This window comes from Photinus pyralis, unplaced genomic scaffold (genome assembly GCF_008802855.1).
Source record: "Photinus pyralis isolate 1611_PpyrPB1 unplaced genomic scaffold, Ppyr1.3 Ppyr1.4_LG7, whole genome shotgun sequence".
Taxonomy (NCBI): Eukaryota; Metazoa; Arthropoda; class Insecta; order Coleoptera; family Lampyridae; genus Photinus; species Photinus pyralis.
Window position 1 is genome coordinate 17697257 of NW_022170738.1, and position 72089 is coordinate 17769345.

The 72089-nt window shown below is 36.3% G+C and overlaps 5 protein-coding genes and 2 long non-coding RNA genes across 12 annotated transcripts in view; 2 read left to right on the forward strand and 5 right to left on the reverse strand.

The window, feature by feature from the left end:
• The first annotated feature begins 7207 nt into the window (after nt 1-7207).
• On the forward strand, nt 7208-24973 carry LOC116176965. The gene is made up of 3 exons (XM_031495815.1): nt 7208-7394; nt 22616-22719; nt 23827-24973. Exons 1-3 carry the CDS (start codon nt 7314-7316, stop codon nt 23951-23953), a joined length of 312 nt encoding a protein of 103 aa, XP_031351675.1. The 5' UTR covers nt 7208-7313; the 3' UTR covers nt 23954-24973.
• LOC116176966 lies at nt 14609-15520 on the reverse strand. Of its 2 annotated transcripts, none has more exons than XR_004146565.1 (2): nt 15421-15520; nt 14609-15367 (listed from the first exon to the last, which is right to left on the reverse strand). It is a non-coding gene; the product is annotated as an uncharacterized LOC116176966 (long non-coding RNA). The 2 variants fall into 2 exon arrangements; XR_004146564.1 differs by having other exon boundaries at nt 15412-15475.
• A 976-nt stretch (nt 24974-25949) lies between the features above and the next one.
• On the reverse strand, nt 25950-38558 carry LOC116175993 (arf-GAP with coiled-coil, ANK repeat and PH domain-containing protein 2). Its single transcript, XM_031494405.1, has 13 exons — nt 38367-38558; nt 38200-38316; nt 37972-38145; nt 37697-37925; nt 34684-34779; nt 34432-34637; nt 34267-34383; nt 34010-34219; nt 33674-33961; nt 27237-27592; nt 27027-27190; nt 26761-26981; nt 25950-26374 (listed from the first exon to the last, which is right to left on the reverse strand). Exons 1-13 carry the CDS (start codon nt 38417-38419, stop codon nt 26227-26229), a joined length of 2379 nt encoding a protein of 792 aa, XP_031350265.1. The 5' UTR covers nt 38420-38558; the 3' UTR covers nt 25950-26226.
• Nucleotides 38559-42149: 3591 nt separating this feature from the next.
• LOC116176093 (pancreatic triacylglycerol lipase-like) lies at nt 42150-44944 on the forward strand. Its single transcript, XM_031494566.1, has 6 exons — nt 42150-42615; nt 42666-42765; nt 42812-43002; nt 44061-44240; nt 44287-44532; nt 44580-44944. The coding sequence occupies exons 1-6, from the start codon at nt 42573-42575 to the stop codon at nt 44942-44944; spliced, it is 1125 nt and encodes a 374-aa protein (XP_031350426.1). The 5' UTR covers nt 42150-42572.
• Nucleotides 44945-47435: 2491 nt separating this feature from the next.
• Nucleotides 47436-48883, reverse strand: LOC116176309 (splicing factor 3B subunit 4). Its single transcript, XM_031494804.1, has 4 exons — nt 48760-48883; nt 48626-48709; nt 48302-48576; nt 47436-48257 (listed from the first exon to the last, which is right to left on the reverse strand). The coding sequence occupies exons 1-4, from the start codon at nt 48791-48793 to the stop codon at nt 47496-47498; spliced, it is 1155 nt and encodes a 384-aa protein (XP_031350664.1). The 5' UTR covers nt 48794-48883; the 3' UTR covers nt 47436-47495.
• Nucleotides 48884-53540: 4657 nt separating this feature from the next.
• LOC116175401 lies at nt 53541-62118 on the reverse strand. The gene is made up of 2 exons (XR_004146306.1): nt 61901-62118; nt 53541-53801 (listed from the first exon to the last, which is right to left on the reverse strand). It is a non-coding gene; the product is annotated as an uncharacterized LOC116175401 (long non-coding RNA).
• Nucleotides 62119-64517: 2399 nt separating this feature from the next.
• Nucleotides 64518-72089, reverse strand: part of LOC116177320 — a 43070-nt gene continuing 35498 nt past the window's right edge. For 3 of the 5 annotated variants that reach the window (XM_031496263.1, XM_031496265.1, XM_031496262.1), the window contains 3 exons: nt 65891-67114; nt 65702-65845; nt 64518-65187 (listed from right to left, as the gene is read on the reverse strand). In XM_031496263.1, coding sequence (XP_031352123.1) covers nt 65075-65187; nt 65702-65845; nt 65891-67114 — 1481 coding nt within the window. In that variant the 3' untranslated portion in view covers nt 64518-65074. Of the gene's footprint in view, nt 65188-65584; nt 65639-65701; nt 65846-65890; nt 67115-72089 lie in introns of those variants that run through there. The other 2 variants (XM_031496264.1, XM_031496267.1) reach the window with 2 other exon arrangements.

Genomic DNA, 72089 nt, shown 5'->3' on the forward strand with positions numbered 1-72089 from the left:
AATATGAATAGGTAATTAAGATAAGGTTGAATAAAGTAAATACAAAAATCTGAAAATCAAACTGACAACAGCAAAAAAGGAACTCTTATAGCATCAGTAACCCGTATTGTCATTTTTATACTTACATAATAATAGGACATTTTAAAACTTTTATGGCATTTGCACATTTTTTACCAAAATTCTCAAATTTAAGGCTGATCCGACGGGCTGAATTTGGAACGAGTACAAGAGTACCGTATAGCAGACTAATTACTACTTCACTTCACTACTAATTACTACTTCACTAATAAATATATAACTTTTTTTTATATTTTAAAGAAATGGGATGTTTCGAGTTAGATTTTTTTAGAATATTTTAATTATGATTTGATACTTCAGCAAACTTCATCAATGTTGGTTTTTTTCAACACAAATTTACATCAAATCTGAGCCAATTTTCAAATGTAAGTCTAAAGAAAGAATCATCCTTTGTTTATACATTGATGCCAAAAACATTTCAATACATCCATAAATGGCTGAGTAATTAGATTCCTTTGTAAACGCAATTTGTTGTAAAATGTATTGTAAACATACGGTTGACGTTGAACCGTTGAGAGACGAATAGACGATTGAATATGAACAATTTCGAGTTGTCAGTCTCGCCGTATTGAGTTCCAAATATCGTAATTTTTGCAAATATTTATTTAATTAATTTAAACCAACCTATTACTTCCGAGTGTTAATAAATGTTATGGGGCGAATGCTACGGGGGCGAATTTGTCGGGGCGAATATTCCGGGGGCGAATACTCCGGGGGCGAATTTACTTGGGGCGAATATTCCGGGGGCGAATTTACTTGGGGGCGAATATTCCGGGGGCGAATTTACTTGGGGGCGAATATTCCGGGGGCGAATTTTCGGGGGCGAATTTACCGGGGCGAGTCTTCCGGGGCGAATTTACCGCACACCATTAACATATATCTTGTGAAACACATAAATAATCAATATACGCGTACGCTGATGACGCCAATGAAATTCTTTACCCATGAAAATACGACGAATAAACCCTCAATTAAATATTTCCTTATGGCATCTAACCTAAATGAAGTTTGTACCTACCATACCATATAACAAAAATATACAGGGTAACAATTTTGTCTGGAACACTGAATATATCTTTAAAACGACGCATTTTTAAAGAAAATTATAAAAAGTTTGCTACCAATCTACGTAGTTTAAATTTGTGGTTGCGTATAACCTATGAATGCGACACCCAACGAAAATTTCTTACCCATAACAAAACATAAGTATTTCCAATGCTAAAACCTATTATATTACATAACCAATTTAAAAGAAAAACTCAACATGTATAAGGAAAACGATTGTGTTAATTGATTTAATAATTTTACCCAAAATGGTCATGAAACCTTCATTTTCATGCCTACTTTATGTCAGGAAAGTGTTAGTTTCCTTGACGGAGGCACACCAGTCTACCTTTCTTCCTACCGCCTGTCACTTTACCGGCCGCACTTGTCACATTGCTAAATGTCTATAATGACTCCTGTCATCATTGACAGATTGGTATTAATCAAAAGTTTTATATGAAAATTGAAATTTTATGTTAAAATACGATTTCGGGTAAAATTTAATGCAAAACTCGTCAGTAAAATGACATTACTTGACTCGGAAATTAAAGTACTCGGTCCCAAAGGGGCCTTGTACTTCAATATTTGCTCGCCAGTAATGTGTCGTTTTACTGACTTTTATGTAAATAACTATTACTAGTTTGCCTTGCGCTGTTGTTAGTTATGTGAAAGTAATTAATTGTATCAAAAAATTAAAAAAATTTAAGTACTTAAATCTATCTACATGCCTAATATTTATATAACAAGAGGGCAAAGTTCAATTTCGCGCATTGAGACTGAAGGTATTTTGACGAAGCATGCGCACACCTGATGTTTAAAATATGCGATATGTTTACCTTTACTACTAGAGTCTTTGGTTAAAATTTAAAAAATATCTTCATAAATAAGAAAGTTGACATTGCGCACATCTGATTTTTACAATATGCGATATGCTTGTCTTTACTAGATCATATGTGGTTAATTCCATATAGTATATACTAACATTAGGTAAGATAAAAGGAAATTTTCCGAAACGATTGCAACATAATTCGTAATTATTAAAATGTAATTGATGGGAAATTTGCAATGAAACTTCTACGTACATAAAATAATGGTTATTTACATAAAAGTCAGGAAAATGACACATTACTGGCGAGGAAATATTGAAATACGATGCCCTTTCGGGGCCGAGTACTTTAACTTCCGAGTCAAGTAATGTCATTACTGACGAATTTTGTATTAAATTTTACCCGAAATCGTATTTTAATATAAAATTTGAATTTTCATATAGAACATTAACATCAGTGATGACAGGAGTCATTACAGACATTTAGCAGTGTGACAGGTGCGGCCGGTAAAGTGACAGGCGACAGGAAAAGCAGTATGATCTGCCTTTGTCATGGAAACTAAACTTTCGTGACATAAAGTAGGCATGAAAATTAAGATTTCTTGACCATTTTTGGTAAACGAAGCTACCTGCAGCTAAATACGGCCCTTACCTTACAGTTTTCTTATCTTATCAAACAATATTTTATAAGGCCTTGCAAATTCATATTTATAAAAGCAAACACCCTAATAAATCGACAAGCAAGTAATACAAACAATTACCGTACATACCATGCTATTTACAGTAATTACAAAGTAAACAAGTTAAAAAGTAATCGTAAACGATTTACATAAAGCGCATTTTCACTTGCATTCATTTCCCATTTGTAAGATGCAACTTCTGTTAAAATCGTAAAAATCCGGCCACAAATATGAAAGATAGCGTTGCACATGGGCAATCCATTGTTGACGTGCTACTTCAATTTCAGTTTATGAGAAGAATTTCATTTCAATGCTTTTCTAAATAAGAAAGTTGGAACTGCGCATGCGCAAACCTAAATTTTAAAACTAATGTTAGATTTTCCTTTGTTCCAAGCGCCTAAGTATCAAATTTCACTTAAATAGTTCCATAGATAAAAAACCAAATTTTGAAATTGGCGTTTGATTTTCCTTTATCCCAAGTGCCTCTGTATCAAATTTCGTTTAAATTCTTCCATAAATAAAAAAGTTGGCACTGCGCATGCGCAAAACCAAATTTTGAAATTGGCGTTTGATTTTCCTTTATTCCAAGTGCCTATGTATCAAATTTCGTTTAAATTCTTCCATAAATAAAAAAAGTTGGCACTGCGCATGCGCAAAACCAAATTTTGAAATTGGCGTTTGATTTTCCTTTATCCCAAGTGCCTCTGTATCAAATTTCGTTTAAATTCTTCCATAAATAAAAAAGTTGGCACTGCGCATGCGCAAAACCAAATTTTGAAATTTGCGTTTGATTTTCCTTTATTCGAAGTGCTTATGTATCAAATTTCGTTTAAATTCTTCCATAAATAAAAAAGTTAGCACTGCGCATGCGCAAAACCAAATTTTGAAATTGGCGTTTGATTTTCCTTTATTCCAAGTGCCTATGTATCAAATTTCGTTTAAATTCTTCCATAAATAAAAAAATTGGCACTGCGCATGCGCAAAACCAAATTTTGAAATTGGCGTTTGATTTTCCTTTATTCCAAGTGCCTATGTATCAAATTTCATTCAAATACTTTTATAAGTAAACAAGTTTGCAATTCAGCTTATAAATGGTCGAGATGCGAAAAGGGCACTGTGAATTTTGAATCGATTCGATTCAACTCTTGGCATTGCGTATTATATGGCTAAATCTATGCCCATATTGAATTTCATGCAATTCAGTTCATAACTAACGGAGATGTAAAAGCGATCGAACATTTTTAAACAAAGTTATCGTTCTCACGGACAGATAGATGGACAGACAGACAAAGGAACAGACGGACAGACCAACCGGCAGGCGACAGATAGCAATGCAAAATTATAAACGATCTCTAGGATCGTTAATAAACGGCAAAAGTGTAAAATTATGGAACATGTAAAAAACGGTTTTTTGTTTTTTTTACAATAACTTTTTTTGTAAGCGGTACAGAAAAAATTCCTTCCTTGGTACAAGACTCGACACCATAACGAACCAAATAGCGAAAAAAGTAGAACAATAGCTCTTAAGATAAAGAACTAGTAGCGTCGCAAAGTTAGCGGACGGACGGACGGACGGACGGACGGACGGACAAAGTGGCCACAATAGCGCATTTTTTTTAATTTTTGTGGAAATGCGCTAAAAATAAAGGATACATTTACCTCGCTACAAACTGCGCCACGGTCCTTTTTCTCGCTGGACACCAAACCATACTCTCTTTTACGCGCGAGGCGCGACGAATAGAGAGGCTTGTACAATTTGAATTGCTACCCTTCGCGCGAAAACATTTCCAGTGGCGTAGCATGGGTTTTTCTCCTTTAATGAAATGCATAAAGGTTTCCCATATATAAACATTTTATTGATTACATAATTATTACGTAAAATTGAGGATGAGAACAATTTGTACATTACGAGTATTAACAGAATTTCTTGGTGATTATAAAATAAGGCAAATGAATCTATACTCACTATGATATTAATAATAATAATTTATTGCTCAAATAACTACCACGTAAACTTGTTCTTTACACTACACAGGGCAACAATTACATAGGTAACCGTATTTCTAATTATAAATAATTTTAAAAAACCGTGAATACACTCACTAGTGCAAGTTTTGATGTCTTAATATGCATGAAGAATTTGCCTTTTATATGCTAAGGTCAACAAGAATTTATATAAAACCAAATTTGTTGCTAGCTATAAACTATGAAAAATGGCGGCGAATATATTCCAATATTTATCGACCTTTATACGTAAGTTTTTTTTACACTGCTGGTGATAATGGAGTCAAGTTTAAAAAAAAGTGGGTTAATTAGAGCATAAATTAGAAGAATATATTTCGGTAGAAAGGGTGAATCTCGCCGTCAATTTATATAGCCGATACCTCTTATAACAGAGAAGTTGAGCATGTGTACAAAAGTGAAATTTCCAAAAATCTCCCAAAAATGGATTAGACTCATATGGGAATTTTGTTCAAGTCAGTTCTTAACTTAACTTTATTATGACCACAATACCTACATAACCCAATATATGTCTCGATATCTATAAACATATTATTGATCAAATGATTATTACATAAAATTGTTCTTCACACTAGGTTGCAACAATTTATACATACCCGAGTTTGTTGCTAACTAACCACATTCAATGTTATTATCAATGAAATGAGAGTATCGTACCTACAGTCATTTTATTCAATGGTACATGCATTGTTTAAATACATTATTTAAACAATGGTACATGTTTCTGTAAGTACTTAATAGTTCTTTAACTCGTTTTCTACAAGAATAATCTTTGGTATTTAATAATTAAATAATCCGGAAACTAAGAGATTTTTGGTTTTAATACCTGGTTTGGTATGATAAAAGCGCTTGAGTCATCCCATTAAATAAAAAATAGTGTTTTGATTCAATACAGAAATTAGGATATACAATTTGCAGTAAAAACAAAATGGATTTGGCGTTAAGTACCCACTTTACTTAGACTTTGCGGAAAACGCTTAGGTCGCAATGTTAAAACAGGTGTTTATCACTGAAATTCCAGGAAAGACTTAAGAAAATGAAGCATTGTTCAAGTCCCTGTTATGACATATTATAGTAATTTTTATTTGGTTTTGAATCCCCGCAGCTGCCCTTTAGGTATTCGAGCTCAACTCATGACATTATTGTATCTTCTTCGCGAAATACCTAGTTCTCGTATTTACGGCGACTTGTAGTATTATCTTTGCAAATGTATCCTTTCCTTGTACTTTTTAGCTTTTGTTTTCTTAGTGAGTTCAGCTAATGTTAAGTTAACCGCACTTTCTTTTTCATTTACTATTACTAATGAGCAATACGTACATTTTTTAGTAGGCCTACAAATTAGCAAATAATTAGGACTATTGTTTTAGATATGTAAAAATGCTTTCTGTTGGTGGAGGGAACAATAACTGTAACCTTTGTAAAATGTACCAAACCCGATTAATCCAATCACGATTATCGGAAAGGGCACACTGCATCACTCAGACTACAAATACCGACCACAAATAGGTTGGTTGGTGCACGGGTGATCTTTTGTTCCGGTAACATTTTTACATAAAGACGCAAACATTTCCTCACTTGGTGCAAACCTTGAGGATCTGGTGACCACTGACCATGCTGACAAAGTTTATTCGTAATGTTTGGCAAAGGGAAGATATGTCATTAATTTGTGATAATTTTGGGTAATTACAGCCCGCACTTGTACAAACAAAAGCCCTATAAAAAGACAGGTAAAGGTTGATTATCGATCATTTAAACTGAAATAATGTGTTTCGAACGCCTTAATTATAACAGGCCTATTCCAACCTATTTGTAAAATTGTGTAATTATCCTACCTGATGTTCAAACTAAAGACGGCTTAGAGTTGAATAGTTTGTTGTATAGGTATATGAATGGAACGTACCGCTAGAAGTGTATGAAACTAATTAAAAATGTAATAAAACTGTTGGCTTGGGTCTAGGTGATCTATGCCTACGAGGTTCACGCACATAGTTATTAATGTCGGATGTGTTAATTTAGAATTTGTTACATAAGCTGTAAAGGAATTTTTCATTCATGTATTTGTACCTACAATACTAATTTATATGTAATAAATGTACATGAAAGTATAGGTAGGTGGCATAGAAACGACTTCACTAACTGTGAAAAAGAATTTGTAACTAATGAATAATCAGTGGTACCTAACCCCTTAACGCTGATCAAATTAAATTAGTGATTATAATAAATCATTGTGATTTACGATTCTATTGTAGGTACATTTCTTTGGTTGACCACACACGTGCAGATTCCATTTACCCTTTTTTGCCACATCAATTTATATTTCGTTTCATTTTTAAAATGAAATTTTCTAATAAGTCACGTATGGAAATTTTATGGCCCTTGAAGAAAATCGCGCGCGATTCTCCTTAAATAAAGGATGACTAGAATAAATTTATCTTGCATCAGATTATTAATTAGAAGATAATTTTGAGAATAGAACGAATTTCATATTTCTAATAATTTAGAGTATAGTGCGCACGCAACTTTTCTTCTTCAGCACTCGTACGTAGATATAAAAGGACTTCGGCGGGCTTTATGTTGAATAACACGTGGTTCGCTGAAAGCGAATGCTTTAAAAAATATTCAATTTAGTGCTATTTAACAAGTCGCGAAAGACTGTAACTAAAATGGTCTTCAAGAAGTACTTTGCCTTAACCATTGTTTCCTTTCTTATAGTGAACACTTTAGGAGCCGCCGTTATAAACAGGGTAAGTTTTTTCAACGCTCAATTTCCCAATTTGATTAAAGTGAAACAATCATTTATAATTAAATCTTTGACGTACGCAATAATTGTAAAAAATTGATATGTAAATAACCCTGACCTCGTCAACGAAGATTTTCGGGTTACCAATTCGCCTTTAGAGAACTTCGTTTTTAGATTTGTTTACCTTAATTACGCGTAACGTGAAATTTAATTCGACTGCAGCGGTTAAATCTGACGCAATTTACTCAAACATTACTTTTGAGGTATCTATTTACCTACGCATTGCAACCTATCGTACACACTGTTGTGCGTACTTAATCCTACGCTTTTAACTATTCTGTGTAAATTATTAATTTCTATTGTCGCGCAATAATTGTTTGGAAAATGCGTCATTGTAATGTAACAGTTAACAGTTTATAGAAAACAGATTCGTTTAGCAATAACAAAAATTGCAAAATTGTACCTAGAACGGGGTTTACAGTGTACAATTACGGATAAATTCACGTGTCGTTTTTTTCCAAATTCTCTTCGCCAATGCAAAGCTTGCGCAACCTGCACACACATTTTAGAATTGATTGCATCTGAAGATATCTCCAGCTATGCACTTGTGGGCCCTTTTTGGCGAACTTCAATTTAAAAATTGCACACTCGCATTATAGCTATAATTCGTTGAGATTGCACCCTCATTCATTTATTCAATAAACATAGTAATCATAACACAAATAACTCGTAACTATATGGGTAGTTTAATGACGCGCCTCAATTCTCGACATTTATTTTAGCAGAGCCATTCGTAAGTCATATTCCAATTCTCAATCGAACACCTACATTAAACAACCAACAGTAATGGGCGCCAAGAGAATAGTCGAGATACTTATGTAATTAAGGCACCCAAATTTTGTATTCTTTCTGTCTTGGTCATTTTGTGCAAACTTGTAATATCGGCATCCAATTTCATAGGGAACTACGACAAAATGCACTGTCCTGAAGAGTAACCAAGTTTTCTGATTTTGGTGACCAGTTTGGCAAAAATTCAGCACTAATTACATATTCACTTCCAGCGTTGCTCCGCGTTCTGGATAAAATAGTTATGCAATAGTCTAGCCGTACGAAAAATTCCACTCATATTTTTATCGTGTTTCTGAAAGCTTTATTCATCAATTAGAACAATTTCGACATAGCCATTTGGGATATCAAGCATCAAAAGTAGTCCATTTACAATCGAACTTTATAAAAATTTAAGTGTTACAGTAGCTCCATGAGGTAGTCCATATTCCAGAAGCATGCTAGGCTACAATTAACGGACCAAAGGGTCCCTGTACATATTTTTTTTCATTAAGTTTGATTTCTCAATCATCAAGCAATGACGAATTTGGTTCCAATAAAAAACTGAAATTCTACGTTCCCAAACGTGAATGTATTTTTACCCTACCTATATTGTTTTTGTCCAATGATGAATGGCGTTAACAGAGTTCACAAAACAGCACTATGGTGGATATACACGGTGTTACAAGGCGATATCTCGGAAACGGTTTTTAATATTTTTTGTTTCTCAATTTTTAGGGATGGTAAATGGTTCTTTAACACTTTAGATAAAATTATGCACTTTTGTTTTTAAAAATTACGTATACGCTAATATTTTTTTGTTTGATTACTTCCATGGTTACGGAGCTAGGCGTATTTTAGATATTACAATAAAAAAACTTACCATTTTAAACACATTTTCAAACGTCTGTTATGGCTAAAAAAGATGTTCAAAATGTCTTCCAGACAGAACGTATTCGGTATTTCATGTCATCAACAGCTGTAGGTATCTTATCTTTTAGGAATCACAAAACAAAAAAATCCATGGAGGTCAAATCCAGAGACCGAGCAGGCCAATTGACTGGACCTGTTCGATGAATCAAACATTTCATGGAAATAATTACGGGCTTGTATTGTATAATGGGCTGGAACCCCGACCTGCTAAAACCACATGCCAAGATTTATATTTTTGACCAATAATTGACCTAATTGATTTCTTTAAAAAATCTGTGTGCATTTCTCTATTAAAATGTTCTTCAAAAAAATGCAGGCCAATTACTGGATTCCCAATAATGCCACCCCAGACGCTGATTGATCAGGGATTTTGAGTTTATAAAGTTCATCCAGGGTGCTTTGCTAACAATAAATAACATAAAATTTAACCTGATGCCCACAGTTATGAAAAGTGGTTTCGTCAGAAAAAATAACTTGTTTCAAGAACCTGTTAGTTCTTGTCTTGCTACCCAATTACAAATTTCAAAGTCTTGCCCGTACAGTTCTTGGCTAAGAGTAATGTATGGATGAATCTTGTGCGAGTGCAATGTGGTCCTGAAAACAATATGAGGGTTAATAGCTACCGCTCCTAAGACTTCAACTGCCCTGTCTTCGTTCGTTTGGGTAATTGGGTTCTTCTTCGAACTCGTGGTTTCGCCTTCAAATTACGTCTTCTGCTTTCCAGCCTACACTTTGAAGGTCGCTTCCATGTTTTAAGTAATAAACATATATTATTAACAAACGTCATAATTCTTAAACAATTTAAACCATAATATTACACAGTTCCATGGAAACGCATTATAAAGGTGTTTGGAAATTTAACGAAGACATTTTGAACATCTTCTTAAGCATACCAGACCAGAAAACTGTGTAATTAAGTTGTAAGTTGTAATATCAGAAATAACCATAGCTCCTTAACCATAGCGGCAATTAAACAAAACAAGTTAAAAGTTTTTCGCCTTAAGGCCCTAAGAACTAACTAAATATCTTCAAAACTGTGGAAGTAGTTGCGGCCTCAGGCGGACGGACGGGCGGAGAAAGTGACCATAATAGCATCTTCTAAAATGAGTTGGAATGCGCTAAAAATATCAGCACATATATAGTTTTTGATGTAGATTGATTGAAACATTTTAAAAAACATATTAAATTTGACCCCCATATCTTTATTTGGTGATCAAAATTTCATACAAGTATTTAAAACCATTTTCGAAAAATCGCCTTGTAACACTAAAAACACTCACACTGTACAAACTTTGTTTTGCTTACGGAAGTTAATCATGAATCATGATTTGCCCACAACATTGATAATGTGCGGACTTTCGCGACACTTTGCATTAAGCCTCAATTACACCTGCCGAGTAGGTACTCGGCCGAGACAGCGCACTCGGCCCAGTGAGGCAAAATGTAAACGACCGAGCGACGGACGAGTGATTTTGGGGAGTCAGTAGTCAGTGAATTGAACCATGTTGTATTTTCTCGGCCGAGTAGGAACCCCCCCACCACCCAGCCACTCGTCGTCCTACACGCCCAGTGTCATCACGTTTGTTCTATCGCATTCTTCGTACATTATCCATTATCGGTCAATTATTTTCCCTGTTTCTTTAAATATGTCTCGCCCTTAACCAGCTGGAATGTGATCACGAAGTAATTTGGACGAGTAGTCGGCAGGTGTGATAGAGGCTTTAACGCGAGCTGTAGTTTAAATCTTTAATCTTTTATAATAAAAAAAAGTAGGAAAGAGAGCGACCAAAAAAACCAGGATCAATACACGACGGCACGGCCAAAAAATTGGTGATGATTCGTGCTGAGTAAAGATCCGCGAGTGGAGTCAAGCAGTGATTTTCTGAAAAATATATAAAATGTTCCGATACTGCCGTTTCTTACTAAAAACGCAATAGGGCGCATTTATTTCAATACTTAGGATAAACCAAAATAGAGAGAACCTCGGAGAGAACAAAAGCATAGAAACACCTTTCTAAAACACTAAATCTACTACAAGGAAGTCTGCGAGGACCTATGCATACCTTCAACTGTTTATAAATAAAAAATGCGCGCGATCGTGATTTTGGTAAGAAAACTCCATAAGACTCCACAAGTGGTAGTGTGATAGACTAATCCTAAATTTTCCGTTTATCTTACATGGCATCGACTGGATTATACTAAAGAGTTTATACATGTCTTATTATTTTACATCTTGGTAGCTACAACATTTTTAATCTAGGCACGACACATTCAAAAATGCCCAAAACAAGAAAAAAGTATTGTCCCAGTTACGTCTTATGATTGTGTACCCATTTTGCGTATAAAGTGACCAAACGCATTACTTATATGTTGAATACAATTTACATTCATTTTATGGGAAAATGCATTGCTCTAGTATTCAAGCCATGTTCATCATTGAACCAAATTTCTTCGACCACTAATCCAAAGCAGTGCGTTAAAAAGTATCGACGCGGTCTTCGTTAGTTGACAAACACAATAATCGAATAAGTACTGCCCAGTAAGGAAGAAATTGTTGACCCTCTTTCACTACAATCATCGTCATGAAATCATTCGCATACTGGGGGGTATTAGAATCCCCCCCCCCCTCCCCGATTCTATATTTTTAACTAAAATGAGAAATGCCCTTTTTAATACTCGCCATATAGATTTAGGGAAGGGACTTTTAAACGCATGTAAAATTATTTTTTTGCCATTTGCCAGTTTTAACGAAGGGGGCAGCTTCGGGGGGTCTAGGGGTATAGAATACAACCCATCCAAACACAATACTCCCCAGTAAAGAAAATTTGATGATCATCTTTCTCTACAATTATCATGAAATCGTTCGTATATACTGGGTGTTTTCCATATCCTTAGGGCTGACAGTGTTAAAGGCAGGTGCCAGTTCGAAGGGAGAGGGGGGTATGGAATACCTCCCAGCCAAACACAATACCCAGTAAAATAATTAGTATCTATACCGGTTCTATATTTTGAACCAAAATGAGGAATTAATAATGCCGTTTACTACTAGCCCTTTACAATTCGGTGGGACATTTGAACGCATGGAATACTAAACTTGTCAGAAAGGAAAATTCGATTGAGTTATTCATAATCATTAAACTCCTATCTGATACAAAGGAATATTTCTTTTAATTTCACGAAATGATTTTACGCAAAACCGAAACTCGCCTACCCTATTAAAGGGCTCTTTAACTCTATTCTTTCACCCCCTTATACTTACTTGCTTATATATGCGAATGGGTTACAGCATTTACTTACAATTGGCGTCCCGCTCTGGATATTTTCACGTTTTAGTTCATTTTCTGTATGATAATCAATTTCCTTTTTTAATTAAGCAAATTCGTCCGTAATGCAAATACATCCCTTATTCTATTTGGTTAAGCGTTTTCATTTCAGATGAGAGCGCAGCATGATATAACAAAAATGAAATTCCTATGCATACTTGCTCCTGTTGAGATCGTTATTGCAGCTTCATGGACACTATCTCGTGAGAGAGCTACCTAATCGTGATTGCATTATTATCATTCATGCATTTAAACAGTTCCGTTCTCAATTGGAGGGATGAAAATTTCCATACGTTGTTGAATAAGAAAATGGTTTAGCAAAGGCAGAGAAAAACTAATTGGGCAATGCAATCATCCCCCGAAATTAAAATTCATGTAGATGTGATGCAAAATGTATAATACAATGTAACGAAATGAACGCAGACATCCTCTTCAGCAATACATATTGTCAAGTAGGTAGCGATTATCTTCCACTCATTAAATTTGTTAATAATCGACCGCGACATTGTCGGCGAGCATCGTTTTTTTTTCTCTACCGCAAATCGATTGTTACGATCAAATTACACCTTTCAATGGCAACACTTTACGACGCCAATGAATAAATTCCGCTAATAAAAAAATTTAAATTTTACAATAACTTACCTATGCCTTTATACTTTTCAGTATACAAGCTCAAGGTGATCTCTCCCTTGAGTTATAAATTACTAGATTCCCCTACATTCCCTACCTATACAATGTTTTATGATGTAGATTAAGTGGTTATTATTTTTATTATCGTCTATAAACTTTTAATGAAATTCTCTTCTTATTACATCTCTGGGAGACTTTAAGATGAGTGAACTAAAAGAATTTGTTATTGTTAACTACAGCGATTGGCCATCTTTTTTTAAATAGTTGGCGCCATTTCAGCCCAGGGCAGCAGCTGCAAAAACCGTGTTCCTCAACAACCAAATTACAATTTCCACAAGTTGCCAGTTCACTGCCGACATTTGGATGGTCTCAGTTTGAAATGCATTTATCCCATTTTACTCCACCTAACGGGGTACCGCGATGATGACCCTTTGACCGATTGCTTTGCTTTGGCAAAGGCAAAGTAGAAAGAATTTGTATATTTCTGACTAATTCTGGGATTTTTCTAGATGGTAAAGTGTAAGAAAAGTCAGCTTTTGTGTCACGAACGCTAGAGTTTTTGTACGTTCTGCAAGAGCAAAATCAATCTCTGTAAATAGATGGACGTACAGAAAAATACACTTAAAGTAAGCATTTCCAATAATTTGTCCGATAGCATATAATGCGATAATTTTTATGAATTTATTACGTTCCCGGTTTTTCAATTGTTGAGTATGAAAATCATTCAAAAGGAACATAATCGCCTTAAAGTGTACATGATTTTCCCTTGAATTATCATTTATAGGTAAATTTTTAACGTGGATTATACCCAATTTCCTTCAGTTGGATGTGTATATATTAGAAACTGTGGTTGGCCCCTTTCACCAAAACTAAAACTTGCAATTCCTTTTTTCTCTTTATATAACTCTCGCCAGGGAAGATTGCCGGTCACAGCACACCTTGTGTCGATCTACAATCTATGTTTTTCTTAAGATGCGAGCGACTTCCGGAATAGGATCGTGCCAATGTTGAGCGAAAAGTCTTTTTGTTCAACATCGACACGATACTATCCCGGAAGTCGCTCACATCTTTAGAAAAACATAGATTGTAGATCGGGATCAAGTGTTCTATGACCGGCAATCTTTCCTGGCGAGAGGTTTATTTTTTGTAGGCTTATTGGGGACTGTAATAATAGCAGTCTCATCAGAGGTATAAATCTCACTGGGAGAAAATGCATATGGGTCATACAAAGAACCAACATATGTAAAAAGGGTTTCAACAGAACCTAGCAGCACCCCGAGCAGCAGCAGTTATGGCCCTATCACGAATTATAAAATAAAATACTTATGGCCCTTCCAAGCCTTCGTATCAAACAGTCCGAGGCCTGCTAATAAATTTTCAATATATTGAGATGCTCTGTCCTTCTCAAATCCAGGGCCGGACTGGGTGGGTAAGGGCCCCGGGCGCTCCATGACCAAAAGGCCCCCAAACTAATGGACCCCCCCTTCCTATGAAAAAGAAGACAAGGAATTTGCAGATTTTTTTAATTGTATCTCAAACAACTTGCTGAACAGTATTGCACACGTACGCCGCACGCTTGGATCGGCACGCTACTCCACATGACGGAGCCTCGGGTTAGCTGGGTTAGTGCTTAGCGGGGCACCGCGGCGGAGGCTCCGTTTCGCGGTTCCACGAGGGTCCCGTTCAGGGTCCACGCCCCTCCGGCCGCTCGGACGGAGATGCTATTTACTTTCTCCTTGCAAATGATACTATATCTGCTTTTGCAGCTTTGATCTTTAGACGTTCTTTTCAGTAGTAAAAATTGTATTCAATCTGCCCAGCTTCTTCTTTAGGGTTTCTTGCACAACTTTTTCCACCTTGAAAGAAGCTATCAGAATTCCAAAATTTCTAGTAGCTTTATTTTGATGGAGGGTGCCATATGTCTTTTTTCTTCGCATGGGCACCCAGTTTTGCAGTGGGCCGCTACGTGTGATGATTGACGTGACTATTTTTATACGAGACGAGAAATAGTCTTCCATAAATACGTATTGTTTTCAATCTAAAAACAAATACTCTTATTATTGATAACATACCTAGTGACTAGTGAGTTTCTTATGTGAAACTGAAATGCCACGAGGGTAAAGTGGTATAGTATTCCACTTTACCCCCATAATAACATTCCACTTTACTCCAATACTGCACAAGTTAAAAAAAACCGCCAAAAGATTTCAGAGCTAACTCTCTTGTTCTTTCACAGAATATGGTGGATACACGTATAAACATTTACCTAAAATGCAACTATCAGAAAACTAACACTGCACATATACCAACCATTATTACGTCAAACTCGTCGAAAATCGCTTTTCTACATTTTCGTTTCACACTCCTAAGTCTGTGAACAGTATCTACAATACAGAAATCTGCTAATGTAACAATTGGCAACAAAACTAGTTGATGGCGCCAGTTGATAATTTCCCACATGTCAATTTACCCCACCATTCCACTTTGTCTTGCCCCCAACCCTACTTTACGAAAAAATGTTCACCCCCTACCAATTTCCGTACTTGTGATAGCGAAATTGATATAAATTCAATCACATTTATGGGCATGGAAAATCGCAATTAACCAAATTTTGTTGGGTGCACCACGTGGGGAACATACCCAAAAGCGTAGTTATGTTTGTATAGATAAAAAGATACGTTACGAGATTTTCCATGTAATGTACTACAGAGCAAGGGCCAAAAAGTTCAGTTCGTCTATTAGTATCACTGATTTTCCACCTAACCACTCTGCCTAAACATCTCCTTTTATGATCACCTGCGCATAAATGAAAAAATGAAAGCATATCTGTCTCGTTTTAATTTTTAAAATTTTCTGCACTATTTTGGGTAGCGAAAAAGGAGTTTATTACTAAAATAAAAGAGGCGTTGAGAAAAAATGTGAAGCTGAAATTCCTTGAGCACTTGGGGAAAATTCAAATTCAGCAGCCTATCTATCTCTGAAACCGAAAATTTCATAAAACAGTCGACGATCGTTCAATATAATGTTTCTCGTATTTGTTTAAAGAAATGGCGTGTGTAAATAAAAAGTATTTCGTAAAGATAAGACACATTCACAAAAGTAAAAATGGTAAATATAATGAAATGATAAAATAATGAAGTGGTGGCACATTAAAAAGATAACGGAAACGTTACATAGTAGTCGCATGATATATTTATGGATGTTTACTTTCTTGTTAGATTATAAATGGGGCTCTTTACATATAAACATTTAAAAACGGCTATTTAAAATCTACTAAATATTGCATTTTACTTTGTACGTATACTTTCTTCAACATTTTCAAGATATTGACAAGTAAGTTTTTACATCGCAAGTAGATTTGTCTCGTCTAGACGATCTTTCCGCCCTTTGAAAGTACCTCCTCCGAGTTCTGCACACATTTGCACTGAAAGTTTTGACTTTATCAATAGATAAGTATGTCTCGTCCAGACGATTCATTTTGCCTTTGTGAGTACTTTCCTCCGACAAACCGTTTTCGAGATTGACATTGACATTGACAAGATTTTTGAACACTCAAGTGTGACTTTTTAGAGGTTGTCAGAGATTTTCTACACATTCAGCAGTGGATTCTCCATCTTCTTCTTTATCTTTAGCAATTCGGCCAGTTCGTGTTCCTCGTTCGGTATCCAGTGTATCCATCGTATTTTAGGGCAGCTTTCCACTTATCTGCAGATCCATCATAATATGCTCTTCATCTCTTCTCAAAACGTGCCCATACCACAACAATCTTTTTTTCTCCTGCACCTACTGCACCATACAATCTGCACTAACTCTATGGGAGTCTCTACAGGCCGAAATCGAATCTTCGGTGTCCCCCTCCGCCCCCCCCCCTTCATAATTCTAACACAATTTCATACCCTAATCGGTATTTGAACTTGTGCCTGTTTTGTCGTTATCGAATTTCTAACGCATTGAACCAAGTTGCGTTCCTTCTAAAGACAATCACACCTTTCACAAAAAATGTTTTAGAGAAGGAAAAATTCCAGTAGAGTTTTTAGTATTTGCTCCAGATTTTCTAAAAATTATTTTAACAATGTCAAATGCATCCGTAAGAATCTCGAGAGGGTCTGTGAAGAATTTAAGAATCTCAAACATGAACAATGAAGAATTTCTGGCAAAGCTGTTACGGAAAAACCTCTGGAGAACCTCTCAAGAGTCTGCCAACACATACTTTAAAATCCCAGATGAGTTGCGAAGAATCCGAGGGGTGAACCACTGAGAAAAATGTGTTCACCAGAATTCTAAAAATGTAAAAATATTCCTAAAAATTCCATAAGCGTTCCAACGCTTGGCAATTTACGCATTCGCGCATCTTATTTTTACAATATGCGATGTGCTTGCCTTTAGTAGAAACATCTGTGGTTAAACTTGAAAAGCAAATTGCGGGTGAACGGAACGTCAGAAGTGGGTACCCACAAAGGGAATGTGGTTGCCCCCGACAGGATCTTATTGATGGTGGAGTCAAAACTGCCTAATAGAATACTGACCGTCCACACAAAAATTCGCTGAAGTCCCTTCGATCTCACACGAGGACTTTGATAATTTTTTTTAATTGCCGAATGTGCAAAACATAAAAACAGATACAATTAAATATGTAATAAATTTGCCACGTTTTTTACGATATTTGAAAAAAAAACGCAAGTAAATTTTTTGTGGTAGAAATCTGCAAATCCTAGTATGCGATAGTTTTATGCCAAAAAATATTCGTATAAATAAGTAACAAATTAAAACATTTTTCATCGCGGTATGCAAACGATAGATAAAAAATTGTGTGCAGGAGTTAGAAGATTTACATCGCAGATATGCCAGGAAAAACGCCTATAATTCCACAATTAGAAATCGCGCACCTAAATAACGCGTAGAAGAATGAAATAGCGTCATTTGCTACAACAAAAAAATGGAAATCACCATGAGTGCCAAAAGTCATTCGATAACCGGAACGTCATATCTATCATCTATTTTATCATTTTAGCTCTAGTTGAGGCCTCTCCTTTATATCAAGGTTGTTTGTACTACTCAATAATTATGAATGACGCACATTAATATTTCATAACTTCATTCATAAATTTGTCAACGAACTTCTTTGAAAAAAAATCATGGGTCCATTGTGCAATGCTTACATAGGAAAATTCTACCGAGAACAAAACAAATTATTATTAATTGGTATAGGCGTAGTATCCTACATCTCTCATACTATTAAGATAGTAATTTGTAAGGTTTATTATTTAATGTATTTTTTAATATGAGAAAATTCATTGAAGTTTGTTCAAGCTACTATAAGATAAACGAGGAGGTTATCTTGGGATAGTTAGTGTAATTTTAATACTAATAAATTCAAGATTATCAGTAAATTAAAAACCAAAGTTCGCAATACGTGATTAATTTGATTTGTACAATATGTAAGAATCTCATTTTTTGGTTTACTAATTTTCGGCGAGTCTGCGCTTCTATAATAAGATGTGACTAACCAGGGTTATCCATCTGTTAAAATTAGTATTTCTTCATTCAATAATGCGTGCATGCTACGAAAAGTAGGTACCTACCATAACCTGCATTAGGACGTGAACTCAAAAAACAGAAAAGCCTTCAGAGCTTTTTTCACAAAGCGTATAGGTACAATATCGCCTTGGTCGGGGTGCTCCAAAAACTTAAAATATAAAAACCAGTAAATTATTTTACAAATGCAATCAAACATAATTGTAATAAGGACATCTAAAGAAAATGGGCTTAGTTTGAAATCATCAATCACTGTTGTACCAACAAAGTATGCCATATATTTCGTTGTGGGTGGAAGTCAGTTTTTACGTTTGGTACGGAAGGAATCACTTTTGCCAACAAAATCCGTACCTAATTGAATGTTTTTGCTGAATCCATTTGCCAAAATCGTATCATTTTCATCAGTTCTCTGTATCGCAGATACTTGGGTTATTCTTCCACTCCGTTCGATCTGATGGTCCGTTCTTCACTGCTACCTCCCTTCCGGCCACAGTTCTTTCCATGCCGTCTCTTAGCAAAGCGCTTTCCAGTACTTCCTCGTCGCTCACCAGCTGTCTTTCCCATTGAAATTCCTCCGGGGCGCATAGCCATGCATCATTTGAAAATTTTTGCGAATCTAAGTCTTTTGATCAACATTAAATCAATTCCAATTAGCAACGCATATGTTTATTGTTTCTTTTAAATGTCCAATTTGGAGACAAATGAACGGAATCTTATGAGAGTTGAACCAAAGACTATCCCCCTCGTCTTTGGTTGAAGACTGAACGTTGCTTTTGAGAGTTTCAGAGTTTTTCTTAAGCTTATATTTTGAGTCCTGAAATATAATGTATTTATGTTGGTATACTAATAAAAGCAATTATCATGAACGAAAGGGTCTTAAAAGTCGCATAACCACTAAAATTTGGCGCCTATAGAGAACATGTCGTGTGGCGTGCGTGCACCATTTGTTTCGTATGTGCCTATAGTTAGTTCAGTGGCCACGACAGGTGACAAAAAACACGCGCATAAAGGCGTCCTCACAAAACAACAAAATCTCCATCTAGTCGCCATTAGGGCGAAAATCTTTTTACTCGTATTTGCTATCGAATTTGAAAGATATACCTAGGTACCTCCGTTTTTACAAAGTAGGTATGTTTATGCTTAATTAATATTAATATTTGACCTATGCACGGATGTATTATAAGCTGCCAATTATAGATAACATTTATATGACTTTATTCTAACGTCCATGGGCCCCTTTTATAGATAAATGATAAAAAGGTCCTCAAAGCGAAAATGGAAAATATAAATGCGACATATTTGTCGGTGGAGTTAAAACTTCAAATTGGAATATCTTGAAAATGTTCAAAAGAGGTGCTCTCACGGCAAAATGGAAATGGAAACGACTCTGTCATTATTCATCCAGCATAATTTCTTCTACTTTCCCACACCCACCTCCATCTATACCTACTGGCACTTGCCGTATTCTTTATTACTCAATACTTCATGGTAAATACTTCAAACTTCATTTCTTTCTCCATTCATTTTTTTCTCTCTTTCCAGTAATGTAATATTTTATTCACGTTACTTCAGATCTTCTGATAGATACTCTCCAAAGTTTAGTTCTTCTTGTATTATAATGTGCGCATGCATGCCCAAGTTGCGCAATATCAACTTTTTTCTTATTTATTCATATATAATTCACAATACTCGACAATATTCTAAGAAACTGCTGCATCTACCTCAAGTCACTAAATCGTTTTTTCAAAAAACATTCTTGTTTGTTGGTCCAAAATTTTGTAATTATTTTTTTAACCATTACTCTCAAAGTATATTTGAACTATCAGTTCGGGTGTTCAAGAAAAGAGCTAAGGAACTTTTATTTACTAAAACGACTACTGTGTTGGAAAACATGTATCTTATTTTAAGTTAATTCTACAATTGGATTAATTCTGCTTGGTTTATATTATACATCTTCATTTACACCAAAGCTTCACTAGCGATACGTTGCGTACATTTTATCTAGCTGAAAATATGTTCATTAAATTTATATAGTTATATCTGTTGATCCCTATTTAGATTTCTGTATGTGTGTATGGCGTTTGTAGCATGATCTTGGATTTGCTTATCATCCCAGTGTTTAGAGTAATTCTATTCTCATTACTCTTACTGGTGTAGTATTATTCACCTACTATAGATTATCTTTAAGCTAACTTTTCGTTTATTTTCGCACTGCCTTTATACTTTATATAATTTTTACTTTTTTGTTGTGTTTGCAGTTTTGTTTCTTGGAATAAAGATTAGGTATTATTATTTATTATTTATTATTATATACTTTGTTGAAATTTTAACCACAGATACTTCTACTAAAAGCAAACATATCGCATATATCTAGTAAAAATCAGACGTGCGCAAGACTTCGCAATGCCAACTTTCTTATTTGGAGATATTTTTTGAAATTTTAACTTTTTTCATTAAGCATTTTGGAACGTACTGATAAATGCATGGAAAATGCGCTAAAGTTACTCGCCTTAGGGAGAAAACCTTTTTACGTATTTGTTATCGAATTTGAAAGATATACCTCCGTTTTTATACAAAGTATGTTTACGCTAATGCATTAATATTAATATTTAACCTATGCACGGATGTATTATAAGCTGCTAATTATAGATGACATTTATATGACTTTATTCTAACGTCCATGGATCCATTTTATAGATAAGTGGTAAAAAAATCGGAAGAGGGTATCCTCAAAGGGAAATTGAAAATATAAATGCGACATATTTGTCGGTGGAATTAAAACTTTAAATTCGAATATCTTGAAAATGGAGTGTGCTCTCACGGGAAAATAGAAGGTCTGGACGATACGAATCGGCCATATCGTCAAAGTTTCATATTTGAATACCTCGAAAACCTAGCGTCGGAAGTGAGTAGCTACTCTTAAGCGGGTAAATAAAGGTTTGAACGAGACGAATCGTCGAATATCTCAAAAACGGAGTACCGGAAGAAGGTACCCTAAAATGGAAAACAAAAGGTCTAGATGAGACGAATCTGTTGGTGTACTATGTATTACTCGCCCAATCCTTAAATTTCTTAATCTCAAGCAAGGAGTGTAATTTAATGGCGCTATTATATCTAAGGCCCTCTACTTCAAACTGTGATATAAAATCATTGAGAATAAAATGAACCACATTTGATCAAACAAGTGAAAATAATCACTTTTAGATATAGTTGCCCTAGGGAAACAATACCTACCTCACCCTGATGGGGGTGTAATTTTTTCGCATTGTAGTAGGTATTTACTTAGCTAACGACCGACGGATTTATGTAAAATATGTAGTTGTTGTTGTTTGTATTTGGTTGCTAAGGCAAAAGAACACCATTTTTAATATTTTAAGCTACCCCTGAACAGAGAGTGGGGTGTTGCCTACAGAATGACTTATTTTTTAAACTTGAATGTCAGATGGAGAACAAAAGGTAACGCGTGGAGGGTAACAAAAATATAAATTTCTTATCATTGAAACTGTTATCAGAAAATTATAGAAAAGCTATGAGTGCTATTATAGTTCAATTCAAAGTAAGTCCTATGTGTCTCACATCGCCTACACCTTTACTTTGTATTAACACGCATCTTCTGTATGAACATTTAATGGATCACAATTATGAAGACAAGTTGGAAAATATTACATAAGCCATGAAAAAGGTACTTACAAACTGTAGCCTTACAATATAAATTTAGGAACATGTTTTTACTGACCATGTGAGACCAATTTATTGGTACCTTAACTGTCATTAATTTGCAATTTACAGATATTAAATTAATCACATAAAAGAAATACTATGCTATCAAAAATGAGTTGCTGTCGAGTCACCTTTGCAATTTTTGTTTATATGGGAAATCGTACTTAACTTGAACTTCCAAAGAAGGCTCGACCGCCACTCATTTTTGATCGCCCGTTAGTTGCCCTTTAAACTTATTTGTGCTTTTGTATTGTTACAGAGGTCGGCTGATGGTGATATAGAAATTTGCAAAAAGAATACACCCTGCGGATGGGGAGTTTACAACAGATTCTCGCGCTTAGTCAATTACTTTATGAAAAATAAGTAAGTATCCTGCAAAGAATTTTGCATCTCATTACTTGAAGCAAAATTTTTGCTTGAAGTAACTTGTAACTGATCGAAAATACTATCCATAAAAAAAGGTTTTCTCTATTATGTTGTTAACCAATAATGGCATTCGTGCTAGCAACGACAACAGTCGTTATGTGGTTTTTTTATGTAAAAAGAATGTATTTTCCATTAAGATGCCGGTTGCTGACCAACGCAGGTACTAACATAATGACCACGAAGACTATTAAACCATGCCACCGTTTTTCTTGCGTGAAATTTAAATCACGATTGCGTGTAAGATTAATGACGCATAAAGATTAATGACGCGTAAAGATTAATGAAGCGCGCGAAGAATTGGGAGTTGAAAGGACAAACAAACCACCTTATCCAGAATTCAAAAATTTAAACTGAAATGCTTGTGCTGGTTTTGTGGTTATGAATATGCACCTTTAGAAATTATCATAGATCAATAACACATCTGGATGTGATTTAGCAAATTCGATTTGATTTGTTAATTTATTTCATTCGGTGTCGAAAAGAATCTAAAAGGCCCCTTGCACGTTCATCAGAGACCAATTAAAAGCGTAATTGTCGTGCATAGTAACGCCCATTTTCATACTACTGAGAGCTGAGAGTATCTTGTATTTAGAACACTTGGGAGACATCTCACAGTCGGTCTCTCATTGGTTTTGGTTTGGGCTATGGTGCATCCACACAAAGAAAATCTTAAATGCAACTGGCCGAACAATAATCGAATGTATCAGAAAAAGGGCACGTGTACTTCCTCTCGCGTAGTTAGTATGCGCAATTATATCAGGACAGGGAAACTTTTTTTTAATTTTTCGTCTCCAATCGATAATATGGAAATTAAAAATGTGCACCTCTGACTCCTAAACAAAACGCGTACTATTTCGGGATAACCTATTACACAGCCAAGATTTGTGCTCCAAGTGCAAACAATTTTTGTTACAATCTGGAAGACAGGTTAATTGCTGTCTCCAACAAACATTTTGGCTCGATTTTTTTTAATGCCCAAGTCCAAAGTTGCAAATGAATTATTATTGATGAAGAGCGCAATTCTAAGTTACTCTTTTGTTGCAGCTGCACGTGTCCCAAAGACACATCGTGCATTCGAGTGGACGATGATATATCAACGGCGGCATTTATCTACAAGTGTAAAGTACCTATTAAAGTTGATAAAGCTAACAGCACAAAGAACAACTATTAAGATTAATATTTTTTATAACTTAGGAAATTTTTTATACCTTACAAAAATTTGAAAGAATTTGTTGCAATGGTAGCCAGTACTTATTATTATTGTAAACATGTAGTATAGGTCTAATTTATTGTTTTTATACCTACTAACCGAAGAAAATCATAACAGTATTAGTTCGTAGTTGTTTACTAGATGTGTATTGCAATATTGTAGGCCGTAGAGTGAAGACTAGAACCTACCTTTAGCCAATTAAGTTTGTAAATACCTCAAGTCAATACAACATAGAATTTAAGAAGTACATAATATATGCGCTTTAATTTTTGTATTTTTAAAAATGTGTTAGCTTGGAGCTCTGATGCAGTCCCTGGAAACACGTCAAAACGAAGATCTAGGAAGTGGAGTAAAAACTTATCGTTCTACTGCGCTATTCAGTTTCGAAAGGGACCCACAAAAATAAAGTTGAGGTTTTACAAGAAATACTTTTATTTATGCAAATGGAAATGTTCATTCTACAATATACCTAACGTTAAATACCTACAACTGAAATATTGGATCTATAACTTCATTTTTAGATTTGTATATGAGAAGGTACCAATTTTGAAAAAATGACGCTCACTAATGATGAAGTGATAGCAGAGGGAGTTGTGTATTAACTGATGCTTCTTCATCTTCTGACCTTCATAGCAGTTCTAAATTCTAATTAAAGGTCTTGACGCGATGAAACGTTTTTGTCATCCCCGCCTTCTGTGCTATGACTCCATAAAGTAATTCGATCATACTCCTCAATATATATACTTTGGAAAAAAGTGTCGAAAGAGAGCAAAATTCAACGTAATTCTGAATGTTATTATTATTATTATTATAAACTTGTGAAAAATAAATCCGTATTTTTTTATTGTACCTAATTTAAAATGCAAGTCAAAAATGGATAGATAGGTAATTTGAATAATTAAATTTAATAGCTGCTTATTCAATAACAGTGTTCAAAAGTAACAAAGATGAAATAAAATAGTAATTCTGTTTAGAAGTTTAGATAATCTGTTTACATCGCAACTATTAATGAAAAGTGTTGATGTTTACATTTAAAGGTCGTAATTATCCCGGACCGTGGTAATTATAATTTAATAAATCACTTTATAGGATAGGCAACAAAACTTACACCAACTGCAGGCATGTCGGTAGATTGTTCATGCATCTTTCATGCGAATTTGGCAGATATTGAGCAACTATGACGTGGAACGGAGCCCTGTATCTACCCCTTTCTATATGCCTTTCATTCCAAAACAAACTACTGATTGTGATTTGTATTGATTAAAAAAACAAAATTGCAACATCACGTCCATTTACATAGCTAGATTATGCACAAGGTTTAACTTAGTTTTAGCTTTTAGCATTCAGCCCCTCAGGTCCTCCCACTAATAATAATGTGCACCTCCGCAATCGAGTGCACATCATCTTAAAGGTCATAAAATTCTGTACAGATAATGGTACCAACAAAATCAAATTTGGATGTTTTGCTCATGAATTAAATTATAAACAAGTATAAATTGTGAGATAGCGCATTTTTTTTAACCGAAATACCTTTTGTTTTGACATCACCAATGGATATATTTCTTGGAGACGTCTCAATCGACCTTTGTGAATACCCTCTTCCGACAATCCGTTCTTGAGGTATAAGGGAATATACCCGACCACGGTAAGAGGTCGAGGAGAAGGGCTATGGTTGGTAGAAATTAATTCCTTTCGTTGAGACCTTTCATTAGAGTACCATGAAGGATAAAACTAGTTCCACTCCCCCTCCGCCCCGTACTTTGATAAGAGGACAGAAAGAAAGGTCCCACAAGCCAGCAGAGCCATTTTAGAAAAATGAAGGACGAAATACATCAGAATTATAGGCTGATTATAGGCCCTTTTTGGACACTTGAACAAATTTTCAGGCGGCATCCTTTAAAGAAAAAAACTATGGCTCTGCTAGGTGGTTATACATTTAAAAAAACGAAAATACATGTTCGTTCAATAAAATGTAATTAAATCAACAGTACAAAGTGGTAACAATTATAAAAAAGGAAATAATAAAAACAAATTTTCCTTAAATCTTATACAGATACACAATACACCTTATTCCTACTACGAAGAAGTAATGAAGAGATTCGATATTATAAAAATGTAAAATGTTTACACACAAATTTTATCATAATCGCTTAGGCCACTTGTATAATGATCAAAGCACTTAAGCAATACTTAGACTAATACTTTTTCTTTTATATTATCTATACACAGTCATTCTAAGAGTCGTGCCTCGGACGCACCAACCGTTCTGGGTGGCAATATGCCAGTTGGGAAAAATCGCGAACTACGTCGTTGAACATTTCGTCGTTAGTTACACCAACATCCGCGTCCTTCATTTCTTCATTTAACCTTCCCAATCTCAACCTATAAACGAATTACTATTTATGCATTTCACTTGGAAAGAAGACGCTACTGCTAATTGTAAAAGTGTAATTATAAAGATTAAACGCTCTACAAATATGTTATAAGTACACATTTCCACAGACGATTTTGAGATTATACTGTGCTGCGTTGCCAATTTTCATTCTGTACTGGCACAAGTAACTTTACACTTACTACTAGTTCAGTGGAACTTGAACACATGATGGTTACACAGCACACCTCAAAACCAATTATAGAAATCTGCACTGACACATCAATAGATCTGAAAGCGTCGGAGAAAATTATGCGACCTGAAGGGTACAAATTTCACCCTTATCTAGCTTAACCTAAATTTTAAGATTAAGTTATTTCCCCTTTTAAATACTTACAGCGTAACAATATCAGCATGTTCCATTTGCTCTGCAATTGAGAGTGGAACTTTACCTTCGTCATCTTCTAAATGTTGATTGGCACGATACTTCAACAGTAAACAAATTTGAGCAGTGTGAGCACCATGTGTGGCAAGATGCAATGGCGTTTTTCCATTGTTATCCTGCATATTAATTTTTGCCCCATTTAAAAGTAAATATGCACAAGACATAACCGAACCCTGCAAAGAGCATTAGAATTGAACAACAGGTGAAATAGATCTTACACTAAGTACTGCTTGATGTAAAGCTGTGCGATTTTTATCATCTAAATTTGTCCAACATTTATCAGCACCTAAAGCAAACGCCTCGCACATGACTGGTAAGTTGTGGGCGGCGGCAGCTTTATACAATAAAAGGTTGGGATGAAGTTTAGAAATATCTTCTTCAGCTGTAATAATGATGTTAATAACAACACACTTAAGTAGTAAAAATACCTAACACTTCGTTGTCTTCACCTCCTGTCGATTCCTGATCACTACTCAAACTAAATGAGCTATCTAAAACCTGCTTATCTAAATCGCCACCGAATAATAATACATTCGACTCATTATCCGGATCCCCACTCTTCTCGCTATCTACTTGCGAATCATCCGACTTATCGCTCGTTATCCTATTCGCCTTTTTATTATCGCAACTTTTAGGTCGCCTGCGAAGCTTACGAACGCTCCACTTTTTCACCTTCGAGAGGCTGAGCCGAGACGATCTCTGCGGAGAATTCGAAAACTGTGGTAATTTCTTTATAAAACATTTCTCGACATATTTCGCCTTTATCCACATCTCTCGCACCGAACTAAACACAAGCGTTAAATTATTGGGTTGACAATTTAATGCGAACAGTGAGTCCCCTGCATGTGTGGTCTCTTTAATTTTTAAACCTGAAATCGGACCGTTCAAACAATTATATTTAAATTAAACGTTTATACATATTTAGCTTTCGTAAGGAAAAAGTCCCAGTATTTGGATGCTTACAATTGCACTGTATACCATTTTGGATTATATTGTGAGCATGTGCACAAACCTCCTGCTCTTGCGTAACGCATCATATGGATTTCAATGTAAAATTCATAACATGTGATTATTGGCTCCCCAAATTATTTTAGATCAAAAATGTATTAAAGTTTTTTGTAGGAAAAATTTTTTTACGCCAATTAACCGTATTAGTTTTCAATTTTTTGCATACCTATAAAGACGGAAAATTGGAAAAATAAAACCCGCATCTTTTTCAATAATCTGCGATGCCATGGAATTTTCTAAAACAAAAAGATATCCAGTTATCAAGTAGCAGCAGTTCGAAATGGATTTTATGATCGAGTTGGTTACTGTTGGAGTTAATGGTGACTTATTCGAACATTTATTGTAAATTGTTATATTAGGAAACCGTTTTTAGTAATTTGGTCTTTCTTTATGTTGAATTCGCTGTTCTAAATATAATACTTTTTTGATAGAATTTGATTTGTTTTATAGCAGACATTCCATGGCATGACGGATATTGGCGTAGTTTTTGTATTATAAAATTCCATGGCATCACAGATTATTGAAAAAGATGGGGGTTTTATTTTTCCAATTTTCCGTCTTTATTATGCAAACAATTGAAAACTAATACGGTAGATTGACGTAAAAAAATTTTTTCTACAAAAAACCTTAATACATTTTTGCTCTAAAATAATTTGGGGAGCCAATAATCGCATGTTATGAATTTTACGTTGAAATCCCTATGATGCGTTACGCAAGTCACCACCCTGCATAGTTCTTAACAAACGTCAAACTCGAGGTCAAACTAATGTATAAACCAAATTAGAAAAAAGAATTCTGTAATGGTAAACAGAAAATGGTCTAATTCCTGAGTCAAAATGTACAAAGGAAAATGCATATACTGATCAAAGTACATGTGTAACGATTGGTGCGCAACATGCGGCCATTTTGAATTTTATGTTCCTTTTTTGGTTTTTCCTCAATATCTCGAAAACAACTTTTTCATTACCACTATTATTTACAAAATGAAAGCTCATTCAATTTCCTACAAAGAACGTTCGCTGTAGAGCCTTCTTACAATCTTGAAGTTGTATTAGAAAATATTGGTAGGATCTAAAGCCCGTATAGTTTTCGTAGAACCGTTAGAACCATTTGAATATTCAGGACTTTCAGAACTCTTAATATGATCTAAAAATCATGTTAGGATCTTAAAATTGGTATGCAGTCTTCTTAGAAACCTCTTAGAATCCTTTCCCCTATGGAAACATTAATTCAATTGCGTAATTAAAAGCCTATTGGTATTATTTTGTATTATGAGACAAAACAAAGTTACGGATGTCATAACGACTGTAACTAGAATTCCGTATGCAGGGAAAATTGTACAATTTAGTAGGAATGCATAATGTAAAGAGATACGCAAAGATAACTTTGTGTGAGAGATTGTGTGTGTTAGCATTGCAAGGAAATAAATTGCTTCATTTATTAAGTTGGTATTTAACTGTAAGGATGCTAAAAGGAAATTAGCAATATAAAGTAATAACCACGGTTAGAAGTGCAATTTTATTTCAACGTAATTAGAATAAGATAATACATACTGTTATGTGTACGTATATTCAGGATGAGATAAATGAGGCGGGTCATTGTAAGTAGGATGAAAGCGAGGAAGAGTTTGTTAAAAACGTCTACGCGTTACCGACGTTAAATGACAAAAAGCTTATGCTAGCGTGAAGGAGATATTTAAACGATTCGTCGTTATAATATAAAGCGCTTATGAGGCCGACAGATAAAAGGCGGTACCTACAAATGAGTGAAAATATAAATTCGTTAAGCGGCGTTAGTGTGGTGTCACACTGTGCGTTTTTACCGCTCCTGCTAAAACGGATGCGGTTTGACAGCATATGATGCGGTTGCATCTTTTTGGTGCGGCGAAACCGCATATATCTGACTGGTACCATTTAATAATGTGTGATATCATCATCCCGTCAAACAGGAGCGTTTTAGCGGGAGCGGCAAAAACGCATAGTGTGGCACACTTACACAGTGCAGCACAACCATCAACCAATCAGTACATTGGGTGGCAAGAGAATTCTGTGGGCAGTCCGTGCAACGTACATCTGGAGGGTCAAGTTCAATTCCACAATCAAGAAACAATCAGTGAGAAGTCTATAGTCGGTCCGTGCAGAGTAGAGCTGGAGGATGGATTTCCATTCTATTCTACTTGAAAGCCGCAACCTTGAAAGCGCATCTAGAACTCTAGGTGCACGAGCACTAAAGGTATTTATAAACGTTGTAATTTAATCGCGTTGTATTATTGCTACTTCTTGTAGTTATGCATTTGTCCCTCTAGCCGGCCAGTTCACTGTACGCATTTACAGATTGTAGTGTACCAACGTCGATATTGTGTTAACTTTTTAACGTCAAAAGTTTATTTAAAAGAAATTCAAATGTCCGTCAAAGTAATAGTTATTTACGTTATAAGTCCGGTAGGTTACTTGTACTACCGGACGTATATCTTAACGTATTTTATTTCATACTGTAAGTCCGTTTTGCATCATTATTTCATTTCAAAGATTACAAAATTTTATTATATTGTAAAAATCGCATTACCTTGTTTCTGTGGCAATGGCCGTTGCTATAGTTTGCTGACATTGAATTTTTTCACTTATAATTGCACAAGAGGTTTGTATTTTACCGAGTAAATTTGGGTTGTTTAGGTAATGAAAATCTGTTGCCTAGCAATTAGACGAGAAAAACTGTCAACTAATAAAAATGCGACACCGCAGGTGGAGCATTTTTAGGTTGACAGTTTTTCGAGTTCAATTGCTAAAAGGAAACAGATTTGAATTGCCACAACCCAAATTTACTCGGTTTAAATACAAACCTCGAGTGTAATTCGGCAGGACAATTTAACGAACAAGAAATTCACCAAACTAATCAATTATTGACAGACGTCAAACTAGTCATATGGGAAAGGATAATGCGATAATTGGTTCGAAAATGAATAAGTGAAAAAACCACTAGTGCATTTGTCGCTGGAAAAGTTGCAGGTAACTTTTGCCGCTGTCAAAGTGACAATTGCACTGCGGCTTATGCGATTTTTTATACATGAGTTGAATTGTCACTTATAATTGCACAAGAGGTTTGTATTTTACCGAGTAAATTTGGGTTGTTTAGGTAATGAAAATCTGTTGCCTAGCAATTAGACGAGAAAAACTGTCAACTAATAAAAATGCGACACCGCAGGTGGAGCATTTTTAGGTTGACAGTTTTTCGAGTTCAATTGCTAAAAGGCAACAGATTTGAATTGCAACAACACAAATTTACTCGGTTTAAATACAAACCTCGAGTGTAATTCGGCAGGACAATTTAACGAACAAGAAATTCACATAACTAATCAATTACTGACAGACGTCAAACTAGTCATATGGGAAAGGATAATGCGATAATTGGTTCGAAAATGAATAAGTGAAAAAACCACTAGTGCATTTGTCGCTGGAAAAGTTGCAGGTAACTTTTGCCGCTGTCAAAGTGACAATTTCACTGCGGCTTATGCGATTTTTTATACATGAGTTGAATTGTCACTAAAAAATGGACGTATAAACGTTGTGGGATGTTCCACTGTTCCCGATACAATCCTGTCGAAATCTCATGAAGCAACCGAAAAGTTGGTTCCTAAGAAGTCGGCCGCAAGGTATGAAAAAGAGTACTAAGTGTTTTGCCAATGGAGGAACGAACATGGGGCGAAACAAGTAGAGGCAAACGTCATGTTGGCATACTGTTTGGTTAGTTTTCTAACTCAATGGTTTGGATGCAGTAAGTTTTTGAATTAAGATTTTTTTGCCTGGGTTTCGGTGTTAAAACGTCATGGGGCATGGAAAAGCTCATCGGCGGCAGAAAAATACATCGAAGACTCGGTAGAAGGAGTAGTTAAGATTGCCCGTATGATACAACTGATACAAGGCGGCGAAAATTTCATTGAAGTTCTACAGCAGAAGGAATCAAACATTACTAACTCGACATCCAGTAATAACCCAGGCGTTAGTGTTGAGGGCAATACAAATTCTTTCATTACAATCAATGTTAATGTTTGAAATAAAGAATTACAGCCAAATTTATGTTGGGGTTTTTAATTAATTGTGTAAAGATGTCACATTTGATGTATACAAATAACAGTTCGGTAAGTGTTGCTTAGCGACTCTTACCGGCTCTGATGCTGTAATAACTCACCTACCGGACTCAAAATGATAGTGTAATCGAACATCTACCGGACAGTATGAAATAAAAGCTATGGTCATTGACACATTGTCGAAATATTGGATTGGACCTTAAAAGTAATATTAATTTTGACAGTAGAGATTTTGATAGAAAAATAAGAACTGCAGAAAACACTATGATGAAGTTATGAGCCTAATTAATTGTAGTATGTAGTCTTACAGTGAAATTCACATTCAGATGGTAGCGTTACAGAGATATCGCAATGCTTTCTATATGTGAGAATAACTACAATGTTGTCAAAGTCCATAATACAATAAATACAAGATATGCGCATATAGGCGGAGTTATGCTTATGGCTGATGTAGGTGACATCATGCGATGATTTTCAAATTATATGTCAGTATTCAATGCAGATTTTGGTGCGTTTCTTGGAATTTGTGAATTAGTTTTCAACATAATGCGTTGTTCTGTGGTTGGATATACCACAGATAATAGATCAAAACAGTTTTCAAGCAATTTAATGTTATTTTGGTTCCCAATGCGTAGGTACCACAAATGGTTCATTCCCCACATACTAAAATTTCATTGATGTGATTGACCATATCTCTCTATCAGTTTTGTGAATTTTATTTGAACACTAGCAGACCTCAAAAACTGTGTAGTGTCTTTGGGAAATCTCGCTTTCTTGGATGGGACATATGTTCGTTTTCGACGGCCCTCACCTCACACACCTAATGAACTTGATAACGCCTGTCAGTCAATGTCACATACATCCCGGTCTCACCCCACCTCACTCACCATATGGGCTATACAGGGTGTAGCACCTAAGACCCCTAGGATCATAATTTCTTTACCATAAAAGATACAGAAAAAACTCTTAAAGCAAAATTGTACACATTTACCGTACCCATATTTCCATAATATTTTTGATCACCAGGAGCGTGCTATATTCCAGTAGCATATCAAACTTTTTTTTCAATGGAACACCTCATATTTTATTACTGATTTGGAACCTACTTAAAAAAATACTTATTTTTTTTATGTAGCATGTTATACCACTAACTTTAACGATTTCTCTCTTATAACCTTTTTTCGTCAAAATTTGGCAGTTCTTCGAAATTTTTTTTGAGAGAAACTAAATCACGCAGACTGCTAAGTTTTGGACTGAGGCACAGGTTAAGATCTCTTGCACAGTCACTTAATTTTTTTTAGGTACTTTATCAAAAAAATTAAATTTTTGATTGACCTTCGCCAAATGTCATATTTTTTTAAATTTCAAATGGCACCCCCCTAAACAAATTATACCTCTGGGTAGCCAAAACTACAATTTTTCACTGATACAAAAAAAAACCACTCATTCTATAAGAAAGTTTCAGAGAAAAATCTTTTATAGTAGAGGACTTATGATTCGAGGGGTCTTAGATGCTACACCCTGGTTAATCACCTAGCAGTAGGAAATATGCTTCACAACCTATTTTCATAAAAATCAGTCGAGGTGTTTTGGAGGTGTGCGACACTGTGACACAAGATGTCTATAGATTCAACGGTCAACATTAAACTTTCTATCATTACTAATGACAATGACATCCAAAATGGTACACGGTTGCAAATAACACAACATATTTATTCGGAAAATTGAAGACAGCACATTAAGTGACTCACTAGACAGTGAAAAAGTACTAACCCAACACAGCTCGGCGTTGCACGTACGAAATCTATGGGCACATTCGCCTCATAAATTTTATTCACAATTGTATTCCCCAACTCTGCCATTACTTTAATGCTTTCGGGCTCCCAATCGTCGAGCGTTAGAGATCTCACTTTACTGTAATGTACACCTAAACTTCTATGAACTCCGGAACATTCAATACACAACGTAATACCAAGATTAATACTGGCCCAGCGTGGATTAGCACCACCACAATCGCAACAAAAATTATTTCCGGGAATCTTCAAAAGCTGTAACCACAATCTAAAAAGAACCAACTCCATTTTTAAGCGTCGAATTTATGAAACTCACTTGCTATTTTTATTATTGTTGCCTCTATTAATCGCTTGCGAATCATTGCCGCTCGAAGTGGAAGCAGTACTAGTACCCGAATCGCGCCGATTGTCATCATTAGTATTAATATCACCATGAAACCTTTGAATTGCAGCACCAATGCCTTTTTGCAAAGCAGAAATCCACGCATCGAATAATTCCTTGCAATCGGCTTGCAAGACGTGACTCCTAAAAATTGATTTACCTCTACAAATAACACATAATTTCATTCTTACTTCGAGGGCGATACAATTTCAAAGCAGAACCGCCGTTCTCCTTCTAGAATTGGTTTTACAGTACAAATCCTAAGGTCATCTTCCATCACAGTCACATGCTCTTCGCCCGTTCTCTTCCTGCAAAATTATCTCGTTCACCCAGACCCACCTCCCTAAACCTCATACCTATAAACTAATTTGTTGTCATATAAATAAAACCACCGCCGATTCCAAGTTTTGAAAGCACTTGTGGTCCGTTTAAACAGATAGCCTTCTAAAATTGGCGCACCCTTAACGGACGAAGTACAAATTACTTCTTTATTATTAACGATAGTGTGACGATTTTCTAATTCCTTTTCGATCTTGTACGATTCTTCTTGGAGTTGCACAATCTAAAAACAACAATGCAGAGAGACTGAACTTAAAAACGCCAATTACCTCGTCGCTTAATTTGTTAAAGAACGGATCTAAATCTTCGCATAAGTCAGATCCTTGGTGATAATATGTGGAACAGGCACGCATGTAAGAGAGCATCTAAAAATCACTGACTTAGAAAAATTATAGAAACAATTTATAAATTTTTTTATGTTTAAGAGATTTATAGATTGCATATTTCATTTATTTATCTATTTTTGGTCTTTATTTTTAAGTGGACGGGGTTTCAGCCAAAGCTGCTCTACCAACCAATAAATATCCATCCGATTTAAGTTTAAGTGTATTTAATCAAGGTATTTTACTATAAGAATATTAAATAATTGCTTCATAACATCTTCACGAATTAATTATTGTCATATAGTAATTCCACGTGTTTAGAAAGAGTTTCTGAACATAATCAATGAAAATATCAAGTGGACTCCAATAGAAAAATATAATAATAATAATAGTAATGTTTATTTCCACCAAAAAAAAAACAAAAAAGGGGGAAAAAATATACATAAAAAAATACAAATATCACAAGGTGGAAAAAGGACCACATTCAGTGAGAAAGCACTGCTCTTCCATGTGGCCTATCAAAGATGCTATCGACCTGGTTAAGTTACTGAATGCTAACACCCAAAGCTTCAGCAGTTTTTGAATATTCATTTCTGCACAATCCTATTTTTAAACAGACCCAGTGTTTTGATCCCACAATCAAACACAATTTTTTTCTTTCAAATTTGCAAATTAAATTGGTATAGCTTATTACCAACACTAACAACAATAACAGTAGTGCAGCGGAGACCCGCGAAATCGTTCAAAAAAATTTTTCGGAGTAGAAAGAATTGGGACCCACACCATTTTGTTCAGAAATGTTTGAACCTTCAGAATCTCGCTTTACGACATTTTCCCGTTGTCCTGACAAAAGTTATAGGCCGCTAAAGTAGAACTTTACTCCTTTTCGCGCGCGCGACTAGACCCCCGAAAGTATTTATTTTCTCAGCAACTAAGCGAAATACATCAATAATTTTTGTGAAATGTAGGTAGACACCATTAGCAGAACGTGTAATATTGACGTTTACTGTACTGGTTACGCCACTGTCGGAGAACATTTTCTGACCTCAAAAAAAACTGTTCAACAATTTTGTTCCGTATGTACCTACAAAACAAACTTCGTAGAATTCTCTCCATTTTCGTTGTCCGGCCAAGAATTACAGTGGAATTATCTTTTTCGATTTTCAAAACCTAATTTCAGATTCGTGATTTTTATAGTCAAAAACCACCAGATACCAAATTTCGTTGAAATCAACATTTTTTTCGCACCCCTGTAGGAATTTTGAAAAATTATTTACAAAATCGGAAAGGGCATACAGCAAACCTATTCAAAGACTTATCACCAGTCTCTGTAACTGTTATATGGTTGCTGAGAAAAAAATTAAATGAGAAATGGAAACTTTACCACTTTTTTGAGGGTGGCTCCTAAACGAAATACGTTGAACCCTCGGTTTATTTGGAAAAAATGCTTGTTTTTGTCCCCTTTCCCAGTTACCACCCAAATTTTTTAATTTCTTATATGTAACATCCTGTATATTTCACCAATGAGCTGATATACAAGGAGGTAATGAATTGTTTGAAATTTTACAATGCAACTCGGCGGAATGCATTTGTAAACGGCCTATATGGCTAGTTTTGGTAAACTATTCGGAGACAAATTTCTTAGTAGAGTACACCTCTTACGCATCGCTCCTTCTTGCGCGAACGCTGCTGACTATCCTTCCCTCTCCGTCTCGCTCGCGACTCCCGACTCGGCGAGGTCGGTAGGTTTTTACTTAAATGACCGTAACTTTTTTATTATGAAAAATTCACTGTAATGGTATAGGAAATAAAATAATCACAATGCTTTGGAGCATCGAATGAGCAATAAATATTGGAAATCGATATTGTGAAATAAAGAGTTATGATAGTTCAAAGTGCGCACTTTTCATCTGCTACACGAATCTTGGAAGTTGACGTTCTTTTTTCTAAAAACTGTGCATAACAAGGTAGGTAAATATGAATGCTTTAGATTCTGCTATAAATGTACTTTCATTTTACAAAAGGAATTATTGATGTATATCGCTTAGTTGCTGAGAAAATAAATACTTTCGGGGGTGTAGTCGCGCGCGCGAAAATGAGTAAAGTTCAACTTTAGCGGCCTATAACTTTTGTCAGGACAACGGGAAAATGTCGTAAAGCGAGACTCTGAAGGTTCAAACATTTCTGAACAAAATGGTGTGGGTCCCAATTCTTTCTACTCCGAAAAAAAAACTACCTCAAATAAGCGAGTTAGCGCCGGCTCTCCGCTGCACTACAGTGTACCTATACTCTACAGGACTGAAATGCATCTTAATCCCATACATCCTTGTTACCCTCAGGAATAAAACATTTAGTCCTTTGGCATGTAATAAAGATACTGATTCTTATACTCTCCCACAAAACAGGGATCAATGCAGTTGTTCCATAAAAGCTCTCCACCCCCAAAAACCCCATTCTTCGTACGGAAAACTGATAGCAACAATGTTTTTGGAGTATGATGGCATTTCACTTATTGAATATGTACATGGAAAAAGGGAGATTAAATTTAAAGAAAGCCCTTAAAACAAAAGACTAAAAAACTGAAAGTTGCACACTGCAAACTGTGGACTCTATGAATCTGAATTCTTATCCAACACTGAACACTTTACAAATCAGATCAGGTGATTATATTATAATAAACTCTTTAAAAATGAATGTCCTTCAAATGAATCATTCAGGGTGCCCATTAAACATAGTAATTAATCTTCACATGCAAACCATGACTCACAGTGAAGGAAGCCAATATAAGAAAAGCTTATCTTAAGCTAATTTAGGAACACAAGATTAGAAGAATATTAAAGGCAGATTTATCACTTTGACTCATAATAAACAATGGCAACTATTCATCACAAAAACAGAGGATAAATTCACTTTTACCAAGAATTTGTATATAAACAAATTCCAAGCTGAAGAAACTCACTGTGTCCAATATTTCGTGTCGTTTCTTTGCTTGCAATGTCCACACACTGGAAACATAATCAAGAGTTTGATGCCGAAAACACGACCGTGTGGCTACCAATAAATTTTGAACTTCTTCGACCTCGTTCTGTTTACTTTTCGCCATTTGCGAATTTCGAACTAATACGTTATCGTTCTCCGAGGAAATTTTCTCAAAATGCTGCTTGCTGTCTTTGACGTGTTTGATGTCGCTAAAATTAAACAATTTAAAGACGAGTCAGGCAAATACGTACTCACTTTTTAACAAATGATGTTAGATTCTTAAGGATCGTTCTTGAAGCCTGATCTAAAAGAATGGTATGAAACTTGTTCATCTCTTGCAGACTGTGGATTAATTTGTTTAACGCGGCCAACACTTGGGAATCCTCGCGAAAGTGAGTGCTCAGATCCCATAAGCTATTAGCGAATAAGCTACAAGTTAATAACATAAGTGCACATTGAACGAAAAGGCAGATCGTTACGTACCTTTGATGAGCGACATATGTTTTTCCGGTATCGACCATGCTACCACACATCTTCAAGATTTTTTCCAATTTTGTTTCCAACTGATCAATACTAGCTTCTTCCTCTTCTAACAGTTGCCTACAAATTTTAGGTCCTTATGCAAAATTACAATAATTCTAAATACTTACCTAAATTTAGGAGAATCACTTAGGCACTGCTCTAAATCAATTTTTTGCTTCATGTTTGCACTCGAAGCGAATGCACGAATCACTAATTTCTTCTGTTTATGAGTCACGTTCTAGTTGACAGTTGCAGGAGTAATAAAAATGCAAAAAAAAACTAGGAAGTAATAAACTATCAGCTGGTTGCAACGTCATTTGGTCAGGCAGGTTAGTGCACACACCAAAATAATCAGCGACATCTATAATGAGAAGTAACAAACACTTACAAACTGAACTAAATTTTTCACCAGCTGGCGCTGGTTCTGCAACAATTCAAAGATTTCAGTAAATTAAAGATAATACCATTCAATTTACTTATTCAACGATAATACTACAGCTACACTATTATCTTTGAGCATATCAAATTATCAATGATAAATTACCGTTGAGTAAAGATCATACTTCTTTGTTTTGAAAAAATTAAAGACCGTTTTATCACAAACAACAATAGTATATGTTGTCTGTGGCATTGTTTAAATAAACTATAAAGTATTTAAACAATGTCTGTGGATTTATATAGGAAGCGTATGTACCAAATCTGACTTCGTATGCACGTTGCGTACCTTCCACTCGAAGCCCTAGAACCTTAGAGCAAAGAATACTTAACTCTTTGCTTAGAATAAGAAATGACTTAGGTACTCTGAGAGCCTAGAACGATTTTAAGAAAGTCGCGAAAATGCTTCAGTTCGGATACGCAAGACTTGGGTCTAATGAGGAACAGCTCATAACAAAATATTCTTTTATGTAATAAGTAATTGCAATTATGCAGATAAGAACAGGAGCATAAGACCACACTTATGATAATGAGAATACAATATATAAACTTAAAATGTGTACACTGTGTTGCCTTTAATCAGGCGGAAAGACTGTATTCTGGCTGGTGTTCTTTATACTATGCGATCAAAAATGAGTTGCTCTCGAGCCACCTTTGGAATTTTTGTTTCCATGGGAAATCGTACTTAACTTGAACTTCCAAAGGCGACTCGACTGCAACTCATTTTTGATCGCCCGTTAGTACCATCACCACAAACGCAGTCCTTGCCGTATATTCAAATGACAATAAATCATAGACATATTATGTCTATGCAGTAGAGATAGTTATAAATTCAATGCAGTAGATATGTAAAACAACACAGTGTATGAATATCAACGTGAAAAATATCGGGATTATATTGACTAAATTTCATCTAACGCTAAAACGCCGAATCTTTTTTTTTTATTGACGATTTATTTGGAGGTACATCAACCTTTGTTTTTAGCACCTTAAAACTACATTATTATTTTTTACAGTTTATTGATCAGGTTGGTCACTTTAAGGTACTGGACTGTGGCAGTAAGTGTGGCGGCGCCATTTGAATTTAGGGCTTCGGCTTCCTGTAGGTTGTTGGCGACTCCAAATGACCGACGAGGAGCAGCGTAGGTGGGACACTCCAACATAATGTGGCCCACGGTGAGGTCAACTGCACATTGAGGACATAGTGGTGGTGGTTCTTTGCTCTTCTTGACGATATAGCGTTTTAGCGTTAAATTAAATTTAGCCAATATTATTCCGATATTTTTCACGTTGATATTCATACACTGTATTGTTTTACATAACGTCTACCTATGTATAAGCATTGTATCCAGTGTGGCAAGTTAACGGCGGGACATAGGGAAATAACATGGGAAAATACATTTTCGGCAATACCTGCTCCCCATTTCATCCTACAGCCTACAGGAAAAATAAAAACATCCTCGGATAGATAATTAAAATATTCATCGGATGATATAAAAATACGCAACTGTGAGGTCTCTTGCAAGCCTGAAAATTAAATTAAAAATCCTAAAAATTGGTAGGCCATGGCGACGTGTCGCGCTTGCTAGGTACCTACAACAAACAGAGACGTAACAAGTCTCTGACAACACATCGTTCCTTTGACTATCATCTCACTTCAATCACGAAAGGGTGAAATAATTACACTATAAAGGGGTCATCAAACTTAACTGAAAATAAATCACGAACTTCGCCGTGTATTATTCCCAGTATCAAACGATTTTGCAATAAAGACCTTTTCTTCTGTAGTGTAATAATTATTATTCATGTTGGCGTGTTTATTAGAGATGACAGTTAGGTGACAAATGCGGTAGGTAAATCATGGCCAACAAATTTTTTAGTGCATTTTTTAAGAATTAAAAAAAAAATGTGCTGTTGTTTGCTTTTTATCCGTCCGACCGTCCGTCGTGACCCACTTTTGCCGTTTTGAACTACTTCTAGGGGAATGGTCCTAGAGTCCTGGAATTTTTTGCAGTAGGTAGCTTATACATTGAAGGGGTGCCAGACGGCCATCAAATTTCGCTGTTTAAAAGGGGGGCCCCCCCACGAATAAAGTAAAACGTGCATAACTTTTACATACGACAACCAATTGGTCTCAGATTTTGCATACGCATGCCTTTAGTGGTGCCAACTTTCCCGTGCGACTCTTGTTCGAGACTGGGGCTACATTATGTGGGGACCGCGACACCTGGACGCCATCGTCGAGCATGTTATACGAACCTGGGTATTTTTCAGTTTTATCTTGTATCTTTTCATACAATTTTGATGCGATTGTTTTCAAATAGGTCTCGTCGGAAAGTTCTTGTAAACGTGCACAACTCTTGCACGGCGGAATATATTTATTTTTTTCCCTAGGGGCGTAATTAACCACCTTTTGCAAGGTGCGCGTCTTCGAGGGGTAGTCAACTTTGAGTGCCCAAAAGTGTCTTAGAGCACTAATAGTGGTATCTCTTTCTCGGATCGCCAATAGAAGATCGAGCTATGAGCAGTATCCAAAAATTGACTACTACTATATGCTACTATTTTGTTGCGGGTTTTTAGCAAAATCCAGCAAAATACGAATTGCGGGTGAACGGGACGTCGGAAGTGGATACCGATACCGCCAAAGGGAACGTGATTGCCCCCGACAAGATCTTACTGATGGTGGAGTCAAAACTTCAAACGCGGATTGTGGGTGCATGGGACGTCGGAAGCGGGTACCGACAAAGGGAATGTGGTTGTCCTCGACAAGGTCCTATTAATGGTGGAGTCAAGACTGGCTGATAGAATACTGATCTGCCACACAAAAATGCGCTGAAATCCCTTCGATCTCACACGAGGACTTCGATAACTTTTAATCGATAAGTTCATAAATGAGCAAAATGGGACTAATCAAACAAATGCCAAATCTTTATGTGTAGGACACCCTGATGCATTAATTAGGTAAGCACAAAACAAGACGTGGTTACAAACCATTGAATAATAGCCTTGTACCATTGTATTTTCGTTTATAAATACTCGTACAATGCTTGTACCATTGAATAAAAAATTAAGTTGTATTCAAGGCTTGTACCTACATTTATATGCTCAACTTGTATTATACCATGTGCTCAACTCTCTTTCTGACTACGTACCTATACGAATTTTTGTCATAGATGGCGGTATATAACAGGCGCGGGATTTTTTAAGCGGGGAAATACCCGTCAATGCGGAATCGAAATAGAGCTTAAAAGGCTAAAATCCGTTGCTCCTCACAAAATCCTATTCGGGTTTGATCCTTTAGTCTTAGTACCTGACGTGACGACAACGTTTGCTTCAAGAGGTTATCCCCCATTCTTCTTACGAATTAAACAAGTTTAAAAATTACCTACTTTCTTATATCCTCAATATTAACCTCACCGCGCATGGTCCAATTCAAACAAATCGGCACAGGCAATAAACGCGCGGTGTGTTAGAATTAACCCTCTAGTCAGAAAGGGTGTAACCCTCAACCCTTCCTGCTTTATGGGGTGTTCAAAAAACACGTTCCTAATTTTTATGTATGAGTAATTGATTACGAGCAACATCAGTTACAATGGTGCCCCTCTGTGCGCATCCTAAAACTATTTTTTTCAAAAAATGGCCAACTAGGTATTGATTATCTACCGAATATTACAAGCGCTTCAATACGCACGTTTACGTTTCCCTGCGTATAACTGTCAACATACTATATCCAGAAAAACATATTCTTCTCACGTACGTTTAGAGGACAGTTGTTTTAAATAATGTGCACTACAGCAGTAGTATAATTAAAATACAATTATACCTACACGAGTCTGAAAGGATACTATGATAAGGTCGTGGTGCTTGCTTAATTACATTTAGCCATCAAATGAAACACAATGTTAATTGTTGCCTATTTATTTGTTATTAATATGTGTATAAGTATGTTAACTGTAAATTAAGGTCCATTAATACTCCCATGTTATTTATAGCTTTATTGTGTGCAAGCTCAGATTCCAGTGCAATAGGAAATTCATCGAATGTCAAAGGGACTACACTTAACATTGGAATTTGTAATTTTCGCCTGGGAAGGTAAATCTTTGTTTTGATCTGTCACTTTTATATGAATAGTTTTTAGGAATTGTGGACAGTCAAATGTTACCTTCTATTTGTACACAAATAATCAGGTTGAAGGAGAGCAGATAGTAGTGAACAAGAGTTCGAGTAATTTATTACAAACAGCCTTTAATGTTTCACTTGAGACGAAGATTTTGATACATGGGTACAATTCGGATATGTTTTTAGGAGTATTAAATGGAATTAAAACTGGTAACTATATCTAGCTCCATTATCCATAAAACCGAAATTGGCATAGGGATTAATTAAGGGCTGATTTAGATCCTTTATTTTTAGTTATAGATTTGAGTGAAAAATGAATGATTTCGTTATTCAATGGATATGCCTCAATTGGAAATTGCTTGCATTGGTATTTAAAATGACAGCTGGAAAATGGTTGCAGAGGTCGCCAAATACGTAAACCGTCAAGGTGCTGGCGTTTCAATACATCACTATTAACTCTTAGGCATTTGAAAGCAATGGGTTATTTAACAAATTCACAGTGAAATAGGCGTAGAACTCTTTTCCTGACGTAGGAGGTTTTTTTATGACCACCCCTCAACGGTGAATAGGTGCAGGTGGTTATATCTACTGGACAGTTAAGAAACTACGTCCTCACCATCAATGATGATGACAAGAGCTCTCATAAGAACTGTACTGTAGCATTACTTAACTATAATTTATACCACTGGTCAAAAATGGGGTTGAAAATTAATTTTGTAATGCGTTTCTTAAGAATTACAAAAATTTGTAGATGCCCTTAAAATAATTGGTTTGTTGCCCCCCCCCCCCCCCACCAACTATTTTATGAAATACTGTGGCGACTTGGCCGCCATATTAATAAATTAATAAATCTATCCTTCATTGTACTCTATGGGCTATGGGCATTCATCTCCTGCCCCATCCCTCTGGCAAGAGAAAAGGAAAGTGATAAGACGAGACCTATCTTAGGTGGGGTTCACAATCGCAAATGCAATGTTTCTAGAACAGCTTTGCACACGAATACAAACAAAAGGAAAATGGAAGGTCTGGACGAAATGATGATGGCGTATATTCCGGACACAAAGTTGTTTGGGAGCTAATTTTTTTTGTTCATTCATACAAATGCTCCTCTGCTAAGTAGGTATATAGGAAGTTGAGAGAATATAGAGAGAGAAGCACTAAATTTCAAGGACCCTAAATAAGAACATTATTCACTATGTCGATTTCCGTTCGATTGATACTACTCTGCTAACCACATCATTGATCCTGTCATATAAATTATTTTACAGAATATTTTAAAAGTGGCAAGTTGAACGTAATCTTAATAGACTGGAGCGATTATGCTAAAGGACCATGCTATCCTGCTGCTGTGTGGAATTGCAGGATGGTAGGAAATTGTCTCTCACAACTAATAGATGCGATACGATGTATAAGCACCTCAAACGTACATTTGCTCGGATTTAGCCTAGGTAACGATACGTATATTCGTTTTTATACATCACTGTACAATTTAAGGTTCTCATGTTGCTGCCTTTGCTTCGAACTACGCTTCGAAAAAAGTTAAACGAATCACTGGGTTAGATCCAGCACTACCTGGTTTTGCAACCGCTGCTAACGAAAATAAGTTGGATTCAAGTGATGCAGACTTTGTCGACGTTATTCACACGAATGCGTTTATGCAAGGAACACCTCTACAGTCCGGTCATATAGACTTTTTTGTAAACGGAGGGATTATACAACCCGGTTGTATGCAGGAAGGAAGTAACGCTTTTCATCAAGCATTAAGGGAGTTTAATTTTAAGTTACAGATGTCCTCGCCTGTAGCCATCATCGAGCTCCAATTTATTATGCAGAATCGATCAACAGTGTTCCCGGATTTTGGGGTTGGTCGTGCTCATCGTTTTGGGAGTATTTGATCGGACGTTGTTGGAAATCGGGTAATCAAACAATTATGGGCGAACATACGGATCGAAATATGCGAGGAATTTTCCTAGTTATTACCAACTCGCAAGCTGAATATGCCATGGGGCCATACAGTAATACAATACGCAATTTTATTAAAATGAATAATGATAAATTACAACAAATTGCTCAAATTTTACTAAAAGATGTTAAAATTATTTCAATAAAAGATGCGATTTACTTTGTTTGTTTCCCATTGTACAGTCATTGACAAAAGTAATGATTGCCTAATAGCACAGACAACAATAGGTAAACTACGCATAAGCAACCAGCATGCCTATCACATCCGGGTCCATTGGTTTCTTCTAGTAGGAGATACCTAAATTTGTTGGTGAACATTTCCAAGTTGCACAATATATTCAATTGTTGGTGGCATACGCTGCAGGATTTACCTATTCGACAATCATTACTTTTGTCGATGACTATACATAAGACGTTTTTGCAATTTTTCCCTCGACTGAAAAATGGAACCATAGCTTAACGGTCATCGGATTATTACTTCCAACAATGTACTTTTTATAAGCAAGTATCCAAATGTTTCATTTCATTTTTTTATTTTGATTTTCCATAGTCAACTGCAGTTTGGTTAATATAATGTATGGCAAGATTATCGTAGGGTACGTGACGAGAGAAAAATATAGAATGGAAATTTAGATCACTTAGCCAGCTGCACACAAATATTGATGGCGATTCACTAAACGGCGCGTCAATGTAAATACCCAGTATACATTCTAACCACACTTATTATTATAAAAACTGAGTTTCTATAAATTTGGAAACACATCTTCCGATGGTATAGAAACAGCCCATGAACTACCACAACAGCAACCTGAGATATTCAAATTTTGCATTGTCCCTACAAAATTTTAATTCTTCCTTGAAATATTCCAAAAATACGATATTTATTTAATTATTTAATGAAAAAAGATTTCATCTTAAGGAGAGTCATTTTAGCGCATTTTCTGTGAACTGACTACAGTACTTCCCGAAAAGTAATGAAAAGATCTCTTTAGGTATACAAAGGAAAATAAGTTGTGGCATAAATATTCTTATATTTAGCTTTGGGCAGACTGCGCATGCGCACACCTGAAAAAAAATATGCGATATGCTTGCCTTTACTGGTAAGAAGAACCTTTGGTTACAATTTCATAAAAATATCCCAATAAATAAGAGATGACATTTCACAATGCGCAGGCGCTCATTAATTGTCAAGATTTTTCTTTAATTTGGGTGCCAGAGCTATACGCTACCGAATGCAAAAAAAACGAACTAAATAATAAATATCTTGAAAACTGTAAGAGTAGTTAAGGACGGAGAAAGCCATAATAGCGCCTTCGCTTTCCAGCATGAGTTGGAAAATGCGCTAAAATTAATGAATTGCTAATACTTTGCTCAAATATGTTTTTAGTTTAAAATTTGGATGGAAATTTGGAAACTTGACACTAATTAAATTAACATTACTCATAAGTTAGACTGATTTTGTATGTAACTAAAGCTCTCTGCAGACGGGGACAATAGTGGCGTCCAGTAGTACTAGCCATTAATGGAGGCCTGTAATTATCCCTCTATTGTCCTCGTGTGCAAGGGTATTGCCGCTCCAACGTCCAGTAAGCCACTGGCGGCCACCAAAGTCAAACAGGTTTGAGTTTAGTGGACGCTGGGAGGGCTAGTTCGGGTCACGTGACCTAGTGGCTGCCATTATTGGACGTTGCTAAATGGGTACTGGCTGCCAGTGCGTCGCCGGACTCTGCTGGGAGAGGAACTAATTCAGTGTTTTTGTTGCTAAATGTGTCCCAAACCTGAGGAAGTACTTCTGGCATAAAACTAGAAATAGTGTTTGCTGGTATTCGAAACATGATTGCTAGAGTTTGGTAACTGTCACCACTAGCCAAAAATCTTAAGGCAATCTCTAGTTTTGGACGGGCAGGAATTGCGTTTCTCATTAGCGTATCCTTTTTTTTAATTTTAGGTTCAATTAGATTTAAAAGTTTTTTTTTTTTTGGGTTGGATCCATCGTTCCTCGAAATGGGGGTTGAAATATATTGTGTGATCAAAACTTGTAAACCTTCCCCATATAGTTAACTATATGGGGAAGGTTTAGAGAGTTTTGATCACACAATAGATTTAAAAGTTCGTTAAATTGTCCCACACTCATTCTTAAAATTCTCTTGAATTCCAGAGGATCCTCCTCGGCAAGTTCCCGAAATATTGTTGACGAAGCTCCGAGGCGATCTCTACGACCCACCCAGTCTTTCACCCTGCACGCCCTGTTTTTTGGTTAATTTCTTTCAGTTCATCACTTAAACAATGGACAGTTTCACTTATAGCTTCATCAACACCTTTCTCGTATTCTTCGTCAACCTCCTCCATGTTCAGACACATCATATTGACAATAATTAAATTACAGTAATGTAATAAGGTTGCCCGAAACGTCACCACATCCACAATGAACAGACTAATGGCAGCCATTAAAGTACATAATACTGGAAGCCAATACTGCCCTCATGTGGAAGCCTACTGTTCAGTCAGTTCACTGGCTGCCAGTTCTGGCCGCTAGTACTGGACGCCACTATTGTCCCCGTCTGCAGAGAGCTTTAGGATGATCAAGGAACCCATTCTACATTTTTTCATGTGCCTATTCTTGGCTTACTAGAGGCAAAGAATAATTTAGTTACTCTTTGCTAGTCACAATAACATTGAAGCATTACACAAACTTCTCTTTATTTCTTAGTCAAAAATTCCACAATTAGTCATAAAAATAATTACCATGCATTTTCAGTAAAATTTCCCTCAAATTGCGCAGGAGGGGGCGGAGGTGGACCCCGAGGCGGGAACGGAGGTCTTGCACCAGGAGGTACACCAAACCCGGGCGGTGGCGGCCTCCAGTTTGGCGGCGGCGGTGGTCTGCCAGAGGGCGGAGGTGGAGGAGGAAAGCTTCCCGGAAATGGTTGGCCGGGTGGTCCTTGCCAGTTCGGAGGGGGCGGCATCATTCTAGGCGGCGGAGGCGCACCCTGACTGTTGGGAATGGGTGGCAACGGTGGTCGAGGTGCGAGGGGGTTGACGGGAGGTGCGCCGGGTGGTAAAGGTGGCTGTGAAGGAGGTAATGGTGGTGGGGGAATGCCCGAGGGGAAGGCATTTGGTGGAGGGACAGGAGGAGGAGGTGGTGGGGGCATGTTTGTGGGCGTAGGAGGAGGAGGTGGCATCATTCCTGCCAGGATTACCGGTGGAGGAGGTGGAGCCAACGCCAGTCCTGGTGGCATCATAGTCATAGGCGGAGCATCCGCAAACAACTGATGGGGTCTATCTGCTTGCGATAGTGGATTCTGGGCTGCCAGTAAACGCTCAGCAGCGGAACCATGCCTTTCACCTTTAGCATCTTTTTTAAATGCGTATGATACAGATATGGGACGATTGCACAGGTACTGCCCATTCATAGCTTCTATAGACGCATCAGATGCTTCAAAACTAGCAAAATTTATAAATGCAAATCCTTTAGAATTGCCAGTTTCTGGATCTCTCATTATCTAAAAGTTTTTATCAAAGTTTGATACGCATCGTAACAAATTACCTTTGGTGTTTGAAGTATGACGCCAAAAGCCGAGAAAGTATCGTACAACAGTTTCTCATCAACTTCAGGATCCAAATTACCTATGAAAATATTAGCACCCACATCCAAATTCTTTTGATGAGCGGATGCTTTATTTACTCTAATAGGTTTCCCATACAGCTTTATCATGTTCATAATTTTAATAGCATAATCCGCATCTTCTTCACCCATAAACTCCACAAACCCGTAACCCTGATGCATCATCGTTACGCGATCTTTGGGCATGTGAACGTTCACTAAAATGTGGCTATATGTATTTCATATGGTTTTGTATAAGCGACTTACCCAGAGGTCCCCCTTGAACAAAAAGCTCCCATAATAGCGATTCGGTCACTTTATCATCTAAACCTCCCACATAAATGGTGGCATCTGAAATTGAAGGCTTGAAATTCAACTTTACATAAAAGTGCAATAGCTACCTCTATTTCTTTCAGCTATAGGGCCATTAGCCATTTTCGGAATTAATTTTTGTGAAAAATAAGAGATTAACCTTAAACAAAATTACAGGTTATAATAAGTCCACAATTGTTCAATGCGCATGCGCTGCGCACATTTTAGCATCGTCATGTACAGGGTGATACATAAGTAATACCATTATTAATTCCGAGATAAATTCAATGGTAATGCCCCTTGTACATATGTACACTCGTCTTGATAAAATGTTCCTTATAGTAATGTATTTCTGTACAAAATAGCAAACGCGGTTACTAAGCCACTCATAAAACACAGTCTACAGCTAGAAACTTCGGCAGCCTTGATTACTTTCAACAACACAACTCTGAGGTCAACGGCAAACAAATTTTGAATAACACCTAGCATAACTCTGAGCACGAACATCAAATTTGACAAAAATTCTAATGTGAGTCACACTTTCGATTAAACACACAGCGGCTTGATTTATTTATTTTATTTATTATTTTAATTTATTCACTAGACATCGAAAAAGTAAGCACATAAGCCGAAAGAAAGATAGGCTTTCAGAGCTAGATCCAGATTAATACCACACACGCAAGCGATCGATAAACAAGTAATTATAAAGAGATCTCGATTACTTACAGTTTTTAATAATCCAATAATCTGGTCTTTAACGGCGATATTCTGGCGCATAAAAAATTAAACAAACACTCGCTGATAGCCTCAAAATCTTCACTTAATCCTGATAACACGAACTGCTTTCGATACTTCGCTAAGGCCACGGTGCAAGCACCTAAGGGCCTTATAGGAGACCACTTCAAGACTATAAAATAGTTGCTTAACATTATTAAATATTAATTATGAGCTAACCCTCTAATTTTTTAATATATAGTGTTAATAGTTAATATCGTACTGCGATCTAACATTTTTTAATTTTTTGAACCTCATCTATATCTATGCTCCTCGTTTTTTAGCTGCGGTTTAAATTCACAGACTGATTTGGGTATGAACTGTCCAAGGTAAGAATAACTCTTTAGATAAATATAAGCGTCAAGGTAACGATTAAAATATGTTGATTCATCAAAATCAATGTTAAGCATAATTGAATTTGCTTTGTTTCACATAAATGCATGCACCCTGTATACCTTACTGTTTTTCGTATTACCAGAACTACGCAAGTGCGCACGCGTAATTACCTTTAAAGAATTTCCCGCGTTTGGTTCTTTCCAAACAAGCCTCTGGTGAAGTTGCATGGTACACATGTTTGGTTTTTTTTTTTTTTTTTTTTTTTTTTTTTTTTTTTTTTTTTTTTTACAAATTGTTTAATGAAAATAATAGAACAAGAACAAATTACATATAAGAACCAGGTTTTAAAACATAATAAATTTCATGAAAAGAATTACTAAAAAAAGGTAAAGTTCCTAAAACACATTCGGCGTTGCCTTTTTGAATTTCTATACCTATCCGTTGGTAAATAAACTGGGTTGAGCGGGACTCTCCTGTTTTTTGCCTGAGTCTTTTACCAATTGCCGCTGTCATCATTTTGGCTTCATTTCCCCACGGACCCATGGTTTCTACAGCGAATCCGTTAAAAATAAATGTAGGTTCTAAAGCAGCGTAAGTATTTTTCTTTCTGCGTTCAGCTAAAGCGGCTGCAGAACCTGCTTTCTTCACCGAGGAGAAGAGATATGAAGGACATAAGGTATCAACACAAGTAAAGTCCCATGCCAGACATCTTCCTTCCATCCAAGGTGTTAAAGTTCTCCCATCGGGTCGTTTTTTATCAATTCCAAAAAGACGAGGAGGTTCTAAGATGACTGAATAACCAGCCTCATGGAATGCTCTTTTCTGACATTCTAAGATGTTTCGATGGCGACTGTACTTTCCTGTGTTCTTCTGACAAGATAAACCATGATGCCCAAACTTATCCACATTGGCACCACATTTACAAATATGAGGAGTACAAACTGTAGCACCTAAGCGTAAAGCAACACTTATCTGCAAAACAGAATCTTCAAGATGTGTGGAGATTTGCCTTGCAGGAAGAGCTTGTAACCAAGCGCCTGACTCTTTTTCTTTCAGTGCTAACAGCCTTGCTTGGTGTACTGGATCATTGACGAATTTATTGAACAATTGATCGAATAACTTTTCAACCAAAGGAGTGTCCCAAAATTTTTGGATGTGACGAATTTCTTCAACAGGTTCTTGAGATTCAGCAAGTATCTTCCATTGGTTAATTGTATCAGAAATCCATTCTGCATCATTGAAATCAATAATCTGAGAAACGACAGGAAGCACGTAAAAGATCGAAGCCAAATAGGCTGGAAGAGCTAATCTTTCCGTACTTCTGACTCCCAAACCACTATTATTAACAGGCAGACTGGACTGTAACGATACTGTATCAGTCATTTCAATATTACAAACAGATCCAATAGCTTTTATAAATTCATTATCAAGAGCAGCTAGGCAGTCAGTAACAAGGAATGCAGGAGATGTACGTAAAACGTACAACAGCTTTGGTACAGCTAGACAATTCTTGAGTAAAAATAGTCCATGATGAGCTGATATTAATTTTAAACGAGTCGACAAAATTTTGAAATTTTCTAATTTGGCCATAAGACAAGTCTTTATAGAGGATGTATTCAGAGGAGATCCCAATAACATAAAGGATTTCAGATCTGGAAACTGAATACCTGGAGCTGCACGAAGGATACGAGAAAAAACCTCCTGTTTCTGTTCTTCGGATCCGCCTGTACAAAAAGCTTCACATTTTGCTACATTTAGATGCAGTCCTAATTCAATAGTTGAATTTTTGATGGATTAGAGATCATCTAAAACTGTGTCAAATTCACCACCTAAAGTCCAATCGTCAAGGTAGCCAACTTTAAAAGGAGATTTCAGGTTTTCAGTTTATCCAAGCACATTAGACAAAATAACAAAGGTCCTAACGGGTCACCTTGTTGTACTCCACAAGCTGATAAAATGACATTCTTGCCGTATGATAACGAAGATGGAAATCCATAGGCTTGATGTATAAATTTGTAGTATGCTGGGAAAAGGTTCATCCAAGCAGAAAGAACTTTGTCACGACGAACCATATTAAAGGCATTAGTAAAATCCAATTTCAGTAAAACCTTGCAAGAGTCAGAATTAACTTCAATGAATCTTCTAGCACCATGAACAACTGCTTCTGCACCTCCTTTAGTTCCAAAACCCAATTGGTAAGGTCTACAAAACTCTCCAGCTCTCTGATGTACACGGGAACAGATGATTTTCGCAACTAAACGCCGTAGAGTCATTCCAACGGCAATAGGCCTTTTTATTCAGAGCTATCAGTGAAGCTCCAAAGAAAATATGACGGAAGAATTCAGGTATTTCCCCTCGTACTATCAAATTCACAAGTCGTGTTAGTGATAATCCAAGCTGATATGACGGATGTTGAAGATCCAATGACTTTCCAAGCAAATCTTTAAAATGTTGTGGTCGAAAACCATCGATACTTCCAGCGGAATCATGAGGAAAACTTGCTACAGCAGATAACAATTCTTTCAAAGTAATTTCCGGAAATTGTGGCAAATCATCTGGAATAAGCAAGAGATCAATATCAGGGGGAGATAGTGGATGTTTCATTTCCAGCATTCGAAGGGAATCCTCAGAGTAAGCAGCGATAGAGTCATCTGAACATAGAATACGTACAGCTCCGCTAATATTTCCAGCTTCAATTTTCAAAGTAACCCGACGACCTAAAAGATTATCGCCGTCTCCAAAAACTCTGTTTGCAGATTTACCCTCTCCAAAAAGATCTGATGTATCACTTAAATTAGAAAGATTCTTGAGGTTTCGTTTAATCACAGTAGTAAGAGAAGTTTTTCGGTCAGTTTTTTTTGATCCAGGTAATTTGAAAACCTTATATGCAAACAAAGATAGTTGCTTCCAACTTTCAAAAGAGTTTTTATCAATGCAATTATTGATAGTGTCGGACAAAGAATCAGCAATAAGNAACAGGCAGACTGGACTGTAACGATACTGTATCAGTCATTTCAATATTACAAACAGATCCAATAGCTTTTATAAATTCATTATCAAGAGCAGCTAGGCAGTCAGTAACAAGGAATGCAGGAGAAGTACGTAAAACGTACAACAGCTTTGGTACAGCTAGACAATTCTTGAGTAAAAATAGTCCATGATGAGCTGATATTAATTTTAAACGAGTCGACAAAATTTTGAAATTTTCTAATTTGGCTAGAAGACAAGTCTTTATAGAAGATGTATTCAGAGGAGATCCCAATAACATAAAGGATTTCAGATCTGGAAACTGAATACCTGGAGCTGCACGAAGGATACGAGAACAAACATCCTGTTTCTGTTCTTCGGATCCGCCTGTACAAAAAGCTTCACATTTTGCTACATTTAGATGTAGTCCTAATTCAATAGCTGAATTTTTGATGGATTCGAGATCATCTAAAACTGTGTCAAATTCACCACCTAAAGTCCAATCGTCAAGGTAGCCAACTTTAAAAGGAGATTTCAGGCTTTTCAGTTTATCCAAGCACATTAGACAAAATAACAAAGGTCCTAACGGGTCACCTTGTTGTACTCCACAAGCTGATAAAATGACATTCTTGCCGTATGATAACGAAGATGGAAATCCATATGCTTGATGTTATAACATTTGTAGTATTTTTAACTGGGAAAACAGGTTCATCCAAGCCCAGAAAGAACTTTGTTCACGACGAACCATATTAAAGATTAGTAAAAATCCATTTTCAGTAAAACCTTGCAAGAGTCAGAATTAACTCAATGAATTCTGCCATATCTTGAACAATTAATCGCCTATTAGATCTTTGAGTGTAGGTATCATCAAATCTTCGGAATTCAAAACCTTGACTTCTCAAATCACTTAAATTACACTTATTTAAATAATTCAGGTTTTTTTCCATCAGAAATAAATTAAGCTTGAGAACAACATGCAATTTTTAATTTGTTTCTCCATGTAATATAACGCTAGATGGGACTTCGGTGGTCTTTTTGGTCTTGGATGTTTCACCTGCAAATAAAAAAAATAATATGAGCAATCTACTTTAGCCACTTTGAGTAATGTGTGAAAGTAACATCGCAGGGCCTTCGAGAGAGGGGGGCAACAGATGCAATATCCCCGGACTCCAACGCCCGAAAGGCCCCGTGCAGCGTCGTTGTACTTCCGATATGATTGATATCCAGTGATTTTTTGCCATAAGTCAAGACTATTAACTTAACACATCGACAGTTACAAAACTGTGAAAATAGATGAAACTCGACAGGGGTTGTAAAATTTAAAAACTTTGAGGTTTTCAACCGTCTAAAATATAGTTTTTATAACCCTTCATTGATCCCGATATTTTCAGTTTTTTTGCTCGTTTGAAACTCATACCGCTCTCCCGGGAGTTGGGAAACGCTGTATACTTATAATAGATAGGTACATTAAAATATGCATTAAAAAGATATGTTTACATAGAGATTACTACTTTTTTTTACTTCCATATACAAATAAGGTTATTATAGTAGTCTTACTAAGTTACTCGACGAACCCTGGGAATATAGCGCATAACACAAATAAAAGAATAAAATCGTTTGTCTCTACTAGACAGGACAAGAAATTTAAAAAGAGCTATATTCACGAAGTTGTCGGCATTTGTGCGGAAAAGTGGGCATCCGTTGTTTTTACCATAATTCGAGTAGGTATGATGAATCCGAATCAGTAGAATGCCCAGCTGAATTTGTCTTGACCGAAAATTCGGCAAAACAAAATGGCGGCCAAACGTTTTTCGTTATAACTTGAAAACTGTTAAAGATAATTTGATAAAACAAATCAAAATAATAAAGCACATTCCGACAATTGGAAATCGCATCATACATTTTAATTTTCCTCGATTGTTTAGTGTACAGTGTGTTTCAAATGCCGCTTTTATTATTAACTTCGTGGATTTTTAACAACAATAATAATACGGAACCGTAAGTTTAATAAATTAAACAAATATAGCAAAGGAGCTCCTTGCGCTAAAGCCTCATTTTGAATTTCATACAATTTGGTTCATACCTAACGGAGACGTCAAAAAGTCCGTCCTCATTTTTTGGCCTACATTGCCAATTCACGAACTCCGATCTATGAATTTGATAAAGAACCCACCTGCAACATATAATCATAATCGGTCTATTCGTTTTCAAGACGTCATGCTAACGGACAGGCAGATGGACAGACACCGCAAAATTATGAACTCGCTAGGAGCTCGAACCTTTATATGTACATGGAAAACAATGACCATGTAATTTAATCTCTTGAATATCTTCATGGGCCTCAATTATCTGTCTTTCAAGAAATGAGCGATCAGCTTTCAGAATAGTATCCTTCTCCTTAGCAGCACTATTAACAGGGTGGTTAAATTCGAGGCTCACCATTTGGATCTCCGCAACAGTGAGAGATACAATGTAGGTTAAATGGGGGCAAAATTGCTCCTTTTTGGGACTACAAAAACGCATTTGAAATTCTTGAAAAATCTTTGAAACTAACAAGATATCAACGAAAAGCTGAAAATGAGCATATGCTTAAGCGGTAGAACGGTTCCCGCTAAGGCATCTGAATTTGTTATCAGAGTTTCCATAGCACGATAGATCTAGAAGCTACAGGCTAGTACTTCTTTATTTCTTATGGACGCCATATTGGACTTTTATGGAACGAGTTAGAGGACAAAAAAGAAATTCGTTTGAATGCATCGCCATCATATAGCTATGTTGGTTTAGCAAAATAAAAAAACGTGCGCATTCCTCCCCATTGGTTGACAGATAAGTGAATGCCAATTTTTTCGTAGGGAACTTTCTACAAGAAATTAGAAACCTATTTTGGGGGAGTGTTAAAGGAGTTTTTTAAATTTCAACTGCTGATCTCACCCCCTTGGACGGTCTTTGAACGAATGCCAATTTTTACACATGCTCCAGGCTGATTGCAACCTTCTAAAAGGAATTCTATTCTGAAACCTCTCCTGTACGGGTGGTGAATGTACTTTTTTAAAGAATGAGGGCGGATTTCGCCGTCTGAAACGGTCACTAAGTGAAGACACTCGGGCTAAATCGAAACGTGTTGAACGAAATTAGAAACCATTTTTGTAGGTGCTAAGTTTATTAAGCGGCAGAGCTAAGCGATGCGAGCTTTATAGGGGAGTCGATGGTGTCCGTTTGTCCGTCCGTGAACACGATAACTGTCAAACGCTTAAACCGATTCGGTTTAAACTTTGCACAGTTCACCTTACCCTATGCCACATTTAAAAAGCCTTTTGACAGTGGGTCAAATCCAATTTATTTGTTTATTTATTTTATTTATTACCCCTCTCTTGTTCTGGGGCCTCAACAGGCTTGTGCCCAATCAGATTGACCCGGATAATGCTTTTTAGAGGTGCCTCTGCAGAAGGTCTTAAGTTGTTCTATACTATTCTGATATTTACCTTACGAATTAGGAAAACTGCAGGAATACCTAATTCGGAGTAGCAGGCAGAAAGCTCGAAACTGGTGTAAGGTAATTCCCATCTCTGCCACAGATGAAAAATTCACCTCAACCTTTGAATATAAAATTTTATTTTCAAAGCCTCAACCCAGGTTCGAAACCCGACCTCCGGATTTATAGTCTAACGGTCTACCACTGAACCATAAAGCCGGTGACCCCATAGGGTCATACCGAGGTGCCCTGCCGCTTTAGGGGTTTATTTTTTAAACTTCAAAGGGCTAAGTGAATACTAATCCTTTTGGGCGCACTAGAAATTAATCGTAATCCTCCAAAAGGAATTATAATTTGAAAGTTTATAATGGTACATTTTGAAACTTAAGGGTTGATTTTATCCATTTTGAATGGTTTGGTGTAATAGTAGAATCTTAGGATTTCAGCAATCGCTATTGAAACTTCTTCCGTGTAAATATTCCAATCGAAACAATTCACCTATATAAAAAATAAATAAATAACCTCCGCCACTGGACGTGCGGGTATTTTGAAAGAATGAGTCATTGTTTAAACTAGGTTTTTCAAAATGTAGTTGTAGTAGGTATAAAAGTGTTATCAATCAATATCCGCTTAGTAAAACATCAAACACAGGGGAAATTGCGCTCGGATAGCGGTTCTTTGTAAATGCAACAGCCGAAAAGTGCGTAATCGCAATAAAATATTAGCAATTCATGTTCTATGTGGAAAATAAATTGAAGAGTAAGATCTTTTTTTAAACAAAAATTGATTTGGGCTAACAACTAAGAGGTTGCCGATTCATTTTTTCTCAAAGGTATACCAACAACACTGGAAGCAATGGAACCCTATAAAGGTGCTGAAGTGCTGAAAATAGGCACGTTAAGAATATCTTTAAAACTCGTGGATTTTAATTTGGAAAACATATTCCTACCTATTCATTGCGAAAGGGGATTTAATTTACAGATGGGTACCTACAAATTAATTTCGATTGTGGCCAAATGAGAGCAAATTTTACAAAACGGCGGCATTTCTAAAAAAAAAGTGTCTCTAGCCCATAAGTGGCGAAGGCCCTGGATTAGAATAAAAATGCGACACTAACACACACACATATAAAATTAGGGTTGCAAATTCCAAAAATAACATAGAAGTCATTTAGGTTTCTTCAACATAATTTTTTGCTCAAAAAACAAAATACTTACGTGAACAAGCGGTTTTAGGGGCTTCGTGAGGACGATCAAACTAGCGCACTGTTCTGCGTCGAAAACACTAATATATTACAACTAATTTGGGAATACGGCTTCGCTATCGCAGATAACAGTGGTACGTCACGTGTACCCAACAGGTTGCCGAATTGTCTTTTATCTTCAAAATTGAAAAGAGAAATCGTTTTAGTCATAACGTTGACTGATAATCCTTTATTTAACGGTCATAATCAGTTTATTTGAGTAATTTCCTCAAAATTCCTCTCGACTTATATTTTACTACGTAATCATTCGATATAGCATATAATGTGCTTATTTAGGGAAAAGGTGAAAGGTGGAAAAATGGTTCTCAACCACTTTCTGTGGAGTTGTAATTTACCCGTCGATAATGAAAACAGATTTTTCGCGGAGATTTAACACTCTTGGCATTCGATCATGTCATCAAAATTTCTTCGCTATTTGGATATTTAGGGACACGTTTGGTGCCGAAAACGACGACAATGTTGAACTATTTACTAACGTCCTAGAACAAAAAGAGATTGTCGGTGGAAGGTCGGATTTATTTGGCACCCACATTGTCATAAAAAAATTAATTATCAAAGTCCTCGTGTGAGATCGAAGGGACTGCAGCCCATTTTTGTGGTGTGACAGATCAGTATTCTATTAGCCAGTTTTGACTCCACCATCAGTAAGATCTTGTCGAGGACTACCACATTTCTTTTGTCGGTACCCACTTCCCAAACTTTGAATTTGGACATTCCTCACCTCAACTAGATGTGGGATTGTTTCTTTATAGGATGTCCGCAGCAGGCCGGATTGTGTTCTGGGTTCCATTGGTGTAGCATGTAAGTTTGCATCTTCCATGTTTTCTTCTTACACGATTTAATTTGACCCACATTTTTCTTGGAAGATCAAGCCCTGCAACTTCATTGGACGGTTCTTTGATTAAATGTTGATTAAAAATTGTGTTATCCAAAAAGTTTTCCAACGTTCCTTAATAGAATATACATTTGAATCGTATGTAGTCTTCCTTCCATAAAAGGTTTCGTGATTTTAATCGATAAAAAGGTAAATATTATTCAGATCTAAATTCAATTGCTGATGCTGATGACATAAGTTTGTGGTAACAGGGAGTAAGTACTTACACTAGAAAACCTAACAAATAAAGTATCAGAAATCCTGTCTAAGGCGCAGTGCTGATTTACGAAAATAAAATGGCACTTAATGTAGATAAAAACGTTTCGGCACAATAGCTAGAGGTCCCCTTCAAATAGTTTTTTCGTTGGGCGCGAGAAAGGAACCTTGGTAAAGTCGTGCGAAATTGCTTTTTTGCGATAATTCAAATATGGCTGCCGACATTTTCAGACTGCAAAAAAAGGCAATTCGTATATGTATTAGCTGGTATTGGTGTGCGAGAATCTTGTTCTCATTTCAAAAATCTAAAAATTCCACTATAATGTACAATTTATTTATTTGTGAATGCACCCAAGAACAATTCACACCTATAACACCAGATCAAATAACAAAATTAGAAGGGAGACCTCAAAATCAACAATAATGGGAAATATATTACAAACCAGGCAATCACTTACCAAAATCAAGTCTCTAGACCAGAATTTAAAAGTAAAATTAGTACCTAAATACTTCGAAGACATTTGCTTTTTACTCCACGCAAGAGCTCATAATATTCCTTAGTATATTCTTTAGTATGTGACAAATTCGTACCATAATCGTTTGTATATCAAGATCCCATTCCCATTAGGTATGTGTTTTTACTGGAATAAATTTGAAACCTGTGGAGCGGTGGACCTATGTGGGGATGCCAAGCGAAGTCGAACGTGAAGTATATAGCTCTCTTTCCAGATAGTCGAGCAGAAGAACGCATTTCCTGTCCCAAAATACCAAAGCTAAACACTTGGAGAGCAGGAATGCCTCCATTGTTTTGATTATTCCGTAATCTGTGGCGTGAAGTAGTGGACTCAAGCATCGTCTCCCGTTACAAATGAATCTAAAAACTCCTTCCCTCTACGGCGCAGAAAACCTTTTCGATGACGCTTCTTCTTTGTGTTCATCAGGGAGCATCCGCGTGAGGCACCTGGCACACAGACCTCGTGAACTTTAAAATATTCACCAAAATCTTGTCTACGGTAATCGTAGAGTCTCCTATCTGTTCGGCAATCTCTCATACTTACAGTCACACGCCGATCGCAATCAAAAGCTAAGTACTGACACCTATACCATATATCTGTGGTACTGAATTTTCGTCGCCCGCTGCCCCTGACCATGCACTTTTTTCCATACACATATGTCAACTGGCGTTACTGGCGATGGATTTCAATAGGAGGTTGACTAATGAATGTTCAGTGTTATTACTTATTATTTTATTACCTACTGTAATTGATACTCTCCTAATACCTGCTTGCCAGTTCACATTAAGTATATTACTAGCAGAGCTGGGCAGTATTCGATTTTGTAAATACTTTTTAGTATTCAAATCCTTTAAAGTATTCAAATACTTTGTCATTAAATACTTTTATGGAAGCAGTACTTGTATTTGTAACTCAAATACTACTTTCACAAATATTTAGTACCTATTCGAGTACTTCGCAAAGTATTTGGATACTTCGTAAAGTATTCGAATACTTCGCAAGATATTTGAATACTTTGAGAAGTATTTGAATACTTCGTATAGTATTTGAATACTTCGTATAGTATTTGAATACTTAACCTTCCTTTTTTTTACCAAAATTGACTACTCCAAAATTTATCGGGAGAACACTTTTGATCTAGTAGCCCAATCTTGGAACTGTTTGAAATTATGGATTCTACAGGCCACATTCTATAAGAAATTTTTTTTTCCGGGTCGATCTGAGACAATTTTTTTTTCGGGGCTCAAAAAAAGGCAGTGTATAACCTTCCTTTTTTACCAAAAATTGACTGCACCAAAATTTCTCGGGAAAACACTTTTTCTTATTAATTTTGGCGCGTAGAATCCAAAACAATTCGTACTTTTTCGATCAAACTTCTCAATCAAAAGTTATAGACTAGAAACCAATTTCGAAAGAAAATTCAAAGGGCTGTAACTTTTGAACTAGTAGCCCAATCTGGGAACTGTTTGAAATTATGGATTCTACAGGCCACATTCTATAAGAAAATTTTTTTCCAGGCCGATCTGAGACAATTTTTTTCCGGCCTCAAAAAACGCAGTACCTACTTTTAAGTTATTAAAATATTTGAGAACAATTTAGAAATGTTTAGGGAAAGTTTCTATTGTCACAAAATCAAATATAAAAATCCGATACAACTGAATACCGAACGATCCTGGAGTGAAACTTTTTGACTCGATAGTCTACGTAACTTAATAACAATAGGGACCTTTCTTATATCCTTAAGACCATGTGTACCAATTTTCAAAGCGATCGCACGTTTCTAAACAAACTATCATGCGCACGGACAAACGGATGGTCAAAAATGGATCTGTTCCAAAATCGCTAGGATTAATTTCAGAAAAGCGCACGTATCATGTGCACGACGTACGATCGCTTTGAAAACTGGTACACGTATTCTTAAGGATATAACTGGTATAAGAAAGGTCCTGGTAGGTACCTCCTCTATAATAATATAATAATAATAATACGCTTTTATTCCCCTTAAATTTGTATATAACAATAGAAATATAAAAAAAGCTAACCCCATGCAAAGTATAACTTGATTTTTTAAGTAGTATTACGACTTTTATCTAGTATACTATTTTAAATTTTTAATGTATTCGAATACTTTTCAAAGTAAGTTAATGAATACTTTTCAAAGTATTCGAATACCTTTGATTATATTAGAATACTTATTTTTTAAAGTATTTGAATACTTTTCAATGTATCTGTATCTAGTATTCGCTTGTGCTGGACGTAAAAGTATTTAGTATTCAAATACCTTTGATTTGTGTAAAGTATTTACTACTTAGTATTCAAATACTTTTTGAAAGTATTCTGCCCAGCTCTGATTACTAGTAGGGACTACAAGGGAAGGATAACTTTACCTTTCATTATATATAGTGCTTTCGTGCTTAGCGAGCACGCGTGCCCTTAGCTAATTAGCGGGTAACTGCTAGACTCCATGGATTTTACCTATAAAGTTTGGTGTGTGAGCTATGGAGCTACCTACCTAACTCCAGTAAATCTGGTCTAGAAGATGTCATACCATTCAAATGCTTCGGAGTACAGTCTTAACGAAAGTATACTCATCTTACAATGCACAAGGAATTTTACAAATATGAGAAAAGTAATTCAAAAAAAATTCTCAACGAGTGCTGGGGCCCCCAACTAATCTCCTTATTTGAGTATTCTCAACTTCTGCTAGATGCCACAGGGAAAATATATTGTGTTTCGTAATTATTAGGATTGACAGAAAAAGTAATAGCCTATAAATTTAAGTAAATTGACCTTTACAAACGGTGATACTCACATTCTCTCATGCATCCGGCAATATTTCTTTCAAAATTAATCCCCAATATGTACAGTACAATGTTCCTTATTCATTTCAATGGACTTTGAGTCGGCGATCGAAGCCCAGGCAGCGATTATATGAAATGCAATGTAGCTGTTTGCAACGTATTTAAAGATTTAAACAATGGTCTCACTATTAGTATGATTTCATTATGCTTAATGTTTGTTTTGGCTTTACAATGTCGACAATGTAGGAGACGAAATTTGTACATTCATTCATGTCATTCAGCTCAAACGAGAACTTGCACATCTTAAATAAATGCGGATGCACCTCGGGATGCACGCATAAGACATTTCCCACGCTGCTGTACCTATTACTTGGGGAGAGGGCCAATAAAAATTTTTGCGGGGAGGCCTCAAAATTATAGTTACGTCGCTGCTTTGAGGTTAACATTTGGCTCCATGATGCTAACCCGGAAAAGTTGGGTCATCTGCCGTCCAGTACCAGAATGGATTTTAATCTGACCTGAGAACAATAAGTAAGTAAATAATTAAGTCCACTGATTGCAATCATGCAACCAATTCTGAACAAAATTTCACGTGGGGATTCACCCTGGATTAGGTATTATAGTTTAAGAAATAAAATGCAGGAATTTTAATTCTTGTACTCATCGGTTAAGCGAAACAGCATAGCATTCACAGAATCTGACACCAATTAGGTGGGCAGGTTCGGCTAGGCTAGGCCCTGGGGCTCCCACCACCCTGGAGTACTTGTGTTAATAAAATTTCCTTTATTACATTTTGATGAGTCACGGTCGGGTCCGATTACTCGAAACTCTACTCCTGTTTGCGACAAATGGCAATCCACCTTTTACCAGATTATCCTGCAATCAGAAATTGACCAAATGTCTACCATGTAACGGCTCAGAAGTGAACGTACGGGAGTTCTGCATGCACGTTTGATAAGTAATAGTCGAGAATTCTTTTGAATATCTCTACTCCATGAAGCATTTGAACGATACGGCATCCTTTGAACCAGATTTACTGGAATCGGGTAGCACGGATCAGACTTTAATGAGTTAAAGCCATGGAGTCTAGCAATCACCCGCCACAGAAAATTGTGACTACTGAGCCCAAGGACGTTATTTTAACCCCCATCACCACGACCAGTTGCATCCCACGGAAGGTGACCTCAGAAACAGACGCGATGCCCTTCAAATTTGAGCTGGTAGAGTAAAGAGATATTAAAATGCTCTCGACGGTTAGGCGCGCACGCGCCGCGGGCGAAGGTCATTGTTTATAGGGAAACACTATACATTTACAAATATCCATGCCTGAACTGCCTGAACCCAGATTCGAACCAGGACCCTTAGTACAGCAGTTCAGCTTCAACTGCACTGCGCCACACGCACGGGTCGGGTATCATCTTGAACCATAGTAGTTAGTAGAAATCGATGGGCGCAAGGCAAAAAATGAGCTTTAATAAAGAAATCGATGAACTATTGATCGTGTCCCTGCAAATACTGATGTTTTACACGATGCTTCGCGTAGGGACTAGAATGACACAATGTGGCAAAGTTAAAGGCCTTTATCCCTATTTTGAAACATATCATCTATTTTGCCCGTCAGGTTAAACGGGCCAGGGACCAGCGTGTTACTCATCAAACGTGATGACATTTGGTCAGTTTCTGATTCCAGGTTTTTCTGGTAAAGGTCAAATTGGCATTTGTTGATACAGAAGTAGTTTCGAGAAATCAGACTCGACCATCACACGTTAAAGGTTATAAAGGAAACCTTAACATGAGTACTCCGGGTGGTGGGAACTCCAGAGATTAGCCACCCTTGCCCATTTTAGGTATCGGACTCTAAGGAGTTGTTACTTAGAGTAGAATAACAGAGATTCAATTTGGTACTACAAATTCTCATTAGGAACAAAGTTAGTGTCTCGCCACATGTAATAGCTGAGGACATAAGTACCTACTATAGTAGCTTAAAACCAATATAACTATTGCAATATCTGGTTACAAGCGTTCGCACACAATGTATGTAATCTAAATTGAGGAATGCTTTTTTGAAATCCGATACGTTCCACATTATCTTGTTTATGTGGAGGGCGCGGGGCCCACCCAAGACGAATCGGAGGGGCCCACCGGGAAATTTCTCGGTATCCCACTTGGCCAATCCGACACTGAAGATTTACGACTACACAACTGCGCGATTTAATTTAAACTTAATTTACCTACCATAGGGCCTTGATAATCCGAACACCCAAAATTTTCACCCTGTTCAGATTAATGAGGCGTTCAGATTACGGTATGTACCTATGTATTTTAAAGTGTTGGAGAAACGAACAAAATGGCGAAACGACGCGTACCTGAATAAAAACAAGAGTGGCGCAGCGATATCTACTCTATGAGACAACGGCATGCGCAACCGGTGGGATAGATTGGATTATAGAAGCGTTCAGTTTATCGTGGGTTCGAATTATTGAGGCCCTACTGTGTATTACCTAATTAAATTCAATATAATTTCAATTAAATAGCATTACATATACCAACGCCGAATTAAGTAATGTTCCAGTTATTTTTGAAAATTATAGGTGTCTGCACAAGCGGCATTGCTCCAAAAACCAAACATAAATCATAAGGAAATTTTATTCATAAACAGGAATAGATCAAGAAATTTACATTGTTATTATTCACATTATAATATAGATTTAACATAACAATCCACAATGTTTTAAAAAATGAGCGAATAAAGGATAAATTTTAATATTTGTTTATATAATACACTGTAATGTTAATTTGCAAAACGGATATATAATATGGTGTTTCGTTTAATATGTGAACTTGTTAAAAAACCTTCACCGTTGTCTTATACATCTATAAATTAATTGAACACTATATACAAAACACTTTGAGTAACTTTTGAGCAATTACATTATAGAAAATTTAAAAAAGGTTTAAAAATTCAAAAAACTAAATAACATTACACTTTACAAATGAAACCATATTTACAACTTATGTGTAAAATTTATTGTCTGGCACTCAGTTCATTTCGTACATTTTTAAATCTATATCAAATACCCATAACTTGTCATAATACTGTTTATATAAGCTATTTTCAAAAAATGTACGATAGGCCAAACGTGAACACAACTACTAAAAAGTACAAAAATTTACAATAAATATCATTAACTGTAAAAATTATCACGTTGTTGATAAATAGGCAAAGGTACATCTGGCGAAAGATCTTCTTCCGAGCTTATCTGTCCAGACTCTAATGGCAATGTGGCTAATGCTTTTACTGAAATAAAAAATCCTTCAGTGGTGTTCATTATTTACTATACCATATCCCATATTTGAGTTTCAAAGTGTGTACTTTAAAAATAAAACACAGATAGACCACCTAAATCAAGTTTGATAACAAAAGGTTCAGACAAAGGTTGAGCCTTAAATATAGGATATTGCATATTTTTTAAAAATTTTTAAAAATTACAATTAAAGTCACAACTATTACTGCTAGAATTGCATAACAAGTGCTGCTTGTATAAGTTCTTTTAACAAATTTGTCGTATAAATCAATTTAAAGAAAAAAATTTAAATATATGTGTAATGTGGAAAACCAATATATGAGTACGTTTACGGCAAATTTGTCACGAACTAGTGCAGGCCTTAAGAATCGTGAGCAAAATAAAACAAACCTTAAACTAAAAGCAAACTGCAAATCAACTACTATTCTCCGGGTGTGTTGGAACCTACGATAACAAAACAAAAAAGTTGCAAAAACAGGCAGTGTTAAAGCTCAAATTATTTGATACCTGCGACAATTTTACTCATTTCCATGACTTGCTTGGCTAGAATCTGATTAAGTTGCAGAAGATGCTCTCGCTGTTTCTTCTCCTCTATGATTTTCGAAGTTTTATTAGTTGCACTGCTAGAAGAGTGTTCGGAATTGGTCTCCTCTACAAAATAGAGTAAAGCGAAATACGGACGTTCAGAAAACTTACCCGCCGCTAAATTAGGTGAGCTACCGCTAATAATTGTCGTATCGGAAAGCATTTTTTTAATTGACTCCACTTTTCGTAGCCTGTACTGCTGTTCTTCAGCAGTTAATTGAGGCAATTGTTCAGGAACATACCTTTCTGGTATAATAATTTTATTAGGTGTCCCTAAAATATTATCAATCGTGCTTTCATTGTACTTTAATTCCTTATTACTAAGCGTAGAACGAACTACATCAGGTGCGTCGATTCGTTGTCGTAGTGCTCTTTCCATGTCCAAATCATCTCGAGCTCGCCTAATATTTAAACTATCAAAATCTTTATTATCTGTTGGTAAATGATTTAAACTTTTCATTAATAAATTATTATGGGGAGCGGTATAGTGCCTCCGTTTTTCTTTAGGCACGATTCGTCTATTTGAATGTTTCACAGTGTCTTGCGTGGCCATTTCCATTATTATTTGTTTGGCGGATTCGCTTTTAAAAATGGGAGAAAGCTCGGATAATTTATCTGCGCTCACATTTAGGGGGCTCCTAATATCAGACGGTAGTTGTGGTAGGCTCGGTTGGGAGAGAGAACTTTGTCTGCTCAAAACACCGCTAGTTGACTGATCTGAATCTAATCTCTCTAAGGTGGCACTACTTTGTGTTTTTTGGATTGAAGTCGGTCTAAAAATTGTACTCGAACTTTGAGAAGAATCCTCTTCTTCATTTACGATGTCCCATTTTCCGGTGCAAACCTTTTCTCGGTCCCTTTGCCGTCGTTCCGATTCACGTTTCACAATCCTAACTGTTTTGATTTCTTGCTTTTCTTGGGGAAAAAGGTTTTGATTTTGATTTTCATCGCTTGTCGAATCATTTGATTTATAACTACTTGTAGAGAAATCTGATTCTACGTTTTGTTTAAGATTCGTATTAATATACAGGGGTGTGATACTATTAGATGTAACTGACGAATCACATGATTCGCCATGATCAAAAGATTTCATAGTGTCCAAATCTGTTTCACGCCATAGCAAGTTGACTTTCTTTTTGTTTCCCTGGTTTGCTTGTTGAGGTAAATTTGTTGAAATTCGTAACTGTTGTAAACTATTTGAACGATCCGTAAGCTGCCTGACTTGCACACTTAATTCTTGTCTTTGACGTTGAAGGTCTCCAACCTTTTGTTGCACTCTATGAAGATCAGATTCTAACATGGCACTTGTTCCAATTACACATGGCAAACTATCGCCTACCAACAACAATAAGCAACACATAGTAACTTAAATATTTGAAATTAGAACCATATAAATGTAAATCATAACAGAGGTGCAATTAAAATAAATTACATACATCTAATGCACAACTACATGTAAGAGAGATCGTTCTAGAAATAATTGGGTGCATTTTCTAAGTAGTAGATACTTGCAGACAAAGAGAAAATGATAAATTTGATAGCTGTTCTCCATTTAGTGCAACATATTGCCCTTGTAGATTAGGTACTAAGTTAACATAATGACAAACACAATCACAAATACTTGGTAGCTGCTATGCGAATTATTTGACTGCCCAGAACAAGGAGGCCCATTTAGTCAATTTTCAGGTTGAAACTTTCATTAATTGAAAATCATATACTTGTGAGGTCCTCTTCACTTAGAAATGAAACTAAAATGTAATTGAGGAATTGGTATAAAGTCACATGTGCTGTGCTACAATGAGGTTATAAAGTTCCTTAAAATGAAAAACCAATACTCTTGGGACGCGCATGGAAGAACCTGATGAAGTAACAGAGGGTGGTACCCCTCGAAGCGCAGCAACCATGGGCTGGGTGGCCAAAATCCAGCTGAAAGTCAGGTTCCCAAAGTTGGGCGGTGCTGCAAGGAAACAGTACTGTAGGCTGAAGCAACATGGTGTAGAACCGGTATCGCACATGTACCGCCGAGAGAACAAGGGAACTCGGACAAAGGAAAGAAAAGGTCAGGGTCCGACAATACCACACCCGAGACTGCCCATCAGACCCAAGTGGGACAGTTCCACAGGACTCTGTCAATCCCTCTACAACTTATAAACAGGTTACAGAGAGTAAAATGGTAGGGATACTGCATGGCAGGTACCCGGAAATGCACCTCACTACAGAAGAGCTTAAAGCACTTCAGGAGGGAATCCTTGAAATCATTAGAAACCTGGAAGAAGGAATGGTGGGTCCTCAATTCTTAGGTTCTACGTTCAAACCAGGCAGATTGCTGGTCAACTGCGCTGATGAGACCACCGCGGAATGGCTCAAAGGAGTGGTGCCAAGCGTCAAGCCATGGGAAGGTGTGACACTAAGAGCTATCGATGAGAAAGAAATTCCAAAGGCGACTATTGTGAAGGACTACTTTCCGTCACAGAGCGTAACATGAGTTTATTGCAGAAGCAGAACACCAGCATCAACAATAAGAAATGGCATTTTGCAATCTGCGCATGCGTGGATTTGATTTTTACTATGTGCGATATGTTTGACTTTCCTAATGACATCGATTATCGATTTTTACTACATGTGATACGTTTTTCTTTACTAGAAGCACCTATGGTTAAAATTTCAAAGAAATATCTTGACGAATAAAGAAGTTGCCACTGACTGCGCATGCGCACATCTAATTTTTTCAATTTTTCAGTTATGTTTGCCCTTAACTGAAGCATCTGTGATTAAAATTTCAAAAAGATATCACGCGCATTAATCTGATGTTTACAATATTCAATACGTTTGCTTACACTAAAGACTAAAAGCAATTTGCATGCGCACATCTGATTTTTACTATATGCGATATATTTGCCTTCACCACAAGTATCTGTGGTTAAAATTTCAACAAAACATATTAATAAATAAGGAAGTTGACATTGCGCATGCGCAGTTTAATTGTCAAGATTTTCCTTGGCTCAGGTGCTAGAGCTATACGCTACCGAATGCAAAACGGACGAACTTAATATCTTGAAAACTGTAGAAGTAGTTAAGGCCTCGGACAAACGGACAGACGGATGGACAGAGAGTGGCTGTAACAGCGCAACCAACTTCGTTGGAAAATGCGCGATCCTGGCATCCCAGGCCTGTAGAAGGCTACTAGGCAGGAACTGGAGTTTAACCCCTAAAATAACAAAATGGGCGTATGAAACTATCATCAGATTCATCATAGTTACATATGCTGCAGTCATATGGTGGGTAAAAGTTTAACAAATAACTGCACAAAAACAGTTGCAGTCATGAGCACCTGTCCCACAGCCGCTATGAAGGCACTGCTAGGCCTTGCGCCTCTCCATTTAATTGTGAAGAAGCGAGCGCGATGGGAAGCGCTATATAGCACTGCACCGAACCAAGGGGTTCAAACTGGAGAACCTAGTAGGACCCTTAGCTGAGAAGCATTGTATAAAAGAGGTGACCGAATACCCATCTGACTTAATGCCGATAAAGTACAACCTAAGGGTACCATACAGTATAAACCTTTTACCACAGATTTAAATATACTACAGATGGATCATGAGATAGGCGATTGTGGAAACACAACAAACGTTCCAGTTGCTAGCGCACCTATATGAATTTTATTAAATCGAAAGTTTTAGTTTGGGTCTCAGCTTAAAATAATCAGCAGGAGTCTGTATAACGATGGCATAGAAGGTTTTTACTATTGATGGTGCTGAAAAGCAATATGATATGAATTTTTTCTTCGTAATTAAAACAGTGGGTCTTTGTATTGTGTGTTTGTGTTCAATTACGACCTTGTGTGGGCGTATCTGTGGCCGTTCTCTCTCCTTTAATTTAAATTAATAAAATCCAAGAACAATTTTTTTCTATAGAATGGTAGTTTCAGTTTCAGCCTGAAAATTAAAATTCTGTAATCAACTACTATCAATCGAAAGTTTTGATATGTCTATACGTTCATTCAAGGCATCGCCAAATGAAATTGAAACCAGGTGTAAAATTCTTGCAGAACAGCTTTTTACAACTACCCGAAAACTTCACTCGTTATCTGTTTCTTTATTTTAACTTAATTTTACTACCCGCATGTCAGTCAGGGAGGTATTGCAGTGGGGTAAAAAATGATCCCTCCCTTTTTTGACGGGAATACATCAAATACATGTTTTGAGGCACCAGGAATCCGAATCAAACAAAATCTCGATGATGTATACAGGGTGATTTATATCAAAGTTGTATTTTTTTAAATAGAACTCACCTATATTATTGCATATTTCGATTACTTAGTCAATTTTAGTGTGACTTTATTTAAACATGATATCTAAAATGAGTGGCTGAGCGTCATTTTTTCAAAAAATAAATGTCCAGTAAAAATTGAAAACGAAGTTTCCATAAAACTTAGAAGGCCATGACGCTGCAGTATTACCGATCATCACGTGTGCTTACCTACATACGCCGAACGGTCAAAGTTAAACTTTTTTTGTGCTAAAAGAAATCACTGTAAATTTTCAAAATTTCAATAAAAGATAACTTGATTTTTTTAAATGAAACTACCAAGTTTTTTATTGCATCAAATGTAGGATTTGATTACCTTTCTAACGATATAAGCACGCCGTATTTACCTTTTATACATATTTTTGTAATTCAACCATTTCTAATAATACACAAGGTTTGTCGATTTTTAAAGCCTCTCAGTAATTAATAGGCCGTTAAAAGTTAAAACACCTATTCTAATTATAAAACAGGGAGTTATATTTAAAAAAGTGCAACTTTGATTTAAATCACCCTGTATAACAATTGCAATTTCGTTAAAAATATTTTTAGGTTGTAGCCTGAAGAGTCCTTCAATATGCCCCGGCAATGAATTTTAAATATTCTTTTCAAATCCTAAGTATTTAATAACCGCGCACTAAGCTGCTGTATTTCGGAGAATTTAATACATATATTTTTTTGTAATAAAACCAAATTTGTGTAGGTTAAACCATTGAATAAAAACACTATCAATGGTTAAACCAAGAAAAATAATCTCTTTCAAATAACTAAATAAAAAATTTAGCGCTAGTACGTATTTGAAAAAAAGTTTATTTGTAATAAAACCTAGCATCATTTGTATAGGTTGTACACAGAAAAAGAAAGTCTTCCGAATAATTTAATAAAAATTTTGCGTTATTGCTATAAAAAAAAAATAGTATGACGTTTACATCCTTTATGCCTAATCTGCCAACCTATGTACGTACATAGGTACATACGAGTTAAAACAGACAGTAGAAATTTTTATTCTTTAAAAGTTGCTTAAAATGATCTAAAACGTTGACGTTTGATGAAATTTTGATACGTCCAAAAACGGTAATCGCAATATAGCCACCCCGCGCTTTTTGACAGCCCGTACGGATTTACTACTATCTCAAAATATATCGAAGTACTTTCTTCACTATTTTGTTCCGCATTATCATGCAGCCTTAGAAATTCATGACTATACCAAGAACAGAATGGTTCCACGTACATATCGTGGAAATTGTAACGTCTACTGCGGTACTTCCCCAATATAGGGTCTCAACTGGGATGTGACATTTTCGATCCCACAGAAATTTGGTATCTGCGTCTCTTTAAGAGAAAAATAACGAAACCAAAATGGTTTTTGAAAATTCGAATTTTAACTGCAATTCTGGACCAGACATAGGCCTACGGTAGTTTTTAGCTCATTTTTGCAAAGTAGGATCGATGTCAAAACTCTAATTGCATCTTCATTTGTTCTTAATAGAAGCTTTTCATATCACTTTGGCCGGCTGACTGGCTGGCAGCAAATGAGGGCCTGTAGACAATCGCATGTAGAAAAACGAAGAGTGTACGTGTCCATACTCCATACGGGGTCGTGTAATTAACAACTTTAGGGACGGGGCTACATGATGTGGGGACGGCGACATCTGGGCGCCATTCCCACGCGTGGTTTACTAACGTGGTAATTTTTAGTTTTGCCTATCTTCTTCTACAGTTTTGGTCGAGGTCGAACCCATAATCGCACGTCAAGATACAATTTTACAAGTCGTACGACAAAATCGTATAATGTGACTCTTGAAATATTTGGTTATGGCAACTCGCAAGTCGCAAGAGAAATCGTAATCAAAATCACATAACGTAAATTGCACTTATATAAGAATCCCCCATTTCCACGCTTCTAACTTGTATTTGAACTGACCACAAATTTTTTTAAAGTTTCGTCAATAAATTACCAGTGGAACGGAGAAGAAAATATAACTTTTTGTCTCATAGGCACAGC

What these genes read in the sequence shown, in the direction of transcription:
- LOC116175993 (XM_031494405.1), bottom strand. Translation starts at nt 38,419, where the DNA reads ATGAAGCAAAAAATTGATTTAGAGCAGTGCCTAAGTGATTCTCCTAAA. An exon ending in GCAACGCCGAGCTGTGTTGG is followed by an intron (nt 27,593 to 33,673) that starts GTTAGTACTTTT and finishes GCTTGTGTTTAG; the next exon opens with TTCGGTGCGAGAGATGTGGA. An exon ending in TGAAGACAACGAAGTGTTAG is followed by an intron (nt 27,191 to 27,236) that starts GTATTTTTACTA and finishes TCATTATTACAG; the next exon opens with CTGAAGAAGATATTTCTAAA.
- LOC116176309 (XM_031494804.1), bottom strand. Translation starts at nt 48,793, where the DNA reads ATGGCTAATGGCCCTATAGCTGAAAGAAATAGAG. An exon ending in TATAGCTGAAAGAAATAGAG is followed by an intron (nt 48,710 to 48,759) that starts GTAGCTATTGCA and finishes CTTCAATTTCAG; the next exon opens with ATGCCACCATTTATGTGGGA. An exon ending in TCATACTTCAAACACCAAAG is followed by an intron (nt 48,258 to 48,301) that starts GTAATTTGTTAC and finishes AAAAACTTTTAG; the next exon opens with ATAATGAGAGATCCAGAAAC.
- LOC116176965 (XM_031495815.1), top strand. Translation starts at nt 7,314, where the DNA reads ATGGTCTTCAAGAAGTACTTTGCCTTAACCATTGTTTCCTTTCTTATA. An exon ending in GAGCCGCCGTTATAAACAGG is followed by an intron (nt 7,395 to 22,615) that starts GTAAGTTTTTTC and finishes GTATTGTTACAG; the next exon opens with AGGTCGGCTGATGGTGATAT. An exon ending in AATTACTTTATGAAAAATAA is followed by an intron (nt 22,720 to 23,826) that starts GTAAGTATCCTG and finishes CTTTTGTTGCAG; the next exon opens with CTGCACGTGTCCCAAAGACA.
- LOC116176093 (XM_031494566.1), top strand. Translation starts at nt 42,573, where the DNA reads ATGTTAATTGTTGCCTATTTATTTGTTATTAATATGTGTATAA. An exon ending in TGTTATTAATATGTGTATAA is followed by an intron (nt 42,616 to 42,665) that starts GTATGTTAACTG and finishes TGTTATTTATAG; the next exon opens with CTTTATTGTGTGCAAGCTCA. An exon ending in TTTGCTCGGATTTAGCCTAG is followed by an intron (nt 44,241 to 44,286) that starts GTAACGATACGT and finishes GTACAATTTAAG; the next exon opens with GTTCTCATGTTGCTGCCTTT.